This window comes from Perna viridis, chromosome 6 (genome assembly GCF_037379345.1).
Source record: "Perna viridis isolate PV_CMFRI_1.1 ecotype Kerala chromosome 6, ASM3737934v1, whole genome shotgun sequence".
Classification (NCBI taxonomy): Eukaryota; Metazoa; Mollusca; class Bivalvia; order Mytilida; family Mytilidae; genus Perna; species Perna viridis.
The window spans coordinates 45,004,780-45,065,781 of NC_142450.1; the positions used below are offsets into that span (position 1 = coordinate 45,004,780).

The window sequence follows — 61,002 nt, forward strand, 5'->3', positions numbered from 1 at the left end:
TGATTCAATAACCCCTTCATATATTCGATATTAGATGAAGCAGACTAGTCATTGGAAGAACTACCGAGACGATGAGAAATTTCGTCTTTTGAAATTTACACTAGCAGATGAATGTTTCACTGGGTTGGAAGGTCTGTGTATTTTGGCGTTGAGCAACCATACATTTACAGCATTCATAGGAAGGCAGAAGACAAGATTTTTCTTCTAAAATCTGGTGACGAGTTGAATATTTTTCCTGGGTTCGAAAGTCACTTAGTTTGGCAGATGGATATTGACCAGGACATTTGGAAAAGATTAATAATCATTACTAAGGAGTAATCAAGGGAACCAAAGTTATAGTGGTAATCAAAAGAATGTAATCCAGGGACTAAGACCAGACATGGTAAACAGACATACACAACAAAGAACATAAAGTAACTAAAATCATACATACAAAGTAACAAAAGCAAATGAGCAACTCCACTAAAAACTGGGAGCATGGACCAGGTGCACCGGTAGGACGCTTACCTCTGCTTTTCTAAAAACACCCGCCGAGTTGCTCATAAAAAGTCAAGTCCGGGGTAGACAAACTAGGAAGTCAAGAGAGATCTTAAAATAGCTGTTGAAGTATTGGAAACTATTGTGAATATGCATGTTGATAAAAAATATATGGCAAATCTGTTTGTGCCCGTCATGACAATGGATATGTTACTTAGGTTTGAAAAAGTGAAAAACTGTACGTTTTCGGATGGTCATTGCAAAGAGCAAGGCGGAAGAGATGTCATCTTTGTCCATTCGGACTTAGGCCACATTGTACAGAAGTTAGGGGTAGCAACATTAACCATGCGAACTTTGAAGAATAATTCAGTACTTTTGCCATCTGGTCAAAAAGAGCCTCTCACAACCACCATTTCAAATCTTTTGGATAGCTATTCAGATGGGTTTGTCATCGCAAAAGAACTGTTTCAAAATGCTGATGATGCTAAAGCAAACCGTATCAGTTTTGGATATGATGAACGAGAAAAATCACGCCGCTAGAAATGGACTTTTTGACAAAGGCATGGCTGAATATCAAGGTCAAAGAGTAATTAAGGGAACCAAGGTTATAGCGGTAATCAAAAGAATGTAATCCAGGGACAAAGACCAGACATACACCAAAAAGAACATAAAGAAACTAAAATCATACATACAAAGTAACAAAAGCAAATGAGCATCTTGGACTCCACTAAAATCTGGGAGCATGGACCAGGTGCACTGGTAGGGCAAGCGTCCTCTGCTTTTCTGAAAACACCCGCCGAGTTGCTAATTAAAGTCAAATCCGGGTAGACAAACGAGGAAAGGAAAACTATGACCCGTTGAATTAATCAGTTTTCATGGTGCAGATGGATACACCATAACGATCCAAGCTTTGTGGGTTTTTAATGATGCAAAGTTCAGTGACGACGATTTTAGATATATCTTAAAGCTTGGAGGTAGAACAAAAATGGATATTACTGACACTATTGAAAATTTAGATTAGGGGTCTGTTCAGTGTATAATATCACTGATATACCAAGTTTCATCAGTGGTAATTCAATAGTGGTGCTTGATCCTCACTTATATTACCTTGGGGAGGCAATTCAGGGTACAGATCCTGGAGTAAGAGTTTATATCACCGAAGAGATTTTGGAATTATACCAAAATCAGTTCAAGCCATATAATGGATTGTTTGGTTTTGATAATAGCCTTTCAAATGATTTTTTCTTTGAAGGAACTTTGTTTAGACGTCCCTTGAGAACAACAAACCAAGCTTAAAAAAGCAAAATTAAGTCCATAGAGCCACTAGAAAAAAATGATATCAAGGGCTGCCAATCTGCTTTTGTTTTCCCAGTATGTGAAAGAGATAAGTATTTATCACCTAAATGCTACTCTAAGAAACCAGAAAAAGAAATACAACTTTTGTATAGAGCATTTAAATCGGACAAATCAAACAACTTAGTCCAAAAGATAGAAGACCGTTTTTGAGACGCCTTATATCTGAAAAACCAGAAACGCCACTTTCAGAAAATCAAATAATTGACATTGAGTATGAATCGTCAAAAGAATTAAAACAGTTGTTGCCATCAAGCGAAGCAACAAAGGAAAATTAAACCTGGCTAGTCTCCTGGCATACAGGTTGAGAGTCCTCAAAATTGGCTAAGGACTTGACAAAGAAAGGTGCAGTAACAGCGCTGGAAGTGTAGCAGTGCCAATCCTTTTAGAAGATACAATTATAAAATTTTCAATTAGTCTAGCGAATACACCAAAAGGATTTCATAACAATGGTTGGGTCTTTTGCTTCCTTCCAGAAATTATACCATTTTGACAGATATCATACCAAGTGCATATATTGAAATACTAACTACTCTGGAAAAATCACCCTGTCTTGATTATTATTGGAAAATGTGGCCATTGAATGATAGCAATCCTAAAATGCACAAGCTAATCATATCATTTTATAGAAATATACTGCTGAAAAAAAAAAAAAACAAAGTTATTCTATAGAAATCTTCAAAACAATGCCAATCAATCATGCTTTTCATTTGATGAGTCAGTTTTTCTCCAGCCCTCTTTCCAAAGTGACTTAGAAATAGGACAAATTGCGTTTGATTGCTTCATGCAATTTTACAAGACAGACAAATTTAACGTAATGGATATGTCTATGGATGTTTTTGACATTTTTGAACAGGCAAACAGAGAAGAAGAAAACAGAACAGAAATAATGGACCATTTTGTAAATGAATTTGACTTTTCAAGACTTTTTCCCTACCATATCTACACGATCAGTACCGGGACATTGAATCAATTATGACAAAACGAAATGCTTTGATAAAACATGCGCTTTGCAACCCGACTATACATGAGTTGATACAGATCATAAGTTGTATTCCTGTTAAAGATTCCAAAATACTAAGGAAACCTTCCGAGTTGGTCAATCCGATAGGGAAAGCAAGCACTTTGTTTCATATCGACGACCATCGGTTTCCAGATGGGAAATTTGAAACTTTCAGTGACATTTTAAGCAAGTTCGGGATGATGAATGATACTGTAACAGACGAAATCATAGTTGAAAGAGCTTATACAGTACATAAATTATACCAAAAAAGATGAAAAAGCTTCCATAAATCGGCCAAAGGCTATTATGGTATATTTGAATTTATCGATTGAAGCTCATCACGCGATCGTTCCTGTTTTAAGAGAAATACCGTTTTTACTGATTTTTCCAAGACCAATTGATTGGCTTGATTCGATTCCATGGAAAGGGGATCACTTAAAGACAAAGTAAATTTCTCCAAAAACCGTATTTGTTCCTAAAGGTAAAAACCTGATAGGTGCAGTAGAGGCTATTGTAGATTTTGCAGAATGTATCGATGATAAGGTTTTAAATTTAATGTGTGTCCAACATCCAGAGGCACAAACTGTTTTAAATCAACTTAATGCACTTTCAGCGCTCAAATTAAAGAATGCCAGTGCATTGAAGCAGTATTTTAAAAGCATATATAAGTACCTACATAATCTTCTAAACCAAGATGAAACCCACATTGCATTGATAGAATCGCTGTCAAGCATTTACAATGAGAAAGTAATCTATATCAAAGGCCCGAGAAGGTTGCTTTACATTTAGATGCAAACTGTGCGCCATTTCTCTATGAAATTGATGAATCATTTAGTCAATATGAAATGCTGTGGAAGAAAATGGGTATCGTAGAATACTTTGACATGAAAATATTGTGTAACACAATTAGTAGTATCAAAAATATGCATGGGGAAATTCCACTAGCAGATGAGACGACGTTAAGTGTTATCAACATTTTGAAGAATGTAAGCCGTATTTTGAGGGACGAAAAATGGAAGTTAGGTTCTTCAGAGAGAAAATCCATATATGTACGTGACTGTTCAAATACATTAAGAAAAATAAAAGAAATGCTATGACGATGGATATTTTAAATCATTCCAAATAAACAAAAGCTAGATTATGTGCACGAGCATATATAGGTATATAGTATCAAAACACTAGAAATACTCCCAGAGCGCCAGCTTCACTTATCACGTTTTCGAGCATTTTACCATTTGGACAAAAACAGGAATTGGTAACAAGATTAAAAGAAATTATATCGGCATCCGCTGAAAAATCATCCATCAGTAAGTACGTTGTAGACCAAAAGAGAGCTGAAGACATGTATGCAAAAATTAAAGGCAATTGATTAGACAATGTTGAAAAAATAAGTTTATCATATATAGAAGAGAACAGTAAGTCTTTATCTGAAACAATTTCGGTTTACGTGAATCTATCTGAGGAGAGCTTAAAAAAGAAACAAAAGTTTCAAAATCACATTCAATATCAAATGGAAGAAATAAATAAAGGCAACATGACGTCGGATTCTTTAAGATCGTGTTTTACAGTTTATGATATATTTCTAACCGATGGCAGTGGTTGGCACTGACCATTTGCTATTGCTCAGGAATTTGGATATTCAGGAATGAAGAATGTTCTACAAGAGGTAATTGATGCCATACAGAAGAAAACTTGAGTATGTCACCACGAGCAGGAGTGGTTTTGTATATGAAAGAAGAAAAAACAGCGAACAGAAGAAAATAACCCGGTGACAATGACGAATATAAAACGCGAGTGTTCTGCAACGCCTAGTAGTATACGTGGAAACCAACCATCTAAACTTTATCTTAAGAAATCTGGTGATGTCTTTTGTTTTCAATGGCTGTCTACTTGCACACAATTGCCCGTTAACATAAGTGGTCATTTTGCTCTGAATCACAGCCGATTGCTGATCTATACTTACCGGTAAACAGAAGATGTAAGATCCTCCTGGAATAGATGCTTAGTTACAGAAATACTAGCACAGGCCTATGTAACTTTACTAGAATTCTTTAAGGAGCGGATCAATTCATGAAATGCTTTCCCATATGGCATGAAACATACACCGAAGACCTGTAGTATCATTTGATACATAGCATGTACAATATCATTATTTCAAAGCAATTGAAAATATTTCCGGTATTTCCGTCGTATACAAATGATGCATGCTCCGTGCATATTTAATCTTTACACAATTTAAAATGGGTTGCATTAGAGAAAGAAGGCATTGAAAAGAACCCTAATCTTTTTTCAAATTAAATCAAAAAGTCATTTAACAGAAAACCAGACAACAGACCTTTCAAAATCTCGATGCACTTGTACATATTCTCAAATTTTACAAAAAATATTAGTCAATGTTGGTGTGAGAATCACGTGTGCACCATCTAGTATTTACCATTGTATTAATCAAATATGCCAGTTCACTATACATAAAAGCGAAGAAGCAAAAGAGAACAAACTAAAAATTAAGTGGGCAACTGATCTTTTAGCGGTATACAAAGTATACGACTCGGAAAGAATCAGAAAGGATAAATACGAAAAAAAAGAAAGGGCGACCAAACGTTTGCATCTGCATGAGCTCTGTTAAACCCAAAAACGTGACAAACTTCTTGCAATTCTGGAATAGTGATGACCCTGATAAATGCATGTTTGTTGCAATTTTAAAATCTGTTCACGAGACCAATTTCATTAGTGTTGATAGAATAACTGTGTTACTTAATTATATTCTCGAGGAAGACAATAAGTCGATCGAAGATATTGAAAATTTTCCTCTCCTTGTACACAACAATAGTGAGCTTATGGTATTTCGAAAGAGCAATGATCTGATACTGTCTTATTTTCATGATCTATTGCCAGGATCAAAAAACAAATTTGTGAACAAAGATCATGTGTCAATATTGGAAAACAATTTTTTGGATAATTTTCTAAAACTTGACATTGAAACATTTGTGGAACTATTACCTTCTACGCTAGAAAGACGGTGTATGAGACTGATGGACCAATCAGGTGGTTATTCAAAAAGAAAAAAGAAAATACATGGATTCAAAGACTCTGATTCTTAAACACGCAAGAAAGTATTAATAAAAACCGAAAACTTAAAAACTGGTATATTGTACCATGTATTTGGAATAGTAAGAAGTGTTTGATCTCATTAAGAATATTAAGCACTTTATACTATCATGAAGACGACAATTTATCTGATGTTTTGGAGAGACTCGATGAAGTAGTTTCAAAGCTCGATTTGCCATCCCCTGAAACATCTGTAAAAAGCAAAGCTAGTAAAATGTCTGCACTATATCGGAAAACTGTGAAATGGGGAAAACTCACAAAAATAGAATGTGATCATTTACTGAAGTGCTTCAGTGACTCTGTGAAAAAATTTTCAACACAGCACTGCACTCAGTTAAAAGAGTTACCATTATTCACAACTCTTTTCTTCACACTTGTCATATTGTCCGACTACGATACAGTATTCGTGGTTGATTGTCGCAATGATATGGTTTTGGATGGGATCGAAGCCCTCAGCTCAGGACTGAAAGTTGCCATATTAGAATACAACCAAGCGCACGTGGAAATATACCACTATCTAGAGTTTTTTTAATGTCAAGATGAATGCGAAGCATGTACATCCTCTTCTAAAATTATACTGTAGATATATTCTACCGAGATTTGAAATGGTTGGTAAAGAAAATTACCTGGCACACCTAGATTACATCAGAAATGAACTTCTACCCTACGATGAAATTCAATTAGCTATGACAGGATTAAAATTCCTTCCACCAAAAATTGGTCTCAACTACCGGAGTGCGAATGAATGTTTCAGTCCTTTCAATAAATTATTCATGGCGATGTGCCAAGCAGATATTCCCCCCAAGCCTTTTTGTACTGAGGAATGGACAGAATTTATGGAATTAGCTGGTATGATATATGAGGTTACAGAAGAGTTGGTTGTGAACTTTGCTTTTATAATAGAAAGAAATGAGATAATGAACAATGAAGGCGAAATACAATCTCGTCTGTTCTTAACAGAGTTACTCAATATGGAAGCGCCAAAACGCAAACTCTTAACAAAATTAAGCATAATAAGATTCGTGACTCCATCAGTTGTTCCTGATAATTACGCTTCAATTTGACGTCCTTTTTCAGTAACCTATCAAAACGTCACTTTAGAATTGTTATCCTCTGGAAAGTATGCCTCTTTAGTGGACAATCGGCGCATTTTTATCAGGATTTGATACCTTGAAATATGAAAAATTTGTGACTTATTAGGAATACAAAGGCAGATGGATCGCAGTTATTTCGCATATACATAATGTTTGCGAATCCCTTTGCCGTAAAAGGCCTGCCAATCAAAGTTTTATCAAAGATCTTATGAATGAATTTTACGAATATTTAAGTAATTTAATGGAAAAGGATATATTTGATTTCAAAATAATGTTAACCGAATCTGCGATAATACACAATGTCGAACACAATTTGTTTTTAAAACCGTCATCTGTTGTTTTGCATATGTCTGACAACAAAGAAATACCTCCTTACATCATGACATTTTCGCAATATTATGGAAAACATATAGATCTTTTCGAACAGCTTTGAGTTTTTGATCGAGTCACACTTTAGCATTACAGTCGTGTGACCCAAGCCATCAAAAAACAAACAGAGGAAAATCCTTTAAGACTTGATGAAATGCAAAATTTTGTATATGCAATAGAAGGTATTTTGTCTATTTTGCAAAAGGCGAAGGTTGATGACTTTGAAAGTGGCAAAAGAGTAACGTTATACCTATTAAACGAGAAAAAAGTCCTAAAACTGTTTTAATTTGACAATAAATGATAAATAAGCATTCAGATGACAAATTGGAGAAAACAATGAAGTAGACTTCTTACTGAGTATAGCGCCTCTTCAATTGACAACAACAGAGATTCTATTTACTCGCTTACCACTTTCATGTAGGCCTCAAGTGCATTCAGAAATAGTTAAAGTTCTTTATAAGGGATTGACCGTTTCCTGTAAATTCGCCCTTGATTTAGAACACTATCTAACAGGAAACACCTTAAAATACATAGTCACTCGATTGTTAAACACATACCAACAAACATACAACATAATGATTAGTAAAACTGGATGCGAAGCTATTTTAAATTTTATCAATTTAATCAGAGTTCTTATCTTCTTTACAAACTAAAGTTCGGAAATAGAGAATGTACTTGTAGATTATTCCAGGATGCAGTATCCTAGAGTGACATCTTTTCCGAAAGCCCCATCAAAACGTTACACAAAAGAGGATGCTAAAAATAGTGTAAAATTGGCACAAGAAATTGTCGAATTTGTTGACGATTACTTGTAGACATACTGAGATTTAGTGACTTATTAGTAGATTTAATTCAATGTGTTCTGTTCCATACTGTAAGAAATACAATATTTTGTTGCATACTGATGCAGAAAATGTATCAATTTAGATTTTGTTTCCATTCCGAATAAGATTGCTATATATTGAAAACCACGTGCTTGAAATTTATATGAACAAGTACAGTGTTGTATGAATTTGTTGTATTTTGAAAAATCAATTTGCAAAATGGGCATTGATTCATATTTAATTTCTATGAACAATAATTTCGTAAATGATTGAAAATATTTTATACAGACAATAGCACTTGCATTGTACTACATATTTGTTTTAGTAAATTTCGTTTTGACTATTTTATTCGTTTGATCGTGTTTTTTAAAAAGTTATTTTAGATTAAAAATTAAATTAATTAAATTAAAGTAAGACGTGCGATAGTGGCATCCTCGTGTGTTATGCACGAGTGTTGTTATTCAGGTGGCAATGACTATTATTTCTACTGTAAATAAAAAAAAAAGATGTACATCCCTATTTTACATTTAAAAATTCCAAGTCTTCCAAAATGGACATATTTCCTGCACAAGACTAACTCAAATGGTTGAAATTATGCGTATTTCTGCCATGGTCTACAAAATAAATAGTGTCTTGAACGGTAATTTATAATGTATTCATATGCATACATATTTAAGGTATATTCAAAAAGTTTTTTTTCTCATTTTTTTCTCACTTTCAGCCTCTTTTCTCATTGCAATCAATGAACAATATAAATTTTTACTTTCGAAATTTTACTCCCTACCCATTGCAGAGACAGGCAAGGAGTTTATAGAAATTAAGGCCTTTATGTTATTTGTCTAATTTATCTTTTAACTCTTAAAATATGCTGAAGCTGTGTTCACTTTTTCATATCTTAAAAATATTAATAAATCATGTACATCAAAACCAGTTAGTTCCCAAGACACATGTCTCAATCAATGACCAAGCAACAGTACCTGCTAGCTATCAACTTAGTTCATGTTTTGGACAACTTCACTTTAACCTTAATGCCAAATTCAAGAAAGCCATTGAAATACATAACTGATACAATGCCTTCTATTGAGTATGTAAATAACTTCAATGAACCTGAAGACAAATATTTAATGAAACTATCGTGGATTTAGTTTTTTGGATATTCACTTCCTTTCAATGTCTGTTGGTGTAATGCTCTGTGATAAAAAAAAACAGACAAGAGAACACTATCTTATTTTAAAAATTGATTGTATTTATCAGAGTTTTCAATCTAATCACATTGCAATACAATAGCATCATGTTGATAGTTCACACTACAACTCTTTCCTTCTATTGCACAGAATCAATATCATTACAAAATCAGCATCAGATAAAATAATTATTGAATAAAATACCTGATGGTAACAAACATGTTACAGAATGTAAAGAATACTGAGAAAAAAACTACAAGATAGAATCTAAATTTTTAACACAGGTCATTATAGTTTAAGGTAAAATCTAGAATAATAATTGCAGAAATATAACTAAATGACACAACTTGAAATAAATCAATAAAATCTGGGGGTTCTCAGACCTTAACTCAACTGACAGCACAGTCAGGGCTAGTTACAACCTATTATCTAATCATTCATCAATTCTGTATCTGGTATAAGTATGGTTGGAGAACACCCAGAAAGATCTCATTTACTTTAACCTTTAGGCTAACTATTGAGTTTGCTCAACAGAAGAACAGGAGAAGGCATAGTACTTAAAAAAATATAGTATCGTATATTTTGCTTTTTGAAGGATTTTCAAGAAAGAATCCCTCATAATTGGTTTAGTAAAATATATATACGTGCAGAAATAAAAACATTTTAGTATGGTTTATGGTACCAAAAAAAGTGAAATGTTCTAAACTCCACAATCCATATGGGTTGCAATGTCAAGGTCATTGCACATTTGTTACGACATTATAATTCCCAATAATTTATTACTTGTCTCTTCTCTCATCAAAAGGATTGTCTACAACAGATTCATGAATCATTATAAACAATGGAATATAAGTCAGAAAGTCTAAGAGATCTAATGCTTTCAAATGACCTAATTTCTCTCTAACTTCCTGTTCATGATCCTGACTAATACCCCCCGCTCGTAGCTCTATACACAGCTGGTCTAATGGTATAGTGTTGGTATCTGGGTCAACATTGCACTCCCATAGTTTCTGTAAAATAGCCAATTATAGGGATGTCATTATACTCTGTATTGTAATTCCATCAAGTGTTTGACTCTATTTGATTATTCTGTAGTTTGAATAAGTTAATTCATCAATTAAAAAGGAATTTTGTTTATCATTTTTCTGAAATTCAAATAAAGAAAATTTAAATTTGTTACTATTGTACAGAACTAGGATATATATTTGATAAAAAAGGAGAACATTTTATAAGTTGAGTTATCTCCCATTAAGAACACATTTGTATGGTGAAATCTGCTTTTGTATTATCCTTTCACTTTACTCTTAACCTTTTCCCTTTGTTTTACACTACAAATAAGCTTCCATCAAATGTTTTGAAGATGTGATTGAAGAACAAGACTTACTTTGCACATGTACATTTTGGTATCAAGGGTTTTGAAATCCATACTGCCTATCATATTTTTCATCCATGAACTGAAAAGACAGGTATCTAATTAAATAGCTGCTACATTGTATAATTAAATAGCTGTTACATCATATAATTAAATAGCTGCTACATTGAATAATTTTAAAAATAGCTGCTAGACTGTATAATTAAATAGCTCACTGGGGTAAAATGGTAGACCGTAACAGCCGTTTCAGTCGATCCAAACTGGAGGATGGAAATTCAGGTAAGAAATTAAGTTTTTTCATTAATAAAGTTGTCTTTTCAAGTTATTCAACAAAATAAATATTGACAAATAGTCAGCCATTTATCAATGCTTGATATTTAAGTGGGAAGCATTTGGGTAAAATGTATGATTAATGAGAAATTACATGGGGGTATGACCTTAACAAGAAAGGGGGATAACCATAACAGAACAAGGGACTGATGAATGGGATGTACATAACAGGTTTATTTGAAAAAAAAATATGAAAAAGTTGTGAAAGATATTATGGGCAAATTAGTTACTGAACTGATCTATTAGTTTAGGTGTTTATCCACAACTAAAAATAGACTCCACAACTAAAAATAGACTGGAAAAACAGAAAAAACTACATCATTGTTACACTTTTTGAAGTTGATATTTGAGTTTTTTTGTGCCTTTAAATTTATTATTTTAAAAAAATTCTTCTCTTTTTCTCTTTGTTCCCTACATGTTAATATCAGCATTAAATTAAGTGGAGTATTAATGGTGTATATTTCAATTCTGTAATAATTCATGATACGTAATAGAGAAGGTATATATGGCAACAATAATATATGCTTGAACGGAATTAACCTGAAGCATGTATATCAAACCTAATATCTTAGTCAAGTAAATGGAAGCCTTATCTGCCCCCTTCTCTATCATTGTACATAGGTATTATTCTGTTTTATGGCAAAGAAAAAATAACACGTCTGATTAAGGTTTCATAGGATGAAAAAAAAAAATGGTAGGTAGCTAAAATCATTTTATATTTTTAATTATTTTATATTGACACTTATGAAAAACTTCTTTTTTTACTCTATTAGTGCTCAAATAAGAAATGATAGTTTAGTGGCATGTTATCAAAAATACCCGTAAAAGTGCTAGAGTAGGCAAAAAAAATATTTGATCTGTAATGTAATCTTTAACAGACATATTATACAAATGTTTACCTCTTGTGTCTATTTTCTTATCGTAGCTGTTTCTCATTTCTCTTATATGATCATATTCATAAAAGTTCAGATCTCATACAAAATAATATTATGAAATTAGAAATTGTATGCCACACATACACTCCCTGCCGTATGCAAACCAACAATATTGCATATACTGCAGGAAAAGACGTACATGTACATTATCACAATGTTTCTGCATTACTTAACATGGAGGTACTCTGCTGTTTGGCTGTTACGTTTAGGATTTTTGCTCCAGGAAAATGTTGGGAAAGTCTTCAAAGATGGATCGCCAAATCCACTGATTCAATGTGCTGAATTTTTTTTTCAGTATTTTGTACAAAACACTGCTTGTAGTAGAAGCCATTTGGATTAAATTTAATAAGTGTATCAATTTTCACAAACATACCAGAAAACTTTAATGAATACTGTGAAAGTACTATTGTTCCTGAGGTACCAATTTTTATGATTTTCGTGGGTAGGCTAAACCACAAAGTTTGGTACATAACAAAAAGGAGAATTCCATTAATGTGTATACTGAAAATCTCAAAACCACAAAATCAACAATCAACATACTTGTGTTTCGTTCCTAATACATGAACATTGGTAACCACGAATTAAAGTACTTTCACAGCTGACAAAATTATACAATCCCACATCACATTAACACTGACCCTCTAATAATAACAAGTAGCTCACGGAAAGCCTGAATCACTCACCTAGCAAACCATGCCTTATTAACTAAGTAAAAATTTTCCCCTATGCCCTGTAATTCCATCAGATCTTGACGGTGGCATAAGCCCGCTATACATTTGCTGAGAAAGAACATAAAATGAAGTTAAATCATGGCTATTCAACATTTTCATTATCACCATTCCACTCAAGAGACCAAATATTGTTGAAATCAAACCAAGTATAAAAATTAGAAGGAAAATAGCTGTCTAGAACAATCACCAATCAACTTAGAATACCATGTTTCCTGGACAAACCAAAAACCATTTGGAATCTGAGCAACTGGTGAAAATGGCCACAAAATGGCTGCCTAAAAAAGGAATTTCAATATTGCCAGTCCATGCTGAATATCATGATTATCTTACGAGAATCTTTCATCTTCATTATTCTTCTATCGTTTGAGGGGAAAAAAGACAAAAAGCATTTTGACCCCCAATGTTCTGTTTTTAGTAATGAAGGCCATGCTTCTTAAATGATGAAAAGTTTTAAATGATCAGTTTGTGCAAGATACTGTAAAGAACAGTTATACCAGCTTTCATTAAAATTAGTGGCATGGCTTCAGAGAAGAAGATTTCTAAAGTTTCAAATCAGTCAACGAATCATTTTGAAAATTTCAACATGGGTTCATCTTCTGATGTTAGGCAATACCATTATATCCATGACAGAATTTTGCTAAATTCAATGGTTTTTGAGTTATTTGCAAAAAAATCCTATTTTGACCCCTGTGTTCAAGTTTTAGTAATGATCGTCATGTTTTTTAACTGATGAAATTCTTTCTAAAATGATCAATTAATGCAGGATCTCCTAAGGAACAAATATGCCAACTTTCATTACATTTTGTTTCATGGTTTCAGAGAAGATTTTCAAAGTCATACACATGAAAAATGACCAAAAAAATCTGTTTCAAGGGCCGTAACTCCTACATCAGGCAATGAATCATTTTGAAAATATTGGCAAAGGTCCATCTTCTAATGATGAATGAAAAATTTCTCAGTCAGTATTTTGCTTAATTCGATGGTTTTTGAGTAATTTGCAAAAAAACAGTATTTTGACCCCTATGTTCTATCTTTAGTAACATTGGCAATGTTTTTCCACATTTCAAAAAATTTAAACAATCAGTTTGTACAGGATACCCTAAAAATCAACCAAGCCAAGTTTCATTCCAATCGGTCAGGCAGTATAAAGGAGAATATGTTTGAAAAAAGCTATAAACTACAGATGACATTAGAGGACGATGGACCCAAAGCGATGGCAATAGCTCACAAGGCCTTTAGGCCAGGTGAACTAAAAATTAAAATAAGGGATGAGGCACTTTATCCTTGAACCATTTTTTAGGAATTAACACTACCTGTAAAACTCTGTTCTCAACTTACTCTAAAGCACTTATCTTCAGTGACAAAGCAGCCATGACCGCAAACAGTTTAAAATCAGCACCTTGTGAAATATTATACCCTGTAATTTCCATCACCTAGTAAGAAAGTGAAAGCATTGATTAAACTTAAATAATATGAAATAGCGGGTTTTTTCATGTAATAGAATATTGATCCAGACACCTCCATCCCTATTCTCTTGCAACAAAACTGTATAACAATGACCTTACAAATTTAACTAGAAATACTGTATTTTGCAAGCTCACAAAAAGAATACCACCCAAATCAAATGGGCAGTAATTATATTCCTTCATGCATATCTACATGTGGTACCCAACCTTCCCACAGAATTTCATCAAAATTCCTCGAGCTCTTAAAATGAGTTGCACTTATTAGGTTTTACCATGTAAAACCCTGAATTTGGATCATCTCCCTTTTGTGTCCTCGGAAACTAATTATATTCCTGCACATTAACATATGATACCCAACCATCCTATAAAATGTCATCAAAATCCTTTGAGCTGTTTAGGAGTTGCGCTTATAAGAAATGTGGACAGATGGACAAACAGGTGGACGGACAGCCAGACAAACAGACAGGGTGATTCCTATATACCCCCAAACTTTTTTTGTAGGAGGTATCATTAAAAAATGCATTGAAAAATAAGCAATCAGTCCTCGGTTTCATAAAAAAATCTGTATTGAGAATTTCCTTGAAACATCAGTTTTTCCACGAATTTTCAATTCAAATTGATTTTTTGGAAAATCTGAATTTGAGATTTTTTATGAAACCTGACACAGACCTCATAGCTAACTTAACTCAAATATTTGCAACTGTGATTTGATAAAAATAAAAGAATAAGCTGCATATGTGCTTGTAACAGTATGATATAACACAGTTATATAATACATCAAACAAAAGCTTACTTTAATAAGTTTTAGCTTTCTGAAAAGTTATGGCGTGCTGTGTCACATACAATGTATTTAGTTGGTACAATAGTTGTTTTGTGTGCAGGAAGTATTGTATACAGGTATTTCATACATGTTGTTTATTTCTTTACATGGGATTATGTCATTTAAGATAATGTTTCTTTCTATACTTTAAATCCTTGTGTCATATGTTAGTAGACTACTTTGTGCTTATTGAAAGTTGAAGTGACCCGGTGTTGATGGAGTGAGTAGCAGTGGTATCTGAGCTATAAAATATAGGTCAAAGACAAACACTATTTGGTAGGCAGTCGGTCATGTATAACCTACAAACTGTTTTAATATCAGGCATGTAGACCACGCTCTGTAATTAACTACCAAGAATTAGTGTAGTCGTATAAGCTTGGTGTTTACCTATTTAAGTGAAGAGATTCCTTTTCCATGACAACAGCATGATTATCATTTACATGATAAATTCAAGCCTTGTGACTGCATATCATTGAAGAAAAGTGTGTTGTTAGGAAATCATTCTTTATTTCATGAAAATGTTTTTCATATCGGCAAAGTGTTCTCACAACTTGCTTTTAAAAAGCAATTTCCATCGACAATTATATGCACAAAATACTGTATGAAACATTCATAAGTTCAACAATTCTAATTAAATAATAAATGCCCCAGTTGGCTGAAAGAACCAGCATTTCAAACACCTGCTATATATATAGGTCAACACACAGTATCATATTAATTGGCCCACACAAGACAAAACAGTGTGTATATCTATTTATAGATCGTTTGTCATACAATTTTTAATTAATTTTGCACCACAAACTAAATGATTGCACATGTTGCTGTACATGATGTTATCACACACCATATAAAAGTTACATAAATATTTAAGTTGTCTGCTTTAGCATATTTAATCTATCAAGTTTGACATTCTTGTAAAAGTTTGGGAAGTTTGACTTTTTTCTTACAATTTGCGGATTAATGTACACAATCTAACCATTTTCAGGAGGGACTGACATACACATTTGATGATTTTTATGAATCCAATTAGAATCAGTAAATTGTTTCTGTCCTGATATTGGTGTTCAGAGATTGACCAATAAAATGCCATATTATAAATTAATATTTTTGAGTTGCAGCTTCTGATTGCTAGTATGTAATTTAATTAATTCATGATGGCGTGTATATCATAAGAAACTACATGCTTCTAGAATGAAGCAAATATAGATGAATATTTTTTTGGTACATCATCAAACAAGCTATCTTCTGGATAAGGTATTTCAGTTGATGACTATGATCCAGTATAAATATTTTGAAATATCAAGAACTATACATACCCTATACAAATACTCCTCCTCTTCATAAGATATATTCTGGTTGATACCACGGAGGGCTATCATAACATCTACCCCCTGTATCCAACCTTTCTTCTCATCGTCAACCTAATGGTGAAAATTCATGAAAACCATGAAAAAAAGATACAGCTGTAAACACAGGGTCAGGCAAAGTCATAACTGCAATGCATTCTGCATCACATGGGACCTTCATATAAGGCTTTACTTTGCATGATTTAGAGACCCTTCACAATGAAGAAAGGGTTTGAAATTAATTCAGCTCCCTTTAGAAGTTCTGCAATAAACACCAAAATTTGAAACAACACACACGATGTTATCCCACTTTAAGTTAACTCTTTCAATGATATCAAGACATTAATATTAATAATATATCAGTCATGAAATAATACATGTATCTGAAATGAATAAAGCAATCCATCAAATTATACTTACAGATTCAAAAGTTCTTTTATAGGCATCCAATGTATGTCTATTGAAAATACAATACTTGGCTAGAAATCCATCTGTAATAGATCAACATGCATGTATACAGTGGTTGAAAACAAAACATATACTTTGAGCTCTTATAAAAATAAACAAAAGGATAAAAAAAAAATTATAAATTGTGTGAAATTCTAAATTACATTGACAAATAAAAAATCACTTAGATTGTGCAATAATTTAACAGTCATGGCGATCAAGAAATACAATGTATGTTAAGTATCATTGAAATCAGTTAAATAATTCAGGAGAAGTTTCAGTGATTAAGACTCAGAAGAATCCTACACATTTCTACATTTTGTGTCCAGTTTTAACAGTTTCATGAGTAAATGGAAAGTATTCGACTTGAATGCTTTGACCTTACTGGATTACCCAAAAGGTAAATTTAATGCACTCTAGTTTCTTAAAATTTACAGAACAGTTGAGAATGAGTTGTTGTCAATATCAATTGTGGGGTGTCAATAGACTTGACAGAGTGGTTCCTGTGAATCTCTTAAAAGTTATTTACAAAGATTGGAGGTAGGGATGATTGAAGATCCTCAATGCGTGGCTGACTTTACTATGATATTTATATAAAAATCAAAAGAAACTAGTTTAATTGATGTATAGAACAACATGGAGCTCAAGCATTATCAATAAACATTGTAATCTGATTACTATTCAATGTGTAACATCATGTATATAATCACAAAGTGTATTACAAACAAATTCAAACATTAGCCCATGTATAATGCTGCCTTGTGTTGAAGTGCATCACAATTGTAAAAATGTAAAACTATAGAAAACATGAAGAAAACTTTCTTTAACTTCTAACTTAAAAAACTTTTTATTGTGAAATCTTGTGATAGTGCCAATGATTTTGTACATTGTGCCACAGTCATACTCATTTACTTACGGAACATATAGCTATAAACTGAATAAGGTAAACAAAATCATATTGTATTATCTCCCTTTAATTGTAATGAACAATCAGGCTGATTGAGATGCATAAAAATATTCAGAGCATGTGATTAACTTGGGTATCACTGATACATGTAACCTAATGTTTCAGGACCCTCCCTCCAACAAACCTAGTGATCATTGTGAGATCACAATCACTAATATAAAACATGAGCTGTTTGGATTGTTTCAGTATCTCAGTATGCTCAATATAGTACTATATAGAATTATACACCTGTGTAAGAAGTTTGGTAACTATTGACCCAACAACCCAAATTGTGAAAAATGGATGAATGACAGATATGAAAAATTATAACGCTTCAATTATGGCAAATTTATGTTATAGGTTTAGTTTTTGTACCCATAAGTTACGAACTTTAAAATAATGTTTTGTTCTTCGAGATCATAAATCTGGTGTAATGTGTAATTATTTTATTAAATACTTAGAGCTCCTTTTATAAATGGTTTTAAACAATCAATTCCAGTAAGCTATAAGAAAGACCAGCAACTCACACAAAGTATGATTATAAATAGTGCAGACACAAATATATTGTGAAGTGCCAGTAGCAGGCTGTGACATAGATTTTTGACCCTCTTAGGATCAATAATTAACCTCCGGACCTACCATCACCATTTCTACTCAACCTTACTATCCCTTACTACCCAAACAGCACTAACTAAACATCAGCTGGATTTACTAAGACTATCACTCTAACTATCAGATAGCACCAGAATTAGTTCCAGATTTATCTTTATATTTAAACCAGTGTCTGCCAGCAGAAATAGGTAACACTGATACATATAGCTTGTTAATCATATTCTAACATAATAAGTTTTAAAGTCGAAAAATATGATAATGTGTATCTATGATTTACAAATAAAAAAACAAAAAAGGACTAAACACATATGTGTAGTACTAGTCCTAATACAAAGGATATACAACTAACCTAATCAAATAGTATTAATTTGGGAACATTTATATTTTGGTTTTATTTGTTTTATAAAAAGAGTAGTGTGATAAGATTAGGGTCAATAAAAGGCACTGGTATTCAGATTGTATATGTAATGATTTTTGTGCATTTTTTATGACATTCCAAATATTAATAACGATTAAATTTTTTTTTTGGTCTTTACTCAGAAGTTTTTTTCAGTACCCGATTGATTTTTCTATATCTAATGTTTTCTTTGTACCTTTGGAAGCCTTAAGAAAGTATAGAACATGAAATAAGATTCCATCACATGATCAAACAAGACTTACCGTCATATAATCACACTAAACTTACCGTCACGTCTAAACATATTGACTGCCACTTGTTTTACAACTGCTTTTCTGAAAGCTTTATGCAGCAAAATACTCATAACAAATAATTTATAGTCAGATTAACCCTATAGTGAATCTTGTTGCAAGCCTTTAACAGTCAGTATATCTCCTAATCAAAACAGACGGCATTCAAACCTAGCTTCTGGTTTTATTATTTTTAAAATATGGCTGATTCTATTTTCTTATTTCATAAATCCTTACCAAGTTAGCATTTTTCAATGTAAATATCTAACAAGTTACTCAAGTTTTAAACCAAAAAATAGATTAAGCAGTTCCCCCACCTACAGAGCTGGGGTATTATAAAATCTTACAATTATTAAACTTTCGAGCCTCTTCCTCTGCCTCAGCTTCACCACCAGTCCGTCTATTTCTGTTTTTCATCTTTTCTATCATCTCCATTTGTTTTTGTCTTCGTCTTTCTGCTTCTTCTTGTCGTCTCAGTTCGTCTTCATATGAAGTGTCTCTTCTAAACTGCCTTTGCTTTTTCAGTTTTTGATCGAGTTTGACCATGGGACGTAGAGTTGATTTATTGCCAGATTTTGGTTTGGACTCATCACATTTATGAAGTGTAGGATCAGGTAATGGGGGTTCTTCTAAGTCTACCACAGGAAGCTCAGGCTCTTTGACTACAATAAGATTATGTACAACATAACTGTTATTTACTTATTATTCTACTCCTTATTACATTAACATTAATACAAGTGGTTTAACTACCATGTGGTGGGTTATTTTGGCGGGTGTAAAATTTATTGATTTGTAGGCATACAGATACGAAAAATTTTGATGAATGCATAGAGGTGCACAAAGTACTACTGCCCAGAGTAAATATTTTACATAATTTATTTTGGTGGTTTAGACCACTAAAATATGCCAAAATTGGCACCCCGCCAAAATGAACCACTATATGGTATGATGATGTCAACATCCTGGTTTTATGTTTGATAAAAGTACTGAATAGTTATTGTCAATTCTAAGTATTACATGCAACACTATATCATAGGATGAATGCTTAAAAATCTAATTTCATAATTTGAATTGTACCCTTCACAAGTTGTTTAATTAGTACTAAGTTCATCAGCAAACTTCTAGTTCAATGTAATCAAGAAAGGAATACGATGCAAGTGTGAACTAACCTTGAACTTCAGAGACAGTTTCCTCCTCTTCCTCAATATGAGGAGTAGGAGGTCTTTCCTCTATAGGTTCTGGAGTAGGTGTTGATTCCTGTCTTTCAAACTTAGGTTTGACTTTGGGTATAAAGGTTTTCTTTACTACTGATCTTTTCCTTGGTTGTGGCGGAGGACTAGGAGACTAAACATAAGAACATTTGTGAGAATTTTAAAAATAAATATTCTGTTTTGGACAATCTACCATGCTTATAAACATGGATGTCCTGTGCTTTTCCTTTTGAGTTAAGTGTATAACAAACTGTTATCACAGAGATATGTCTCGCCTGTTTGATATTGTCAGAAATTTTTTTTATCCTGGAAGCAAAATGCTGCATCCTGGGCTTATTTAGGAGCATAAAAAACACCTGATAAGGGGAGCGAAAACTTAACATTTTGTTCATATGATTGCCCATCTTCCCAATTTTTTTTTTACGATGAGGAAAAATGCTGCATCCTGCTTCACCCCCCATCTTTTTATTGTATCAAGAATTTTCCCAAGTTCAAATTCTAGCGCGCAAATTAACTTTTTTAACTGGTGCATATGTATTTAAATAGCCAATGAAAAGGCTGGGGTATATACTATGTCGGACATGCGTTTCCCTCCCCTTTATTAAACTCTCCCAGTAATGGCAAAGTCGTCACATTATGGACTAGACCAAAACATAGAGTTTAATTAAATAAAGATGAAAAAAAAATCGGTAATCATTTTTTAAATCAGTTGAAAAGTCGGTAGGCAGTAGAAACACCAGAAAATTGGTAGACTACCGCCAAAAGCGGTAGGGTTGGCATGTATGAATGATGGTAATGCATCTGTACACCAAATATCATTGACCTAACGTAAGGGGTTCGTGTTGAAATGAACTTATCAGAAAACCTAACTTTAAGTTTGTTGATGCCGCTGCCGCCGTAAAAGCAAAATCTAAGTCTCACCTTCGTCACAGGCGAGACAAAAATAGGTAAGCATTAATTTTAGTGACACAAACTAACATGTTAGACAGATCATCTACTCCTTTGTCTAAGTATGTTCTGTAATCTCACATAATACCAATTTTTTCAGGAACATCAGAAAAGTAGTCAAAAGACATTAGTAAAGTCAAGTAGTCATTATAAAAGTTGTCATATTAAAGACTTAATTAATACAGAATTTCTGCTCTGGTAATAAACACTGACCTCTGGTGATTTATCTGTAGAAACAGTCAGAGAGAGGGGACCAATCTTGGTGTCTTCGATAGTGGTTACAGAGTGTGTTGTATCCTCACTGATCAGGGTTCCAGGATCCTCTAAGTCCAGTCCTGCTGTAAATAAAACATATGATGTTATTCAACCACTTTGTATATATGTACATACTGTGTTAGAATAGGATTTCTTCATTCATATTTTCAATATGTCCAAAAAAAAATCTCAATAAAAAACACATACAATAATATAACTTCTGAATTTACAGCATCAACATCCTTGAAACTCTCACTAAAAGACATTTTAATCTACTTAACTAACAACAAACTGATGGTGAGACCTCACATTCCTTTCTAACTATTGCAATCAATATCATATTTGTATAATCTTCAATATAAAAACACATAAATACCCTCAATGCACACAATTAAAATACATTTTGTAATGGTTCTCATCTCTCATTATTTTCTTTTACAAATAAGTTCAAAACATTTGTAAAAAGTATTTCTACTCCCTTTTCATCCAGGTTAAATATACTACTGTTGACATTATTTCTCTAAATCTTCAATTTTTAAATCTACTGTAACAAATGCAGATAACCTAAATACAAATTGATAGGAAGAAAACTTAAAATTATAATTTAAAGTAAAAATGCCTATTTCTCATTTTGAATGGAAAGAACAAATAATTTTGTGTCTATAAAAATCAGGATTTCATTTAATATAAACCAAACTAGATAATAAAAATATTAACCAGTAATATCTTATAAGGTAAAAGTTCAAAGTTAATTTGAAAATGATAATTTACTTATTTTATACAAATTCATGTAAAGTACTTTCCTAAAGTAAACTGTTTAAACACCAACACTTTTCTATTACATTTGTTCTCTTATTTTCTTTGAGAAAGACCATTTAACTTTCACAAAAGTTTATAATTATAAGAATGAGAATTCTTACCACTGCAGCGAGCTGTTCAATCTAAAATCTCAATATACTTTCATTTATTTCAAAGATGTGTAAGGAGCACTCAGTTACTCAATCAGATTTATTCACATTTCAAACCTAACTCACCACAATGATTAATGGTAGACAAAAACAGTATTTCTCTTATGTTAATAATAGACTTCACATTTGTTAGAACTGTAAATATTATATCAGTACATTAATTGTATTTGTACCATTGGAGGCCAACAAAAATATATTCTTTGTTTCTGGTTAATTTTAAAATTGACATTTTAAATTTTAAAATCTAACATCATCAGTTTTTAACACTAATAAACTATGTTATATATTACCAACCATACAACAGAACACAAAATCTGACTGAAACTTCCTTATTCTCTTATACTTTTAAAGCAATGCCATCCAATAACCACATATATCACTGTATAGGACCTAAACTTATAAACTGAAGTAATAACCAGAAAAGTGATTTCATCGAAGTGGAAGTTTTGATTAAGGATTATTCACATTTCAAGCAAGACAATTTATATATTTCATCATAAAATCTGATATGTATGGATTAATAAACAATATTTATATACAGTTTAAATAGAATTAAATTACAAAATTCTACCATATACATGAGCTCTTAAAGTACAAAATCAAATATAAATGTGTAAATGGGAAGTCAAGCACTGGTCACTCCTATTCTATAACACATATCTCAGTGAAACTATTATTCCATTTCTGATCAAGTTGGACATTTTTATATTTTGCAGTATTTCAAAAAATATTTTTTTATGTAGTCAAAATTACAACAATTATATCATTAACAAACTCTAAAACAGAATGACTAATTGTTAAGTCAGGAATAGACCTTTCCCAACATCATTGGTCAAACAATGATCACAGATGGGATAGGAGGAACAGGGAAACAGAAAAATTGGCAAAATTAGAGGTAGATAAGCAGTAAAATAATCAATAAAACTGTTGGCTTAATTCAAGATACTCCTGGATCCACACAACCCAGTAAGACATAAAGATGGGAAAACTAATTAAAGGTACACAATGGCATTATGTGATAAAGAATTTAAGAAAGTTTCATCAGATTCTATTCAGTGGTTTAAGAGGAGTTGCAAATTAGAAGTTAGACCCCCCTTGGTGACCAATAACAATCTCCATTTTTTGCATCAGGAAACCTCAAAAATAATTCAGATGGAAAAACAAAATAGAAGGTGCACAATGGCATCATGTAATAAATATCTGTGAAAGGTTCATCAAATTCCATTATATAGGCAGTTTCAGAGGAGTTGTGTATTAGAACTGGGATGAATAGATGAATGGACTGCATGATCAGTATATACCTAATTCATCTTGCTTTTGAAAGGGGTTATAAAAATCACTATGGTAAAATACAGAATTGTAAAAACAGAAATAAAGTATATACAGAAAAATAACATCCCTGAAATATGCAAAGAAAAAGCAAGAAAAAATCAAAGAAGAAGAGACCAGTGCTTTTATAAATTATACAACAACTGATTATACATTAGGATATGCCTGCATACAACAAATATCACATCTATCTAATTAGTAAAACTTAAATTACAGGTGTACATTTCTCATGCCATTCTGATGCTAGAAGTTACAGACTTCTTGGTACCTCCAGTTCTATCATTAGTTCCATCAGCTGATGATGTGTATAAGTCTATTTTGTCTTGTCCAGGCTCCTTTGTAGTTATATTTGCTTCATTAAACCTAACAATCTTTTTCTTTATTTTAGGTAATGGTACTGTCTCCTCACATTGGGTTTTCTCTTTTTGACCTGTGAACTTCTTAATTGGCTTCTTAACCATTGAATTACTAACTCTCCTTACAGCTTTCTTAAATGTATATCTATATGGTGTGTTTAAATCATCCGCTTCTTCTAGGTCTTCAATACTAGTGTTGTCCTTTAGCGCTAATAATATTTCATCAGAATTCTTGTGTTTTTGGAATTCCTGCTTAAGCAGTCTTAGAGCTGGTTTCTTCATAGAGAAATGGCCATTTATATTTCCTGAACTTTTACTGTCAGTAGCAACTCCCTTGGAGTTTCTTGATTCATTACACTTTGTTGTTTTGAATGGTGAGTCCAATGCAGGCATGTGAATTACAACTACTGATCATTAGGCAAATAATCAACAATATATAGAACCTTATACCATTGAGCATAAGCATTGTTTATAGAAAATGTTTAACCCCTAAGGTAGATACATGTAGTTGCTATGGTCGGTCAGGTTACCATGGTGATTTCCTTATTTTGTTCCCCGATTAAGCTGAAATGGAATTCCCCATTTACTTAGTAAAATAGTTCAATATTTAACTATGAAGCATCATAAATAAAAATAATGTTGATGAAACATACAGAAAGACAAATAATATTAAAAATGGGACTGTATTTCCTCTTTTTAGATTTGACTCTCTTGATTAACTTAGTTATCATTTTGTACTTACTTTCATCTCGTACATGATCTTTACTTTTCGACTTGACTTTAGGATGTGATTTCTTAGGACGACTTGGTTTGGCATCTTTCATCTTAGTTTCTGTCTCTTTCTTTGGAGCTTATAGAAAAGAAATACGAACTAATAATTTAAGGTAATGGTGGATAGAAATGACAACAGCTATGATGAAATAATACTACTGTGGAAAGTACTTCTGTTCAAAGGGCAGCAATTTTCATGGTTTTCTTGGGTAGGCCAGACCACTATATTTGGTATCCAACAAAAAGGAGCTTCCCATTGATGTGTATACTGGAAACATCAAAACCAATACCTTGTGTATCTACTCTAATCTAAGAAAATTGGTATCCACGAATAAAAGTACTTTCATAGTACACCAACAGTATTTGGTAGGTTTACAGTTTTATTGGACCATCTTCACTTTTATACATACTATAGTTCTTTAAAAGTTTAATACATACAAAACATAAGCTTTATTAAAAAATCTAGAATGATATTGTACGCATTATATTCTTAAATTAAGCTTCTGGGGTCATGTCAACAAAGCTCTTAGAAATAGGATGTGTCTTAGAATGGTCTTAGGACATGTCTTTTTCCCAAGTCATGTCAACGAAAGTCTCCTAACTAAGAGAACTTCCTAAAAATTTTTTCTAATGTTACCATGTAGATACATTAATAGGCAAAAATTCTCCTACATCTTCCTTTTTCCAATGACACTTTCCAAAAAATTTCCATTCTTATAACTCATGATTAGTACAATATGTGTTTAAGAACTTCTGAAATTGAGGAAGATCATGCCTAATATTTCTAGTAGATAAATTTTCCTAGTTTTTTTCTTGAGGATGACCTTGAATGAATATACTTTAGAATTCCAATCTTAAAAACTAGATTTTCAGAAAACTGAGCCTTAATAAAGGAAATTTATATGAATTCTGTGGGGAATTTCACTTTTTCACCAACTATAAAAAAAAACTAGTGAAAGAAAGTTCTTGAAAATTTCTAGAAAGAATACATATCTGACATTATTTCATAATTCAAAAAGAAAACATAATCTATTAAATTAAAAACACTAAAATTCCAAAACATGATACTGAGTGCTCCTACATGTATCTTTTATGTGTATCTAAACTATAGCCTCTAATTAATCATAGGTGGGTTTTACTTTCTCCAAAATTTTGGCTTCTCAACTCTTTACACTACGTTACCATATAATAAATTGAATCTCATTTGAAAGGACTTATTCGTAAATCTTTTGCTGTTTCAAAAAAATTATGTTGTTCTTGGTTCCAAATCCACATATTTTTTCTAAAAAATCACAGAAGGGCAAATTGTGCTACACAGAAAAGCAGATTTATGATATGCTTGATTTTCTCATTGATAACATATTTGTCACATTTGGAGTAGCTATTTTTCAACAAGCTGGCATTCCAATGGGTACTAACTGTGCTCCTCTCCTAGCCGATTTGTTTTTATATTTATACGAGACTGAATTTCTTCAGAACCTCATAAAGACTGAAAATTTAAAAGATGCTAAATCCTTCAACTTTACACACAGAAATATTGATGATGTATTGCAGTGCTCGTCTTTAGCCACTAACCTGAAGCTAGTAAAAAGTAATTCAGGCTAGTGAAATGATATGTACATTTCTTGTTTCGGGCTAGTTGAATCCTATACAGTCCTCTATTATTCAGGCTATTTGTTGAGAATTTTGAAGGAAAGGACTGGTATTGTCCATCAACAACCCTTCTTTTGGTAAATGGTTACATCAGTATATCCACCAGAGCTCAAGATAAAGGAGACTACAGAAACAGCCTGTTCTGTATTTTTTTTTTACCTACATCTCGAATTGGGGAACAGTGGTCATCTCAGCACTTACATTTATGATAAAATTTTAATATCATAAATTGTCCTTACCTGTGCAGCAATATTCCTTCATCTCCTGCATATGGTGTTTATATTTTACAATTGATTCCCTACACTAGAGCAAGTATTAACTATTCTTGAACAGCATAAATATCTGTGAAACATATTCCTGAATCAGGGGTATGAGGAAATGCATCTTTAAAGGTCTCTTACAACAAAACAATTTTTAACTATCAGTCCTTAGTTGAAAAATACTCATTTTTTTTTTAATGAGTAATGACTGTTTTTTTGTAAAATGTTCTTTGTGTTGATATGATAACTGATTTACCTATTATGACAATAGCATGCAAATGCTTTTTAATCACCACTGGTATAGTCACGCCGCAATGGAAGAGGGAGGTTTAGCGCACTGTAAAATCTACATTTAACTCAACATTTCGTTTGAAGTGCCTGTACCAAGTCTGGACCATTGCAGTACCAGCTGCTCCAGTGGTGTAATATCTGTTTAGCCAGATTTATTTTGGACTTGAGCTGATTATGAATTGAATTAGTGTTCGGTAACTTTGTTATTAACCTTATTTTATATTGTACTTGTAAATTAAATTAACTGCAAAAATTAGTATTAATTTTTAGACAATTTATCCATGCTCTGTATATATTATAAATTTGATAAATACCCCTTTTTCAATACATTCACCATAAAGTTTTTAATAATTATTTGACATTAAATCATTATAAACATAACATCATCTTAGAATCGTCTTAGGATGATTATAGTAAGGACCATCTTAACATGGCTTTGGCATTTATAATTTATTTACAAATTATGACAACCATCAGGGTTTGAAGAACTCTACATATACATACTGGCTACCAAAATTTAAATCATTGGTAATGGTACGAAACTCATTCAAAAATGAATATATGTATATAAATACCTTTCTTTACTTTCTTTGGATCTGCAAAAAGAAGAAATAAATGTGATGAGAATTTATAATAAATATGATGGAAAAAAAATACTTAAATCTAAAGAATAAATATACACATTCACAATTCTAAAAAGGGCGTATTGAAGATCAGAATTTTTCATTAGTTAATAGTTTCAAATAAGGTTCATAATTCTCCACATATCTTTCATCATTTCAAAATGAAACTATAAGTTTTAAGGTTTTAACACAAGCATAAATTAGTTACTAAATAAAACATTAAATCCAGTTAAGACAGTATAAAATGGTACTCAAAATATATGTTAATACTAAAAGCCTAAATATTGAGTAAAATGCACATAAAACAATGACTCCAAGTTGTATTTGTTAATAGTTAGAAAAAATTAATTACTTGAGTTATCTCCCTTCATCTATAAAGTTTGTTTCAAGTCATTGTGAAACTAATAAAGCAGATTTAAATCACACACTCTTTTAAAATAAGCTTTTTTATTTAACTTACCAACAACCTGGTCAAACCACCTAACTATTTGTAAAATGTTTTCTAATCAACAATCATAGTAAATACACAATTGTGTTGATTGTGAAAAAAAGTTATCAAGTCCATTGATATTACTAATAGGATAATTAATTAGAGTGAATAGCCAAAATATAATCATGAAAGCCAAAGGATGCATAATTTTAACGTGTGTTCAGAACTCGTTCCCCACATGGATTAAATCTTTATGCATTCTTGGCACAAGTGACCATATTTTGGTTATTCACTCATTCCAATTAATTATCCTATTTATCATATAGATTTCTCTATCATTCAGTCCTACTTTAAAAATGAATTATAAATTTTATGAACGGAAGACTGATATTCCTGTTGTGAAAATGTCCAAGAGTAAAATTACTGAATTTATTTCACAGTATAAATTATGGCAAATTTTACACTGGGAACATTCGGTAAATCACTGCTATCTACATAATACATATTAAATATGTATGTCTTACACAGTGTTTCATATTGTAATAGTCTATACTACATGTATCTGGGTTTAATCTCAATCAAATACTGTCACATTTTTATGAATCAAAGAACCATTTCATTACAAACTGTCACAATCTCACAAAGAGAAGAATTCCACAACCTACTGTATACCTTAATATAAAAACAAACACTCTGAACACTATGGTTACAATACATGTACTCATACAATTCTAAGCTTTTTTGACTTAAAATGTTGATCTACTAATTTCACTAATATTCTCTGCCACATGTACCAGCATTTGATAATTAGCTGTAGGTCAAAGGTCATGCAGACAGGGATGACATGAAGCATGTTGGGTTTTAATTAAAGCAATCATTTGTTCCTAAGCCACACTGACACATTACCAAACATATTCAAACTGAAGGATACTTGTTGGTTCTTACCTGCTTTTTTTCAAAAATGTTTTTTGTAGACATATTCAATGCTAAAAAGGGAGTTGTAAAATATGTAAATAACTAATTTTGATAAATTTCCTATATAAATATGACGATTAAGAAAGCAACAAGTATCCTTTAGACCTGACACCACAGGAAACACACACAATCAATTACAATTTGAATACATACATGAAGATCACAATGATTATAATAACATCTTTTATGAGAATATCTCTTAAATGTCAGTTTTCTCAAAACTCCAAAATATAAACTTTATGTTGAACAAAAGAAATAAATATAATTAGAATAATCTGGATAATAAGAGTTAATTGTTCAAATTTCTTTTCATTTCTGAGGATGCTTTATATAAAGATCAATGACAGAGAGGAGCAATATCTAAAAACTTTAAACAATTTGTTCATACACCTAAAAAGTTATCAGAAATGAGCATATTGTCTTTTGTTATTACACCGATGTGTCAATAGAATTGGCCTGATAGTTATTATTTAGATTGGTAAACAAGAAATAAATATTCTTCTACTGGACAAAACCAATAAATTCTGTCTAACTATAAAAGTACAATAAATATAACCAAAAACAATTTGTTTTGGGGATTATCTGCTAGGACATAAATACTGGCATTGGTGCAATACATTGGTGGATACTGACATATAGGTGATAACACAGCAAACAACAGACATGTGCCATGATTACCTCCCTTAGGTTTTGGTAAAGGTGGGGTTGGCAAAGAATAATCTGCCCCAGAAGGAATCACAGGAAGTTTACTGGAAGTGGGCGGAGCCAAGAGGGGTGGAGTCTCAACTTCCTCCTTCATTTTAACTGGTAGCATCACAGATAAAGGAGGAGGGGGTGGATCTTCATGCTTGACCGACACCAACTCTTTATCTTGTTGTTCTACTTAAAATGTTTAAAACAGGAAAAAGCTTAACATCTTTTACCAGAAACATCTTTTAAAATCTGTACATGATTTACATACAATCACCTCATAATGAATACCTGTATCTAATACCTGATATATTGATGAATGAAAAACTGTTTGTGTTTTTTATAAATACAAGATTAATGTTTACTCATTAGACACATTTTTTGATTAAGCAAAGCATAAACTTTGTATTACTGAAATAAATGTACCACAACTTGAAACATTTCTCAGTCCTAATTTCAAATTATTCCATTTATAGTAAGAATAAGAAAGCATTTGTTATTTTAATATAAAAATAGGAGAAATGGTATGATGGCAATGAGACAGTCATCAACCAAAAGTTGTTTTCTGATAAGAAGTCTATACAAACAGAACATGAACAATGGATAGTGTCAAATGAAAGAAAACTATAAAAGATGTGTTTTCCTAACATATTACACAAAAGGTTAACCATTCAAAACAACTGAGTAAAATTACTGAAGTCAGAAGTTGTTTCAGTGAAAATACATATACAATATCGGTCACCTACCATGTTTGTCTTTCTTATTTTTAGCAGCCAATGAAGCCAACAAGTCCTTTGCATTTTCTTCTGATCGAGATTTTTCTACTGGTTTTAGGGCTTCAACCTTTTCCTCTGTAAATAAAAAAAAATGTGAAACATACAATTCAAACATAACATGAAGTTGCATGCATTGTTATGCTAGGAATACCTCTACTGGTACTGGAAGACGATATCAGACAGCAAAATCGTTCAAAATGTAAGCTCTATATATAAAGCCACACACAAAATTTGGAATCAATCCTTTATTCGAGACTACAGTTTTTTTGCAACGAAAAATAAAAAATGTCACAGTCCTATGAAACAGACTTAATCAGAAATCTTAATGCAGACACCATAAAAGCAATTTTGCCACAAGCGCGACAGAAAAAAAAACAAAAAACAAAAAGAAAGCTTTTTTTACAAAAATAAAGTAAGTTTAACCATTTACTTTACTGGAAGGGCAATACAAAATGGGGAACCAAGATGACAAATTTGCATTCAATTACATATAAAGCCAAAATTAATTTTTATGTAAACAAAGAAAAGGGGGGGTATTTTCCTATAATGTTAATTTTCTTGAAATAATCACTTTCTTATGTAATGCTTCTTTGTACCCTTATTTCATCAGCACACTAAATCACTACATGAACAACCTGGTCCAAGTAAATATATCAACATAACACATACTTAGATTTTTGTGTTATCTATAAACATGACTGATAACATAATAGCCATACATATTACCTCCCCTTTTTTCAAGTCATAAGGTAGATATGGTTTAACTTACATTACAAAATATGACCAAACCAAAGCATAGCAGAAAAGTAATTTAAAAAAATCATATTCCTTTACATACAAAATGCATGTCATGGAAGCTGATATTCTTATTTTTTTGCTGACTGTATACAGAAATATTCATTTTCCTCACACCAAACAAATGAATATCTCTAACAAGACGAAGATACATTAATCTGAATGCCCAACATGAGTAGAGACCTAGTGCCTGTGGGGCCTCTTAAAACTTAGCTATTATATGCTTATATCCTTAACTTATCCCCACAGGGACCAAGATCTCTGTTTTTACAGTGCAATTTTATTTTTAGCAAGCTCTTAACTTGGTTCATTTTTAAATTATTCCATATGAATTATTAAGTCCTTTGAATGAGGGAATTTGTTTTATCAATCCAAGCCAAAGACATTTTGATCCAAGATTAAAGTATTCCTCTTTAGCAGGATGTGGGATGATATTTAAATTGTTTCTCCACTTGAGATAGTAAAATTAAAATTTTAAGCAAAGAATGTTTATGTGGTTGTTACATGAATCAAGCTTCATGTAAAGTTCACAAATATTCAACATGAAATTCATTTGGTTTTTACATAAAGTATACTTCACATGAATTTCATCAGAAAATTTTAAGTGAAATATGAGAGGGTGCACATGAATTTCACATGAAATCTATCACAAAGTTTACATGCCCTATGCATATGTAAATCATATGAAATTTCTGTGAAACTCAAGTTGAAATATTTTGCTTGTGTTTGAGGAACTTTGATGAGACAGCAACTCTAGCAGTTATATTCTGAAAATAAGTTAAAGAGTCTGAAATCAAATTCCATAATTCAAGCAATGGATTTAAAATACAGAACAAGCTGAAGTCAAAGATCTACAAAGCATACCTATATGAGTTTTTAGTTGCTCAGCATCAGAGCTACTAGATTCCTTGACATCTGTCTCCTGTGCCAATTCCTCCTGTTTATCTATGTCTTCAGTATTAGCTTCATCATCCCATGACTTGTTAAAATCCTGATCTTCCTTCACAGCTGATTCTCTCGGAAACTGAGGAGAAACTTTGGGCGATCTAGGTACTTCAAATCTTACCTTCTGTCCTGTAATTATATCATTAATGAATCTTTTTGTACTTTTAAAATTGAAATAGAGGTAAATCTACACCTGTAGAGTTTTCAATTCCTGAAATTATGGGTGTAAAGGAGAATGTTCACTGCAAGTTTAAACTAGAATAAAAAGCTTCTTGGAGCACAGAATGATACAACGGCAGCTGTTAAATGCTGTTCACTTAGGGCAAATAGGACAAAATATGAGTTTGTGACACACCTATGCAAGCATAGGGACTTACAGTGCATAGATGGACATAACAACTGGTTTGGACACAGTAACTTGAAAACTTGAAATTCAATTAAAACATTTCATAATCTGCCCAAAAATAACATATATCTGTAACTTAAACTCAAAAGAGATATCTAAAATATGAATATATCCGTAACTTAAACTCAAAAGAGATATCTAAAATATGAATATATCCGTAACTTAAACTCAAAAGAGATATCTAAAATATGAAATCTGATTGAAAAATGCTAGCAAAAATTTTCATTAGGAAATTTCATTCAGACCCAGAATAAAAAAGTTGATTATTTGGGGTGTGGCCCAATTTTGTACCCTGTTCACTCCAAAACAATCAAAGATAAGCCTACCCTGTAAGAATTATTTAAAATAGAATTCAAAAGAAGCACATTGACATCACATTCATATAAATCGGACCAACAATTACCTTTTCCTATAAATTCTACTGATAACACCCTCTATCCCCCTTTTAGCCCCATATTTCCAAAAGTGGAGGGGCAAAAATCTCTAAAAAAAAATTTTTTTGCCATATAAAAACTTTGAGCAAAGCTTACTTGGTGATTACCCCTGCTCTCCTCCCTCATAAAATATTAAAGAAACCTCAGAATTGATTTAAGGCATTTATATGGAAAAACAAAATAGAAGATGCACAAAAGCATCATTTGATAAAGAATTTGTGAAGGTTTAATCCAATTCTATCCAGTAGATTCAGAGGAGCTGCAGATAAGAAGATGGTCCCCACCCTTGGGCTACAAAGGAGAAAGTCTATGTTTTGAATAGGGAAACCCAAGAAGTTTTTTAAAATAGAAAAACAAGACAGGTGCACAATGGCATCAATAATGAATCTGTGAAAGTTGCATGAAAATATATTCAGTTGTTTCAGATGAGTTGAGGTTTTTAACTGGGGACCAACAAATGGGCAACCATGGGGTATACAAAGTTGTCAGGGTGTAAGTTAAAATTACTGACGGTTGAAAACAAAATCATACATGTTATTAAGAGGGGAAAAAATTGAATAACTACAAAAGAGACTGTTATATCATAAATTTTTTAAAAAATCCAGCTATTGATTAAAACAGCTAGTTCAACATTTATACATATGGTGTGAGAAAGCTGGTAATGTGTGGCTCAATTACAAATATTTCTGCCAAAAGCAAGCTATGTAAAATCACATTTATCAGTATGTGGAATGAAAATAACTTGCCAAATCCCTACTGGAATGTCAATTAAACATTTTAATCAGAGAAAAATTCCGAATTATTTAATTGTTATGGCCAAAGTTGAAATTTTGAATATTCTTTGTAGATAAACAAAATTAAATTGTGTGAAATCTTATGCATATGAGCAAGAATTTGGCATTTAGATATGCAAATTAAATCATTCAAGTGATAAGATACTTGATTACATTGGGAAGATTGTGTTTTAGAATCCCTAAAATTGAATGTAAGTAAAGAGATATTTCACTGGACTAAACACAACAAAAAAACAAAAGTATACAACTTTACTTAGTTTTAAATGTTTTAACATGACATATATCCCGACATAAAAGGAAGCATGTATGCTTTGTTGCCTATTTTGTGACAGTTCTTTTGATGCCCAATAATGACAGTTCTTTTGTTACTTAATTGTAGCAGTTCTTTTGTTGTCAAATGGTGACATTCCTAGTAAATATAAGCAGTTGTTTACATAAAAATGAAGTGTTTGCAACAGAATTTCATAAACAAAAAATCCATGTTTCTTCTTCTCGTGCTGGATAATTTTTTAAAGGTCCAAATCTGTAAGTGTCTAGAGTATTTTTTAATTCATGTACGCAAAAATAGAACTCATGTGAAACTTTGTCTAGCAGTGCAGAACTAGCGATTACAGCAACAATAATGTGATATACACATAAATTGGCTTGGAGACGACACAGCAAAACAAAAAACAGTGTCAAGATTACCTCCCTTTGGAGTTGATAATGGTGATGGTGTCAAAGAGTTATCTGACTCAGAGTATATAGTAGGGAGTTTGCTGAAAGTTCGTAGAATTCCCACTTCCTCTGTAGCTATTCCTAGGTGCACCATAGATACCGCAGGAGGTGTTTCAATTGAAAATGATGCTTTATCAAGTTGCTTAACTTAGAATTGTTTAAAAAATAAATCAGTTCCAAGAATTTCAAATCAGATAGTGCTTCCTTAACCACAATAAATTTTTCAAGTTAAAATATAAGTTGTCTAGTTAAGAGAAGAAAGAAATGTAGTTAGTGCTATAGATGTGGTGATAGAAGACTGACCTGATTCCTCAGGTTTATCAACTTTTTAATTAAATAACTAGAGGCTCTAAAGAGCCTGAATCGCTAACTTGGCTTGATAAGCAACATTCTATTTTTTAAAAAAGTGGCCATGTTTTATTCTTGGATGAAAATTCCAAATGATCAAACCTAAAGAACAATAATATCAATTTACATTGAATTCTGTCCTGTAGTCTCTAAGGAGAAAATTTTCAAAAGTAATTAAAGAACCTTAGTGAGCGAGCTCAAATACCCCACATGTCCCCATGTTGGATACTCAAGTAACTTTGTTTGTAAGAGAAATACATGTAGAAGGACCCGATGAAAAGTAGAATAAGAATGTTTTTAGGCTTTAGACCTTTATATTTTAACTAAATTCTATTACTCAGAATGGTAGTTTCAAACTCCAGACTGTGATTTCTTTGAGTTTAAGTTAATCCAAAGTAAATATCATTGTAGCGGAACAAAACATACACTTGACCTGTAACTTATCATGGTGAACTTACACACCAAAAATCATGTCATAATCTGCAAGCATTTAGAAAAAAAAGTTCGAAAAAAAGCTATTTCTGTGAATTAAGCTAAGTTCCAGGCTGTAATTTCAGTAAAAATCATCGTAGCGGAACCAACTACAAACTTGTCCTGTAACTTATCATGGTTAATTTCTATACTAAAAATCATGTCAATATCTGCAAACATTTAGAAAAAAAGTTCAGAAAACTGTTATTTCTGTGAATTTTTCTAAGATCTCGGCCCGTAATTTCCGTAAAAATCATCAGAGTGGAACGAAACGCAAACTTGACCTGTAATTTATCATGGTGAACTTATATACCAAAAATCATGTAAATATCTGCAAACGCTTAGAAAAAAAATGAAAAATGTTATTTCTGTGAATTTTGCTAAGTTCAAGGCCTGTAATTTTGGTAAAAATCATCAGAGCGGAATAAAAGTTACACTTGACCTGTAACTTATCATGGTGAATTTATATACCAAATATCATGTCAATATTTGCAAGCGTTTAAAACCAAAGTCCGGAAAATTGAAGATGGACTGACGGACGGACGGAAAGACGGGTCAGAAACATTATACCCTTTGCAACTTTGTTGCATTGGGTATAATTACATTAAGAATAGTAAAAAGACATTGTATATCAAAGATACATGTATATGCAAAATTCTTCTGTCTGACCCTTTGTTCTATTTTAAGTAAAAGTGGCCATGTTTTTTCGACAGATTAAAAATGCTCACAACAGTTCTATACAGAATACTCTAAGGAACATTCTCTAATTAGTCCGGTACTTTCAGAGGTGAAATGTATTGAAAAATTGTTAATGACAAAGACAGATGCCAAGTGATGGTAATAGCTCACACTGCCCATCAGACCAGGTGAGTACAAATCTGCCTTATTATCCCCATTACAATTATAAAATATTTAAAAATCAACTATTTATTTGAAGTATCTTTTAGCATTCTTTGAAATTCCCTTTGGTGTGTAGATATCCTTTTTCAATTTTGACTGCACTTTCTGCAACCTCTTGAAAACAATACCAGATATTGGTTTCATTCTTATTTAATTCTTCATTAAAAGAGAGATAACTCTTACTTCTAGCACTATTTGGTGGATGTAATGGTGATGAATGGGACTTTCTCTGTCTTCTTAGCTCTAATTGTTCTGCAGCCTTTTTGCGTAGAGCCTCCTTTTTCCTTAGAGCCTAGATTTGAAGGTTCAAACACTATTATTAAAATTTAATATCTAAATCCTCAAGTCGATCATTTGAAAATATATACAAGCAATCATGAATAGAAAATGAAAAAGAAAAACAAAGCTATTTTTCATCAACTGAGGAATAAATTTCTTTGTAAATTTTTTTTATAAAACAATCTAAATTTAATCTTAATCAGACATCAGTTAAATGAATCATACAATAGAAATGTACTTTTTAACTTACCAAAACCTAGCATCATTTAAAACTAAGAAACAGCCAAAATATGTACTAATATCAGTTAATAAGAAAAATAAGGCAGCATTACTGATACATGCATAGTGAGTAATCTAGGATACTGTGAACGAAAGAAATATGAAAGAAAATAAACCTGTAAATATATATGAAATATTTAAATACATCTGCATAATCTATTTAAAAAATACCACCATCATAGGTAAGCAATCTACTATGAGTTACAAACTATAAGTGTAGCAAATGGCAAGCAACATTGGTTATAAATATCCTGTTACCAATAAATTATGATTTTCAAAAAACTTTTCAAGTGATCATGTTCTGTTCTTCATTACTATACTATGTGCTGTGACATTAGAAGTGTATTTTCACTGTAGATTAAACTGGCTATGATTCTACTGAAGCACAATTAAGGCATTTAAAATCTCTTTGTAATGAAAGCCATAATCCTAGTTTTCTCAATATCATAATAAAGGTAGACATATACCTGCAAATCATTTAGATATACATTTTGTATTTCTAAGCAACCTAATTTGAATAGTAAATATCATTTGGTTAATACATCTGGTACTATTAAATTGAAAATAAGGCAAATTTCTTACTTTAGTTGAAGTAAAAACAATGAAGAGGTATGGAAACCTACCATTATTTAAATTGATTATCTATATAAATTATCTCCCCTTTATAAGAAAAATAAATATAATATATTGAATCAAGTCTTTCAGAGCTAAGTATTCTATGTTTGGTGATGGTCATACTTTTGATAGCATGACAAGTCATAGTTAAATAACTTAAGTTGTTTTTTTCTTACGATGCCATTGCCATAGACCAAGAACAAAAACTCAAATTTTCTTGCAAAAAATAATAAAAGAGAATTAACAGAAAAGAAATGCATGCCTCCTGACAAACCATGTCTACTCAATAGACTGTGTATTATCTTGTTAAGTACACATACCAACAGAATACCAGATTCATCATAGTTCAGATTAATTGGGTAAGGTACCCACAATTTTTTATGACATTTTATTTTCTGAGGTTCCCCTGATACAATTTACAGGAATAATTTTTAACTTTCACTGATAATTTACCCCCCCTTCACTCTTTTCTGTTATTCTAAACAAAGAAAACACCTTGTTTTTTCTGCCTTTCCCATATTGTTCTGGTATTCTGCAAATACTACACTCTGTGAACAACAATAAGTGCATGCTTATCATACCATGAGACGTTTGATAAATGATTGTTCTGGTTGCAACAGCTTGGTTGCCACTCCCAATTGCTTAGCTTTTTGTTCATACAATTTCATATGTTCATCATATCGTTCACAGGAAGCCAAGTCAAAACCATCAAATTTCTGCTGCTAAAATGATGAAGTTCTGTACATTGAAGGTTTGAGAGTATGTGTAAATAATTTTGGGGTGACTATAATTAAATGAGTACTATAAAATGAAAAATAATGTGGACAAGATAAATTTCTGAGAAGTATTTCTAATGAAGCTAGATTTCAAATAACTACTTTTTTCCATGACATATCTGTTCCACCATAAAGTTAATAATTTTCCCATTGCAAAGGTCTATGAAACCCTCGAGATAATGTTTGATATCAGTTGTTTTTCTATTTTCAGTTTGCTGAAAACTACTGCCAACAAAATGTTGCATAATAACTTTCAATTCCATTGTCAAAGATTGTTCATTTCTAATAACTGCAGGCAAAAAATGTTTAAACATGAAAAAAAAAAAATTTGTGGCCAAATAAAACTCATAATTGTAATTATTAGTTGAAAATTGTATTTGTCCAATTTTTTCAACATTGGAAAAAGATCCGTTATATTCTCTTTAGAAGCAGACAGAGATAAATTTATCATAATAATGATTTTACTACCAGTTTAAATCAAACTTTATTTCTTGAAATCAACATTTGGAATGAAATTTATGATAGAACTCTTTGACAGCAGAGTATCAATACAGTTAGATATCTTGAATTATTCCCTGTGATAACAAAATACCCAACACCAAAATTTAGCAGCATAAGCAATATTAGTAAACTTATAAATAGCATTACTATTAATTAATGAGGGGACTGGCAGAATTTACGATAACAAGTAAAATTGCGAACTTATTAATGTGATATGAAAAATCTGGTTACCTCTCTCAGACTGGTATAAAGTTTTTCTACTGTTGGTGCCGTCCCTACAAAACTTACATACGGTCTGCTGTTCAACTGAAAAACCATTTACAATAACGTATTTAATACAGAAACCAAGGATTTTAGACCTGTGAAATCAAATCATGTTTTATCTGCATGATAAATATGGGTCATCCAGAAAGCTGAGAATGTGGACCACACATGTTACTACTAAATGCTACAGGTAGATCTGGAGTAGAATGTGCATATAGAAAATTCTGTGCTTACAATCTATGGCTAAAATTACTGGTACATCAATAGAACAGAGATATAGTCAGACCGACAAATAGAGGATACACAGCATCGGGTTTGAGCATTTATTCAGGCAACATGTTGTAGAATATACATGGAAATATCTAGCACTAATTTTTGGATTTAAAATACATCAAACAAAACACTCCATTTTTACAAACCAATTGTGAAGCTTCATCCTAATACAAAAAAAAAATCAGTTAGTTTTAATTTTTGAGTAATCTTATTTACATCCATGAAACTTACTGTCTTGACCATATCTTTTTTTCAGACTGGGTCTTTTTTTATACACAGCAGATTCTAGGGCTTAGGGCATTGAAATAGTATTCCAAATTTTAAATGGTTGTAATTGTAGTTCCTGCAATAAATGATTTTGGGATGAGTAGACAGAGGATAATCACTATGGTGTATCCCCATTCAGTGTAGGACAGAAATGAAAAGTTTCTCTGTCTTTCCATAAACATGTAGAAATAAATGTCGAAGTCCAATGAAACAGGAAACTAACATCAAACAACACCAAAAATCAATTACAATTTATGCCCCATCTATATAAAACCTCACACCAAATTTCAAATCTATTCCATCCATTGGGAGCTGAGAGGATGATAGGCTGACAAGGTGATTCCTATACTTTAATTTCAGAGCTAATCTCATTCTCTTTTTTTTTTTGCCTTACTCATAACAAGGCCTTGTTATCATAAAGTTAAAAGGTGATTTACTTTAATTAAAGACTGTGACAAGATTTAATCTCAGGTCACACCAGCTGAAAAGCATTTCTTTTAAACTTGTTAAATTTCAATTAGACACGAAATTAAAGGTGGTAATAGGTTTAAACATATCAAATCTTATTCAAATAAAATTTCATAATCTTTTTTTTCTGTTTACTCTCCTTAAATCTAAAACTTACAATGACTTTTAATAACTTTCAAAATACCGATTAAAAAAGGAACACAATAGCATAGAACATCAATATTATTAGTGGCTTATATTACAGATGAACCCTTTAAGCCTACATATACATATAGCTAGATTTACAATGGGTAATATCTAATAATGGACAAGTTAACTTTGGTACAATCTTTGTCTAATTAAGTAACTGCAAATTATTGTATCTAGTTCCGTGCAAAACAGAAAAAAAGAAATAATTTGTGAAAGAAACAAAAAATAAATGAAAACACTATGGGGTTTATCAGACACCAATTACATGTAATTGTACTGTGTCCTTTTGTTCATGGGTACTAATTTTCATGGTTAAAATGTCAATTTCTTGATTTGACGACTCCCTTAAGGAATCAATGAGACATTTACTTTTTGTTGAGATCAAAATTTCATTGTTGGCCCACACCACAAAAATCTTGATAACAAAAAATCTTTGAGTGATGGCTCACTAGTGATACATCCACTTTCAATCACAATATAAGGAAAATAAACTAAGTCCTCGGTAAAGAGGAATTTTTTATATCTCATTTTCCTTAAAATGGATCCCACCATATGGCAATGTGTTTAAATTTAAAGCCTCTGTTTTGAGTACTTGCTGAGAAAAGTATGACGGAAAATTGTTATAGACAGAAATGTGGCACAGGTCAAACAGTATACCCTCTCTCCTTCATAGGATGGGTATTATTAGTACCCCAAGAACAATAATATTTTCACAGTATATAAAAAAAATATTTTGACTGATTATTTGCATTTCCAAGTTCTTGAAGGACATCTAAGCACAAGAAAAAAATCATCATAGCACATAGTAAATAAACAACTGCGCTAGGAGCGCAAGATACGCCCGTCCGTAAGAAAATTTGATGGTATAAATTTTAGAAAACAATAACCTGATTTCTGATTATCAAAAAATTAGTCTGTATATATAGTGAGCAAAGTTTTTTCTTCAGTTATTCAAAAAGTATAAATGATCTTACAACTGTTTGACATGATGAAAGTATACAATAGCATTTAAAAGGAGTTCTTTGTTTTTGAACAAGATAAAACTATAATAAACTACAGAATTGAAAACTGGACAAATAATTCATTATGTAATACATGTAATATTATTATGAGGTAAGACCTACAGTTAATAGTACAATTCCTTCTACTTCTACTGTAAGGAAGTCCATATTGCCTTGTGGTCAGAATAATAAGTTTCTAAGGTACCACTCTGATAATTGTCAGTATTCATAAAAATCAAATCTATTGTAGAATTGAAGTCGTTTGTTGGTCCCAATATGGTACAGCTTTTCAAAACTGTAAGTAAGCAGCAATCTTATGTCGTGGTAATTACATCAGATTTGACAACAATATAGATTTTTAAGTGAATAAAGTTCCGTAACTCTGGAACGACAAATAAATAATTCTTCAAATTTGAAAGGGAGCGTTCTTCCGTGAATATTGATATTGTGCTAAAATTTCATTTGAATCCGTAAAAGCAAATTCGAGTGATGGACAGAAGGACCAATGGACGGACGGACGGACAATGGTATACCATTATACAACCATAATCTAGCATGTCTATAAAACTGTATGCAAAATTTCAAGAATAGTATCAGTACAGCTGAGTTATTACATCAGATTTGACAATAATATACATTTTTAAGTGAATAAAGTTCCGTAACTCTGGAACGACAAATAAAAAGTTCTTCAAAATTGAAAGGGAGCTTTCTTCCGTTAATATTAATATTGTGCTAAAATTTCATTTGAATCCGTAAAAGCAAATTTGAGTTATCATGCAATGTGTGGATGGAAGAATGGATGGACAGACAACAGTATACTATAATACGTCCCGACTATATAGACGGGTGTATAAAAACAGTTCCCTGACAAAAAAAAAAATAATTGAAAATTGATATTTGAGAAAAATGTACGTAAATACTAGTGTACATTATAGGAGTATAGATAAGATATTTTTAGATGTTTTTTTTTCAATGGAGTTTAATTAAATTGCTAATGTTATTAATTTGAATATTGACATGATCACAATCCTGACATTTGTGAGCAATGGCTCACTAGTGATACCTCCGCTTTCAATCACAATATCAGGAAAAGGAACAAAATAGCTGTCGAGAAAAAAATGGAACAAAAATTTCAACTTTAGAAATATGTCAAAAATAAACAGTCCTCAGTAAAAAATAGAAAGCTGTTGTCAAATTTTTCGAAAATGAATCCCACCATATGGCATACCTACTGGGATGAGAATTTTTTTTTGGAAAACCCAAGCCCTGGACTTTTTCAACTTCGTACCCTAAGCCTGAAAAATGTTTTGTCAAGTCCCAATCATAAGATATAAATGCAATTTTGTTATCAGATATTCTTATGTATATTTCTATGTTTGCAGGGAAGAAGGCACAAAACTAGAGTTTTATTTTTTTAGATCTGCAATGCCTGACAGACTTTTTTCAATGAAAAACAACCTTATATGAGGTAGCAGGGTCCCCTCCCTACTTAAAGGTAAATCACATGTCAAAAGGGCAATTACTGGTAATTTTAACAATGCTGTGAGTACAGGAAAACAAAGAAATATATTTATTATATTACTGATTCTAATAAGGAAAAAGTCTTGAAACAAAAGTGACAAGAAATCCTTTTCTACTTTTACTATTTATCTAAAACTCAGGTATCTACAATTATAAGCCCTTCATACTTCCTGATAGATTTTCAAGTTTCACTAATTTTAAAACTTCTAATAAAGTCTATACATTATTCTTTTTTTTTCATTACAAATAATTGATTATCAAGACTCCAAAAGAAAGTGAAACAAGGAAGAAATAGTGAAAGCAAGGGACTAAAGCTATTACTGTACCCGTTCATACACAGCACAGGGTACGTGATGTATACTCAAAGCTTCTGCATTGCCTCTATCACCAGATAGCTCCTTAATGCTGGCTAAAAGCATAGAAGTGATGATTGATGAAGAGACAGATTGCTCTTTTTTAACCACCTCAATGCATTCTTCATCCTTGTCCACACCATTTAGCATCCTAGGTGTAGTCATAGCTTGGCCACTGACCTGGATAGCATTTAATGTGGAGAAATTCTCAATTCTAACACTTTCTGTAGAACTTCCTATCTTCTTTCTTGGTTTAGTTACATGTTTATGCCGTTTGACTGATGGTAAAGATCCATCCTCCTTGGATTCACTAAATATCCCTTTACCCATTGCAGTGAAATTTTACTGATTATAAATCTTATCACTTTTCAATTTGTTTGCACATATTTTAAAGCACAAAATTAAAGTGTCACCAAAAATACATCCATTAAAAATTCCCAATTGTGCAACTTAATACCTTTCATTATCTCCCAATTGGTTTACAGAAATCTTGTTACACTTATTTTTAACAAAGATTTCTGAATGTTAATTATGTCAAAGAATTAAAATCAACATCTATATGGCAACTTAACACCTAAGTGATGAGCACCGACCACGTAGACTAATTATGGATGAGTCCTTGAATTCAACTACTGTCAAAACAAATTCAGTCGTTATTTGACTTTCACTTTTCTGTGTCCATACAACATACAAGAGGCTCCAACACAAACAGAGATAAGTGAGGATTATTCCATAGAAATATCGTAAGTCCCCTACAAAGGGGGACACTAGTACCTTGATTAATACCAAGATGTTATCACTTAATTATGTCATACTACGCCACAATATGTCTTAAATCTTCTATTGTGAAATATTGGAGAATTCAAACCTTCCATCAAAGTTTATCAAATAATAAAATTTCATTATGTTCAAACCTATTGTAATATCTTTCCTTTAATTTCACTTTTCTTCATTTCATCGCATTGTTTGCTTGTTACACTGAGTGAATTCTAAATGCAAACTTTTAATTTCCTTTTCATTCAAATTTATTTGTTGCCTCAGATGAAAAAGATATGGTAAATAAAATCTTTGGTTTCAATGACGTGTAAGGGCCATTTGTGTGTGGGAACAAACTTTCTTTACATAAATATGTAATTAATTCTGACACAAAAAATGACCCACAATCCCTTTAATTTAGATAAAACAATTATTGTTGATAAAATTTATTCTTTATTTCTAGTAATGAAATTTAAATGAATTTCTAACATAAAGACATAAGATTTGGTGTTAATGGTATTTGTAGACAGGTAAAAGCATAGTTGTAATATTTTGGACCCCAAGCCAGTTTTAAAAGCAGAATGGTTGTCCTGACCACTGATAAGCAAATACAACCATTGTTTGAAGTTTTAAAGCAAGAAACTTTGACTTTTCCATGGGTTTGTTCTTTAATTTACAAAAGAAAATTGTAAAAACAAGCCTAATCAAAAATATTTACTAGAACCGAGATGCTCCCTTTGGTATCTACAGCACTTTTCAGATCATTTTCTCACAATCAAAAGTATTCTTCTATTCCATAGTTTTAATAAAATCTAGTAGAATAAAACATGAAATAACTTTTTAGTGCCAAACTAATTCCAGTGTGTATTCTTTAAAACAAAGACAAATAAGATCTGTGATATAAAATGGTAGAGTTAAGAGTTTCAACTCCTGATTCAAATGTGAATAAATCAAACAGGCTATTATTTGGGGGGGGATAGTTAAAGATTTCAAAAGCAACTTTTGCTCATCCTGGTTTAGACAATTTATACTTTGTATGTAGTCCTAGTAGTTTCAGAGAAAAAGAGTTTTGAAAAATTGTTAAAGACAGTGACGGACACCAAGCGATGGCAATAGCTCACATGGCCCTTTGGACCAGATGAGCTAAAAAATCAAAATGTCATCAAATATTTGCCTTCGAGTGATAATTTGATGAACAATGGCAAATTAAAAACTGTGCCAAAGTAGATTGATCACAAATCTCAAAAAAAGATGGCACGGTTTCTCAGCTCAAAGTACAAAAGAAGTAATGAAAAAAGTACTAGCATGTGAATATTATGTATGGTTAACAGATAAAGATTAGATAGACACACAGTGTTATTGAATATATACAAGTAACTTCCTATTCAAACACATTCTCAGCTTTTGGAAATAATAAAAAATGAAGTGAATCCTACAAGTTACACTTGAACTTGATAGATACTCTATTGGATTACTTTGCTAATTCAAATTCTAATATTCTCATAAGGGAATAAAACACAAATTCATTAATAAATGCTATGATACTCAAGTACACATATTTAAATGTTTCCAACAACAGAAGACATTTGAAGTCTGTACTTTGATGACCTGCATCATTAAATTATAGAAAATATTTTCTTCTTTACATTCCTGTTTCACTCTGTCTTGCCTATAACTACATGTATCTGACTGAAATACATGTATTTATTGTCCACTATCAACATATCTAATTGTTAAACAAGTGATATACAACCAAATAGAAAACTTTCTCCAGAAATGAAAACTTATTATACAACATTCTCCCCCACTGTGGCATAGAATAGGTGTTTAATTGAAAATATGGATGATTATTTAATTCTTTATGTGTTGACCTCTTCAAGGGGAAATTCATTTACTACAAAATGTAAATACAAATCTTGATTTAAAACAAATAAACTACATCTCGCCTATCAACTTATCATAAAGTTTTGCCAGTATCAAAACTATTCAATTGCTGTAAAAATATTAAGCAGGTCCTTTGATTTCTTAGTAACAAGATTATAATCAAATATATCTTTTTTGACAGGATTTTGTACACACTTTTTCATTTAAAGTGTCTTTTTAAAGATACTTATTAATATTATAATAACCATCACCACCTTCAATAAATAAAAATCCTATTATTTCCTATTGATAAAATCATATTCATGTGTTTACTTGTGGTAAATTTTCATCACACTTCTGAAATTTATAAGTGTTTGCCTAAAACCCCATGTACTGGCTTAATCTGTATGATTCTTCTATTCTCATAACTACATGTACTAGAATGAACAGTTCATTCTTATGTTAAATATCTTAGTTACTTTTAGACATTGTGGTACGAGCTACATGTTACTAAAAAGGCAAATGACTTTCACTCATCATTTCATGTACAATAATTGTCATTGTGAAAAGAAATTACGAAAGACAAATAACATTTTGTAATATTGCAAAACAAGGTTTTGCATTCATTGTGATCAAATTTTAAGGATCAAAATATAGATTTTCAGGCTTACTCTTTTTAGTTTACCAAAAAAATCTGTATGAAAGGATAAAAACTAAAATGCTTTTTATAGCTTGTTTCCTATGAATCAAATTAAGCTAAATTGTATTTATTGACCATTATTCACAAAACCAAAATATGATCCACATTTAGAAGATTTTTACCATTATGTTTCAAATCTAACCTGGTTTTCTGGTACCCATTTATTCAATGCATCTACCCACACTAATCTATCATCAGATAACCTCTCATGTTCATCCTCATATTCACTCCCAAGGAACTGTTGTAGGGTCGGTAGGTTAGGGGTGACATATGGTAATGCTGTGGTAGGACGGCCTCTTCGTCTTGATCCTGTCTCACCGGTGAGGATACTGGGACTAATGTGAGAGCCTGAAGAGGGATGTGCACTGCTGTGTCTCTGAGCTCTCTGTAAAGTCGTAAATGAATTAAAATATACTTGAGGTTTGGGACATGAGTAATAGAACATAATTTCCATATTAATTCAAGACATGTGGCAAATACATTAGAAGTGTTTGAAATAAATGATATATAACTTGATAGCATAAATGGAAGTCTCATTTGGACATGTTATAATACTAAAATTTTCCATTTGAGCAAACAAAAGACAGGTTTCTTCAATCAGGGACAAGTTGAAAACTACAGTGAAGTTGGCAAGTAGAAGACAAGTTGAAAGATTGCTTTAACTTCAGTTGAAGTGACCTTGAAAGAGCTAATTTGTTGATGAGGCCAGTAGAAAGAAAGTCTAAATTCATTCATGTAGTATTATATGTAGTCTTATTACATAGTTCACTCTAAGGGATGGGAACTGTAAATGCATGGCATGTGCCGACTCCATCTAGGTCATTTAGAGTATATATATATATTTTATTTCACTTAAACCCTTTTACTTTTTATCACCTTAGTTATATTGCTTCTTGTTCTAGTGCTATTCATTCTTTTATTTTGCTTTGTTAGCCAGCTTTTATCATATATGTATCGCTTGTATTGTCCATTATTTATTTGCATGCCTTGTTGTTATACAATGTCAGTCAAAAGCTCAATAGAACTTATGTTTAATATTTTGTATTTCATGCTGACTCTAAATAAAACTTATTTATTCACTTATTTATTATTTATATGTATATGTATAGTGTGAATTTAGGTGGGGACATTGCTGGAAGACAGGCAGGCTTGTGCCTTCCTCTGAAAATGGCAAGACATTCAGTAAAAACAGTACAAAAGGGGACATTGCTGGAAGGCGGACGGGGCTTGTGCCTTCCTCTGAAAATGGCAAGACATTCAGTAAAAACAGTACAGAAAACAAGAAAAACAAAAATCAATTTCAGTCAAAACATTATAGGATGGCTTAACATGAATAAACACCTGTACTTCCATAAAAATACTAAGACTTACCCTTTGTTTAATTTCAAATGGAGGCAAATCTGGAGAGAAGCAGTACTCAATATGTCCAGGGTTCATAATATAGAAATATTGAATATTTGGCCATGTTACACTTCTTTCCATTTTTCGCAAGTAAATTCAAAATATGTTTAACAAAAGAGTTTACTTTTAAAAAAATATCTATGACCCTGGGCATATAATTAGGGCAACAATTAAGACATTCATGAAGTAAAATGCATGAGTTTAATTAGCTGAGGAAAAAGAAAGACAACTCCAACTTTGATAAAAGTAAAATATTCATATAAAAATTTGAGTCAATTGATGCTCTAAGACCTATCTAAAACAGTACATGTATAACATGCCTCTTAAATTTTGTGTTTTAAATGACTGAAATCAAAAAAAGGAATATATTGAAAAACGGATGGGAACCTTTTTTCATAAATCTGTCACAACAGTTGAACATTATTAAAATCCCTAAAAGCACCTTATGAGCTATCACTAGCAAGTAGACATACAGATAGAGGGGTAGACATTGTTTTCATTTAAAATTTTTATTATAATCCAATCTTTGTTTTTCTGGACACATTAACACGAAGTTGCAAGCATTGTTGTGCTGGGCATACCCAACTTGTTCAAGAAGTGGATATTGATGGGCAATGAAAATCATTTACAACATATGCCCCATCTATATTTTTTGTGAAGAAAATTTTCTCGATCATTCCATACAGTGAAAAATGGCAAAGACCCATGAAACAGGAAGTTGATAATCGACAGCATCCAAAATAGCTCACAACATATGCCTTAAAGGTATAGATGCAATTAATTTGGCTAACATCCTCCATCACAAAAACGTTACCAACAAAATTCCCCCATATTTCAAAGACAAATCCATACCAATTATTTTATATTCCTGTACTTCACCCATTGCATCCAAAATTTTCAACTATAAAAGGCTATTGCTGAACCTAGAGACAGAGGACTTCAAGGTTAAACCACCTGACTGTTCTTGCAAAATTCTCCATTCAAATACAGTCCTTCTGGTCATGTTGTTACAGGAGATTTAACCATCATCAAAAATGAATCTGTGTAATATCCTTTCTAAAGGTCCCAAGTACCGTGAACCACGCTCCATAAATTGGAATTATAACTTTAAAGTTCTTTTGGATGCCGTCGAGGGCTATGCAAGAAAGTGGATAAAATGAGAACAAGAGGACATTGATTCTCTGTCAGAGTGGTTAAAGGCTGTGAGGTCTTTAATTTTGAAACAAATGAAAGTTTTAAGTAGGTCAATGAGTGCCAATGCTATATCAGTTTTCAAAGATCCCGATGTAGCAAAAACATTGTCTACTATACATGACAAATATGTTGTCGCACCAGCAGACAAAGCCCAAAACAACATTGTCTTTGTCTGCAAAACGTTTTACATCCAATGTTTATTATCTGAGGTAGACGTAGAAAATAATAGCAGTGATAAGACCTATACTGCTACCACACTCTCCAAAGAAGAGATTGTGGAAAACCATAAATCTGTGCTATCCTCTTTTGGTCTTTTACCAAGGACGATGATTGTGATTTACCGTCTATGTACTGGATTTCTAAACTCCACAAGAATCCATACAAATGTTTCATGGTTGGATCTGCAAAATGTACCAACAAAACTCTTTCAAAACTTTTAACTTCTATACTCACAGCTGTCAAAGAGGGTCTACAGTCCTACCATAATACTTGTTACTCCCGTAGTGGTATTAATTCAATGTGGATCCTGAAAAATTCGAAAGATCTTTTAGAGACAATCAGTTCAAGACTATTATCTGAATATAATAGCATTAAAACCTATGATTTTTCAACACTGTATACTACTATTCCCAATACTCAGTTAAATCCTGACTTAAAAACATCATACATCGTTTTTCCAAAAAAGATGGTACATCTAGATACAAATATATAGTTCTTGGTAGAGATTACTCATACTTTGTAAGAAATAATTCCAAATCATCTTCCGAATATACAGAGGAAGATGTTTACAAAATGCTGGAATTTTTAATCGACAACATATTTGTCCAGTGTGGTGGATGTGTTTTTCAACAAACGGTCGGCATTCCAATGGGAACAAACTGTGCTCCTTTACTTCCTGACCTTTTCCTTCACTCTTACGAGGCTGACTTTAAAGCTGATCTGATCAGAAAGAAAGAATATCGTTTAGCTAGATCCTTTAATCTCAGTTTCCGCTATATAGATGACATATTATCTTTAAACAATCCTAATTTCGGGGATTTGATACATCGCATCTACCCAAAAGAACTTGAGATAAGGATACTACAGACACTGTAAAGTCAGCCTCATATCTTGACCTACACTTAGAAATCAATGGTAAAGGTAAACTATTGACCAAACTTTACGACAAACATGATGACTTTTCATTCAAAATTGTCAACTTTCCTTTCATCTGTGGCAACACCCTTTCAGCACCTGCATATGGAGTGTTCATATCACAACTCATATGTTATGCCAGAGCTTGCCAAAACTATGCAGACTTTTTGTATCGCGCTAGAACTCTAACAAATAGGCTACTGGAACAGGGTTATGTTGCTACAAGATTGAAGTCATCACTACATAAATTTTATGGTCGTCATCATGAACTCGTGGATAGTTATGGTGTATCCATCTGCACCATGAAAACTGATTTATTCAACGGGTCATAGTTTTCCTTTCCTAGTTTGTCTACCCGGAACTTGACTTTTTAAGAGCAACTCGGCGGATGTTTCTAGAAAAAGAGGACACTTACCCTACCGGAGCATCTGGTCCATGCTCCCAGTTTTTAGTGGAGTCCAAGTTTGCTTTTGTTACTTTGTATGTGTGATTTTAGTTACTTTATGTTCTTTGTTGAGTATGGCTATTTTCCATGTCTGGTCTTTGTCCCTGGATTACATTCTTTTGATTACCACTATAACCTTGGTTCCCTTGATTACTCTTATCTAAATGAAGCAGCAAACCATATTTGAAATCAATCCACCCATTAGAACCCAAGATAACTGCAATGAAATTCAGACAGACAGATAGACAGAAGGAACGATGAACAACTTGATTCTGATATAACACCCACTCATAGAGTGGAGGTATGATATCCATCAGATGACATAATAAGACATTACACAATATTACAGTATAGAGACATAACATGTTATATGGTATTCACATATGATTTCTTCATTTGTACATCCAGGCGATATGAGATGTCTTACAATAAGAAAATTAGGTATTTTAAATTGACAGAACAAAAATTTGCCCACAATGCTGTAACAGCATTGACATTAACAGCTGTTTGCCCTGACGAGAACATATAAGAATAAAACTATATATATTAGAAAGGAGTATAAAAACATGTATTGGTATACAATTTACTAGATGATTACTAATATGATAATTCAATGAGTGGATACCAAACTGCATAATAAAATACTTCAGTAATTGTATTGACATTCTTCATAATTTGATAAATTACCATGTACAAGTTTTCTTAAAAGCAATTTAAACCAAATTTTGGTCTAGATATTAAAGTGCTAGAAAGAAGTGAAGTATTCTTCTTTTCCATATCTTAGGAATTAATTTGTTTTAAATCAGAATTTTGAGTAATGAAAAATTTATACAATAATACAATGCACCAAATCACAGTTTAAGTTCAAGGGGAGAATCTAGAACACACAGACCAAACATCTAACTTTCATATTTCTTGTCCACTGATTTTAATCCTAGTTTTTAATCACAATAATTAGTTAATTCTTCAATATTTACAGTACCATTTGAAAGATTAATTTAAACACTACACCAAGTGTACTGTAAACTATTAACTTTATACCATGTCTTGGATTTAATTCTAAAGAAAAACCAACATTGAGTTGTCAAAGGGACTTTTAAAGTAATTGTCTTCCTGTCTACAAACCAAACTTCACTTTCAGTCTTATTTTTAACTAATTAAATTCCATTACAATAAAGTGCTTATACTGTTTCAGAAATTTCCTTCATAGATATTTTTGAAGGGCTTCTCTAAAGCTATGTGTAAGCTCTACCATACTGTGCGTGGGACAACATGATGCAAAATTAAACCTTGATTTGGACTTGAGGGATTAAACTAGAGATTTAATGACTTTCCATGTGTAAAGGCCTTCCACTACTTTTACTGATACATATTACATGTTGTTTTAACAACCCTTTCTTTATTGGAACACCTGCTCTTAGAAAAATCTATGTCAAACAAGGATCTGATTAAGTTTTATAGAACAAACAAAATCAAGAAATAAGAAGTGAAACTTATTAGAATTCAGTGTTTCAAATTTCACACAGCCAGGATTATTTTCAGATATATTTCAAATACATGTACATTTGATACATCAAAGGCAATGGATAGGGTTCCTTACAATTCTGAAAAAGAGTGTCAGTCTGGAAACAATTCGTATTTATCAGGAAGCAATAATTTTATTTAATACTTTTATAGTCATTTGACAATGAATATATGACACTACATATTCTGATTGAAAAAAGGGAATGTACAAAATGGCAGTAACTAATAATTATTCATAAAATTTTCGTAAAAATCAATGTAGTAAAAGAGAAGTTGTAAGTATAAAATGGGTACATCTACATGTAGGTTCATGGCTAAGTTTGGACCATAAATTTATTCAGATAGTGCCTCATTTCCACATCCCAAACAAAACTTGTTCAATTAATACAGGATTTTAACATTTGCTACAAACTTTATTAAGATAGATCTCTTGGAAATTTAGTGTGAGGGATTACAAAGCAAACTTTGAAGAAACTTTGGTTTCTATGGGAGATAACTATTGGTATCACAATATTTGCAGGTTATCATTGACTTCCAATCTTTTTTTGGTGATTATTGGTAGTAGAGTTTAAAGTAATTTGGTCGATAAAGGCTTTTGAGCTCTTACAAAACAAATTTTGAAGAAATTTTTAAATTTCAAAGGGACAAAACATTCACGATATTACATGTAGCTAATCACTGTTGAGTTTTCATTTGTGCAAGGGATTTATAGCCTGTAACCATTGGTATAAATTTTATACGAATCAATTCGAAAATGCAAATGTGAGGGTGCTACAAAACAAATTTTGAAGAAACTTTAATTTCCAAGGGGGTTAATTCTAAAAATATAAGCAGGACATCAATGATTTACAAACTTGTATCAGAGATACACAGCAGTGATATCTGGCTTAGACTTCACCTAAATCTGTAAGTAGATGTAGGCCTGAGAGCACATACAAAACAAAATAAAATTCAGAAGAAACTTCAAAATCCAAGGGAAAAAAATTTTCAATTTTAATAGGACAATTTCAGCTAAAATGTGATAAATGGAACATGGCCACCTCTATTCCTAATCAGTGAAATTATTGAAAAAAAAATTCAATTTCTCAATACTTGAATTGCAAGTAATTTGGTAAAATGAAGGACACTGAAACACTCTTCAGATAAGGAGACAAAATTCAACTCTTACTTTCAAAACCTTAGTAGAAAAAGTGTAAAAATACCTAGAAATATACGAAAGATTTGTCTATTGACACTTAGGTCACAGTACACAAAAAATAAGCACTGAGCTGCATAGACTTACTACAAATCCATTTCTCTATAAATATATACCCAGTAAATGTGCATGAAGAAAAACACATAAAAATGATAATGAAGTTTATAAGTCTTTAAAGGTAATTGGTTTCACCATGCTGATCTGGATCAATTATCATCACTATAATTCTGATGTATCACATAAGTTGCTGCAAGTGTTTTCAAAATATTGGAATCATTTATTAAATTAAATATATTAAAGAGAATAAAGTCCTCATAATGGTATTTAATGTGAAATTGAATAATAGCTTGGAAGCACTTAGAGCCTAATTTCATTCTGACAGGAAGTCATGTCTTTTGGAACTTCAAATACAAAGTTTGGTATTTTAGTTCCCTCTTCACCAAAAAGTGTTTATACATATATATAGTCTTCATTAACTATTTAAATTTAAATATTTAAATTTGTTTCCAGCATGCCATAATAGTAGGTCTTTTTGGCTTTTGTTTGTTTGTTTGTTTGTTGGGGTTTAACGTCCAAGCAGCAATATTTCAGCTATATTCAGACAAAGAACATGAAATGGATGATAAAATGAACATGAAATGAAAAAAAAAGGATGGGTCACAAGGATAATAGGGTCGACAAATTTTGATTGCCACTGGAAAAAGGGGGATGGGTAAGGTCGGGCAATTTAGACTCCTGTGGCGGAGCGCAAAGGTCCCTACTCCTATCGAATACCACAGCAGGGTTCTTTAACGTGCGAGGAACTTGGCATCTTTCCCAACACGGTGCACCACTATGGTTTGCGGTCAGGTTTTCCGTATTATAGCCTGACAACCTCAGCATGTAACATGCCAGGGGTACCCCATTCCACCACCTGGGGCACACATCCCAGTTGCTCTGTGGGCAGAGCGCCTAGCCCCCGGCTAGGTTTCTGAGCACTATTTAGTCGCCTTATACGACAAGCTTAGCGCTGCTGCAGGCCTATTCTTTTAACACCCGGACCTGCACGGGGCTTTTGGCTTTTGCAAGAAAGTCTTAATGAACATTAAGTAATAATGGTCTCGTTAAATAGCGACAAGAAGTGTCTGAAGAAGTGTTAATATGTGACAAGAACCATCAATGTACTTAGAAAAAGTGAAAAGAGGGGAAAATAGCAACAAGAAGGTTTTCAAATATAAGTAACATACCAGTAATTCAACCAAAAAGCTTTTAGAAGTACGCAAAAATAGTCCTACACAAATTTTAGTGCACTTGTATTGTATCTGACTATGGAAAATAAAGTGTATGGCAAGCAGCACAAGTGAGCCTGTTTTTGTAGAGAATCATATTTTTTTTATTTCTACATAAAATGATCACTGTAACCTACTAAAGTAAATATCTTAATGAGTTCTGCATGAAGTCCCCTTTTTGTAAAATGTAGGGAATTCCCATTCTATTTTTAGCTCATTGTCTTCTAGGAGCCAGTGTTGCACTGCAAAATAGTACACCCCACGTGATATTTTCAGAGCTATTAGAGTAAACATGCAGCTTTTATGTGATATGTAGACTTCTTCAGGTTAAACTAAAGGTAGAAACTTTATAACACATTGAACTTAGCATTAGAGCCTATGGGAAGTGACATTAGTGGTTTGTAGCCTTACATGTATACATTCAACTTTGTTCTCTTACAGGTTGCACCTGCCTAATATCATCATTTTATAGAAATTATATTTTTAAAACTGGAGCTTCCCAATATGGATATAAACACTTTCCCAAAATTTGATTTTAATTGGTGTAAGTGTTTTTTGAGTTATTGTGCAAAACCTGGAAGCCCCACCTCTAAATTACAAAGAATTTCAATATTAAATGCCAAGATAAAATAAATGGAAATGTTTTTGACAATATTTCATGGAAATGATCTGTAAAATCCTGAACTTTATGGAATGATCTGTAAAACCCTGAACTTTATAGAATGATCTGTAAAATCCTGAACTTGGTGGGATCTTAACATAGGTATTAAAAAATTCACAATCTGAGGAGTGTAAATTGCAGTCAAAATTATTTTTAAAAAAATACAGGGAAAACATACAAGTAAACAGGTCTGAATTATATATGTTCAACTTTCACTTTGGCAAGTGGAAGCTTAAATTGCCAAATGAATTTATTAAGTTCAGGAAGTAGACATTGTAAGAAAGTTACTTTTTTCATTTGGAGCATTCCTGCAAAACCCAAATTATGAAAAAAAATACCAGAAAACTGCAAGTTTGTGTATTCTAACAAGTTAATTGGCTGTTACTTTCACATATCCTTTAACTGAGAACTACATGTACATGTAGTGACCAAATTATATTACATGTAAGACATAATCCACTTTTTATTAAAAGGTACATGTAAGTGGTAATAAGCTGCTGGACTAGTACTACATGTGATAAGATAGTGACTCAATGCCAACCAGCTATCACTCCATCTCTTATTTAAATGTGCTTAGCAGTGCTAAATGTAGACGCAATGACTCTTTGAAGTGACTAGGCCTTGAGGTACAAAATATAAGTTGATGAGTAGTGTATGAACTTGCATAATATAACTTAATCTGTTTACCTTACATAAATGTTAAAAATAGACAAAAGGGTCTACATATGTATATACATTTTGTAGGCACATGTAGTGCATTCAATATAAAACAAATATGATATCACTGAATAGGGTTACAGTTCTAAAGTACCTCATAATACAATATGTTAAAAAGTACTCAGTATCATATTCTCTTGTATTTATAATACAATTTTTAAATAATGAACTAATGACGATATATAGATTTCTGTGTATTTTTTCTACATTTTCATGTAACATAAACTAGTGGCTCTAGAGAGCCTGAATCGTTCACCTGGTCAAAAATAGTTTTTATAGCTTTCTAAAGCTGGACTGTTCACCTTACCACACTATTGTCACAAGAATCATTTAATCAATACAGAGCATCTTAGATATCAAACCCGGGTTTTAATATTATAAAATAAATCTGTAATTGTCATATTTTCTGTTCAAGGGCAATAACTACAAAATTAAGCAACAGATCTTTATAAAAATTTCAGCATACGTCAATCTCACAATACTGATCAATTTTCCCAATAGAAAACTAAGCTAAACCCTTTGGTTTTCAAGTTATTTCAACAAGTCGTCAATTTATAGTCCTTGAACCAATCCGTGCAACGATTTGATGGATCTATGACCGTTGACTGATTGATCACTGACGGATCGATGACCGATCCGATAACAGTTTGTTATGTTAAATGACGTTATATCTATTTTAAATAAAAGAAATGTAAAATAAAAGTATAAATTGATGTTCAAATCTATTGCATTATGTAAATATGTATGAAATTGACAAAGAAAACAATAACCGTAAAAATACAATGACAGCTCTGTGGTCATGTGATGCAATCACAAGTTTAATGGATCGGTTTGACGGATCGATGACTGACCGGAAACTGATCGGTGATGGATGACCAATTGCAATTTTTGTTGCATGGATTGGTTCAGGTACTGTATTAGTGGTGGCCATGATTTCAACAGATAAAACATTGTTAAGGATATCCTAACAAACAATTATGCAATGTTTGGTTAAAATCCAACCTACAGGTTGTCTAAGAGGATATATTTTTTTTTTTAATCCACTTCAGGACCCATAAGTCATTCATTTGTCAACAGATCTTTCTGAAAATTTCGGCATTCAGGTACAAGTAGGTAATCCCATCATGAAGTTCAGAACAATTTTTAGCCAGATTTTAGCTAAACCCAACTGTTTTTGAGTTATTTGCATAATTCTACAATTTGACCCCTATGGTCTATTTTTAGAAACAGTGGCCATGTTTTTCACAAGATCAAAAAACCACATGCATAGATTGCTAAACATATTCTACACAATATTCATGCAAAGTTTTGTTTTAATCCATCCAGTTTCAGAGATTTTCAAAGTTGGAATGTAAAATTTGGGGAAAAAATCCATTTCAGGACCCTTAACTCATTCATTCGTCAACGGAACTTTCTGAAAATTTAGGCATAAGTATATCACATCATGCTGAACAATTTTATACTAGGCCAGATTTTAGCAAAACCAAACTGTTTTTGAGTTATTTGCATAGTTCTGAAATTTGACCTCTATGGTCTATTTTTAGTAACGGGGGCCATATTTTTCACAAGATCAGATATCACCATACACAAATTGTTAAACATGTTCTACTGTAACATAACATTCATGCAAATTATTGTTTCAATCTATCCAGTAGTTTTAGAGGAGAAGATTTTCAACGTTGGAAATGTAAAATTCAGGAAAAAAAATCCATTTCAGGACCCATACCTTAATCATTCATCGATGGATCTTTCCGAAAATTTCGGCATAGGACCATCCCATCATGTTGAACAATTTCACTTCCTTCCAGACTTTAGCTAAACCCAACTTTTTTTGAGTTATTTGCATAATTCTAGAATTTGCCCCCTATAGTCTATTTATAGTAATGGTGGCCATGTTTTTGCCAGATCAAAAATCCCCACACAGTTTGTTAAAAATACCCTAAGGAACATTCATGCAAAGTTTGGTTACAATCTATTCAGTAGTTTCAGAGGAGATGTCTGAAAAAGTTAACGGACGATGATGCCGGACAGACACATAGTGATGGCAATAGCTCACATGGATTTTCAGTCAGGTGAGCTAAAAAATATAACATACCTTGTAATAAGTTACATTTAAAAAAAATACCCATATGTTTTACACAAGTATATTGCAGTTAAATACATGTACATCCATACTAAATTGCTAAGAAGATGGGGACCTATTTTTTTGTACTGTGTACATGTTACATGTATCTGGTTTCCAGCAACATATTTCAATCAATCCAGGAAAACCAATCTATATGTGCACAATTACCATTGGCAGAATATGAAGGGTTGGAACCTCCCCTTTTGTTGGAAATTTGTAAATTTGGGCAAAAATGTGCAAATACTAGAAGCCTGGACTGTGCCCCTTTCACAATAAATTGATCCGCCTGATTACATACATGCACTAGTACTTCGACTAAGGAACATAATCTTACAGAGCAGAAAATGGAGTAGGATTAGAAGAAGTTGGACTGACAATACACCAAAAATCCTCTGAACTTAGCTATAGATATGTAATATACATGTAGATCTAGTATAGTTGTGTAGGATATACAGCTACTTCTGCCAATCTGGGTTTCTATACTTGCCTTGTGGTTTACATGTGCGCTTTGAATCCGTGAATCATATAAAGATCTAAGGTACTCATAATAAGTGACGGTTAATCCTGAAGGCAAGCTATAATTAGTAACTTCACTATTTCCTGTAGGGCTTGTAACATTCTGCCTAGCAGGGGCGGAACGACACTGATACCGAAACGGAGTGTATCGTTTCTCTTCGTCTGATATATCATAAGTCACTTCGCAAAGTGTTGGTGCTGTACTGAACGCCATGAAATTCACTATCCTTAATTAAAAATGATAGATGACCATGACTGAGATGACACTGAGAAAGCCCTCCACCAACGTTCACTACTTCCGGTCGTTTTACAAAGGCTGACGTTTCCGCGGGAATATGGTGCTGATAAAAAGATAAATTCCAGGACACAACGGTTACATTTCAGACAGCCAAAAAGTGATATGGATTTTATAAATCCTGTACACTACTCAATCATCACAAATAAATATTCCTACTTAGTTCGAATCTTTTAATCTCTCTTTAAACGCGACATGGAAAGCAACGCATGCGACGAACCATTTACAGACCAACATAAAATTATCCCTAATTACTCATGATTAAGTTAATAGTAGTAAGAACTACTTAAGTATTTACGTATTTAATTTTTGTGAAAAGATTTTTAAATTATGAAATGCAGCTATAACAACTCAGAACATATAATGAATTCGAATTCACTGCTTTGACAATTAATGTTTATGTGTCTATTGTACATACAATTCAAGTACCTTGAAAATATTTCTGACCAATAGAAAAGGGAAGGGATAAGATGAAATGCAACAAATGCACCAGCTAGCACATAACAAAACAGTAAATACTATCAACAAGTAAAACGCACCTTTAAGTAATAGCTAAAAGGCACAACAACAAAAGTAATAAAATCAACGGTAACAGAACGATGACAATTCTTCCTAATTATAAACTAAAAAAGTAAAATAATCACACAAAAACACATTAATGATCAACATTTCCAAACTGTTGACAGGTGCATGTCTGTAATTATATGAGATCATTAATTCGAAGATTCCGCCTGCTGAAATCAAAGACGCGTACGTTTAAGTAAGTACCACCTTTAAGACACCCCTTGCTCTCAGGGTCCTGAAGTTCACAACATTTAAAAATAATCAAAGAAAGAATTGGGAACCTCTTTAATTTCTTTTCTTCCTCCATTTCAGAAAACTCACTATAGCGATTCAATATCTGATAAAGTTATGCAATCCCAAATCACAAATACAAAATCTCAGTTAGCTGGGACGGATTCAGAAATTTAAAGGGGGTTAAAGGATATGTTTTGCTCGATTTGGCTTAAGTTTTGCACAAAATAAACAAATTAAGTTTTCCAAAAAGTGTAGTTCTACCACCCGAGCTAGCTACCGATTATTCAGTACACACGGGCACTAATAAAACTTGACTATACAAATGCCATTATAATTTGAGCAGAACTTTCTTTCTGTTGTACACTGATTGGTATGGTATCTTTTTTAGTTTAGGATATTTAAATGATAATTGCAAAATATTGGGAATAAATAATCGGACCATTTATGAAATAAATCAAATTTTCAAAAATTCCAAGTAAATTGTACGTACAAGTCGATTCAGCGACCTTGTTTAATCAGAAATGTTTGGTGAGCTGAAAAAGCAGAGAAGATATAAGTAAACTGATACCTGGTCAAATGTTAGTAATTCATTGATGAGTCTTAAATCCTTCACATAAAGATGATTCTTCCAAGCATCTGTCGCCATATTACATAAAAGTAACGTTCATCGAGCGAAAAACACAAGAGAAATGGGAAAGTTAGGGATTATGGTACCTTGAAATATGAGGAATTTTGTTGATATTTGTAAATCTTTTTAATACCGTACTATGTTTGCCTAAACGATTTTGCGCGTCAATTGAGAAAGCCTAACCCAATGAATCGATGTTGAAAGTGCCGCATAATTTGTTGATCTTCTGTATGTTTACAAGGAATACAAGACATTGATCGTGTCTTGGTTCCTACCTAAAACAAATCTTTATTTGTGATTGTAAATCCTTGTGACATATCACAATCTAGTATTTTTTTTAAAACTCAACATAACATGCTTAAATGATCTTTTGTGTAATTGCAATTTTCAATCACAGTTTAAATGCCTATGAAGACCGAAGATTCGCTATCAAACAGTTAAACCAATCTAACCGAAATAATAAGATTGAAATTTATATATACAGAGGTCGTGGCATCCGAATTCAAATTGATACAGCGACCCACAAAAGTTGGGGATTGCATTGCA

At 32.1% G+C, this 61,002-nt stretch overlaps 1 protein-coding gene and 1 pseudogene across 18 annotated transcripts; one reads left to right on the top strand and one right to left on the bottom strand.

Moving 5' to 3' along the window:
- Positions 1-678: 678 nt before the first annotated feature.
- Positions 679-1,983, top strand: LOC148615217 (sacsin-like; annotated as a pseudogene).
- A 7,470-nt stretch (positions 1,984-9,453) lies between these two features.
- On the bottom strand, positions 9,454-60,518 carry LOC148615218 (uncharacterized). 18 transcript variants are annotated; one of them, XM_088589918.1, is made up of 20 exons: positions 60,397-60,518; positions 46,698-46,940; positions 39,132-39,206; positions 38,205-38,345; positions 36,634-36,742; positions 34,702-34,878; positions 32,300-32,509; positions 30,611-30,715; positions 29,853-30,056; positions 27,722-27,742; positions 24,914-25,021; positions 21,477-21,601; positions 20,274-20,448; positions 19,452-19,766; positions 19,103-19,156; positions 16,833-16,903; positions 16,383-16,487; positions 14,119-14,213; positions 10,797-10,866; positions 9,454-10,422 (listed from the first exon to the last, which is right to left on the bottom strand). In XM_088589918.1, the coding sequence occupies exons 1-20, from the start codon at positions 60,472-60,474 to the stop codon at positions 10,192-10,194; spliced, it is 2,712 nt and encodes a 903-aa protein (XP_088446044.1). In that variant the 5' UTR covers positions 60,475-60,518; the 3' UTR covers positions 9,454-10,191. The 18 variants fall into 18 exon arrangements, with proteins under 18 accessions (XP_088446044.1, XP_088446041.1, XP_088446040.1 ...); XM_088589915.1 differs by lacking the exon at positions 60,397-60,518 and adding an exon at positions 58,707-59,278 and having other exon boundaries at positions 21,477-21,598; XM_088589914.1 differs by lacking the exon at positions 60,397-60,518 and adding an exon at positions 58,707-59,276 and having other exon boundaries at positions 38,205-38,342.
- Between the last annotated feature and the right edge of the window lie 484 nt (positions 60,519-61,002).

Bases quoted from the DNA above. Each gene is read 5' to 3' on its own strand.
- LOC148615218 (XM_088589911.1), bottom strand. From the start codon at position 58,949: ATGGCGTTCAGTACAGCACCAACACTTTGCGAAGTGACTTATGATATA. The intron at 36,743-38,204 runs GTATGATAAGCA...CTTCAAATCTAG, and splicing joins CATTTATCAAACGTCTCATG to GCTCTAAGGAAAAAGGAGGC. The intron at 30,057-30,610 runs GTAGGTGACCGA...AAACATTTTAAG, and splicing joins AAATAAGAAAGACAAACATG to TAGAACAACAAGATAAAGAG.